This window comes from Glycine max, chromosome 10, assembly GCF_000004515.6.
Source record: "Glycine max cultivar Williams 82 chromosome 10, Glycine_max_v4.0, whole genome shotgun sequence".
NCBI lineage: Eukaryota > Viridiplantae > Streptophyta > Magnoliopsida > Fabales > Fabaceae > Glycine > Glycine max.
Window position 1 is genome coordinate 49,382,739 of NC_038246.2, and position 57,611 is coordinate 49,440,349.

At 30.3% G+C, this 57,611-nt stretch overlaps 5 protein-coding genes and 1 long non-coding RNA gene across 14 annotated transcripts in view; 3 read left to right on the top strand and 3 right to left on the bottom strand.

Moving 5' to 3' along the window:
• Positions 1–5,791: 5,791 nt before the first annotated feature.
• On the bottom strand, positions 5,792–7,318 carry LOC100306402 (uncharacterized). The gene is made up of 5 exons (NM_001251363.2): positions 7,147–7,318; positions 6,554–6,734; positions 6,339–6,468; positions 6,177–6,246; positions 5,792–6,085 (listed from the first exon to the last, which is right to left on the bottom strand). Exons 1-5 carry the CDS (start codon positions 7,232–7,234, stop codon positions 5,916–5,918), a joined length of 639 nt encoding a protein of 212 aa, NP_001238292.1. The 5' UTR covers positions 7,235–7,318; the 3' UTR covers positions 5,792–5,915.
• A 5,374-nt stretch (positions 7,319–12,692) lies between these two features.
• On the bottom strand, positions 12,693–13,938 carry LOC100808582 (uncharacterized). Its single transcript, XM_003536622.4, has 3 exons — positions 13,689–13,938; positions 13,419–13,624; positions 12,693–13,158 (listed from the first exon to the last, which is right to left on the bottom strand). The coding sequence occupies exons 1-3, from the start codon at positions 13,779–13,781 to the stop codon at positions 12,870–12,872; spliced, it is 588 nt and encodes a 195-aa protein (XP_003536670.1). The 5' UTR covers positions 13,782–13,938; the 3' UTR covers positions 12,693–12,869.
• A 3,030-nt stretch (positions 13,939–16,968) lies between these two features.
• On the top strand, positions 16,969–20,046 carry LOC102660697 (uncharacterized). Of its 8 annotated transcripts, none has more exons than XR_005886772.1 (4): positions 16,969–17,249; positions 17,338–17,410; positions 17,526–17,563; positions 17,670–20,046. It is a non-coding gene; the product is annotated as an uncharacterized lncRNA (long non-coding RNA). The 8 variants fall into 8 exon arrangements; XR_005886775.1 differs by having other exon boundaries at positions 16,973–17,249; positions 17,338–18,427; positions 18,531–18,615; positions 19,192–20,046; XR_005886776.1 differs by having other exon boundaries at positions 16,973–17,249; positions 17,338–17,563; positions 17,670–18,615; positions 19,192–20,046.
• A 1,186-nt stretch (positions 20,047–21,232) lies between these two features.
• Positions 21,233–24,858, bottom strand: LOC100809119 (uncharacterized). Of its 2 annotated transcripts, XM_003536623.5 has the most exons (6): positions 24,199–24,858; positions 23,607–23,818; positions 23,037–23,313; positions 22,850–22,935; positions 22,677–22,768; positions 21,233–21,937 (listed from the first exon to the last, which is right to left on the bottom strand). In XM_003536623.5, exons 1-6 carry the CDS (start codon positions 24,514–24,516, stop codon positions 21,717–21,719), a joined length of 1,206 nt encoding a protein of 401 aa, XP_003536671.1. In that variant the 5' UTR covers positions 24,517–24,858; the 3' UTR covers positions 21,233–21,716. The 2 variants fall into 2 exon arrangements, with proteins under 2 accessions (XP_003536671.1, XP_040861923.1); XM_041005989.1 differs by having other exon boundaries at positions 22,677–22,935; positions 24,199–24,806.
• An 8,811-nt stretch (positions 24,859–33,669) lies between these two features.
• Positions 33,670–43,692, top strand: LOC100305407 (wall-associated kinase). The gene is made up of 6 exons (NM_001251810.1): positions 33,670–34,136; positions 34,170–34,225; positions 39,886–40,131; positions 40,770–41,342; positions 42,116–42,376; positions 42,713–43,692. Exons 1-6 carry the CDS (start codon positions 33,670–33,672, stop codon positions 43,690–43,692), a joined length of 2,583 nt encoding a protein of 860 aa, NP_001238739.1.
• A 10,463-nt stretch (positions 43,693–54,155) lies between these two features.
• The window catches only part of LOC100778085 (LEAF RUST 10 DISEASE-RESISTANCE LOCUS RECEPTOR-LIKE PROTEIN KINASE-like 1.1), a 4,227-nt gene continuing 771 nt past the window's right edge, over positions 54,156–57,611 (top strand). Inside the window, exons 1-4 of the mRNA XM_006589613.4 lie at positions 54,156–54,999; positions 55,294–55,340; positions 55,839–56,078; positions 56,195–57,611. The exon at positions 56,195–57,611 is cut by the window's right edge and continues 771 nt beyond it. Of these exons, the coding sequence (XP_006589676.1) occupies positions 54,263–54,999; positions 55,294–55,340; positions 55,839–56,078; positions 56,195–57,198 (2,028 nt within the window). The 5' untranslated portion in view covers positions 54,156–54,262 and the 3' untranslated portion in view covers positions 57,199–57,611. The remainder of the gene's footprint in view (positions 55,000–55,293; positions 55,341–55,838; positions 56,079–56,194) is intronic.

Consider the following 57,611-nt stretch of genomic DNA (forward strand, 5'->3'; position numbering starts at 1 on the left):
TTACCGAAACATTATAGAACAAATTGTTGAATACTAATAATTCAAAATATTCATTTATTAATGGGGTATTTAAAAACTATCAAATGATTAATTTTATTCGTTTGTTTATTATAAAACATATGTTAATTAAGTATCAAATTGTGTAAATTTATACATTAAATAATTATTTAAAAAATAGACTACATTATACTTTTGGCCTCTATATAATATCCAATTGTAGTTTTTGGTCTTCTTTTTTTAATTCGGCAATTTTAACGGGGACGGAACCAAAAGTGTGTTAAAGGGAGACCAATTTTTTTTTACATAATTATTTAAATATTTAATTTCTAATAAATAATTATTTAATAATAATAAGTTTTAAAAAATATTTTTTATTGATTTTATTTATAAAATTAAAGATAGGGTCTATTACTATAAAAAAAATTTAAACAAATATCAACTTAAAAACTTATTTTTCTTATATTTTTTTTCATTAATATTTTTTATTTTTATTTTATTTTTTTCTTTATATACACAAAGGGTTCTAATTTTGTAAAAAAAAATCATGTTAGACTTTTTCATGTTTTTTAAAATTAGTCTACTATTTAGTAAATATTTGTTTGTTAATAGTTAAAATTGTAACATTAATTATTACATAACATTAAATAGATGGCGTGTAAAAGTGTTTAGACATGTGGATATTTTTGTTTTTATTTTTTATTTAGTAATTTGGAGGTATAAGGGATTTTTTAATTTGACATCCAATTTTTTTTTTCAACCGGATTGATCTATTTTATAGGTAAAGTGATACCTTTCATACTCAGACCAGGATAATCAAACCTAGACTTTGATTAATTATTATATTATTTTAGGGTAAAGTGTGGATAATCTCGTTGACGTATGCGTTATTTTTTCCATGCAACGAGTTCAATGGGAAAGGAATAAATTAATAGAGGGCAATGAACAAGTTAAATTTTCTTGAGTAATGAGTACATATATATAGAAACCATACTCAAGAGTCAAGACTAATTTACACTCAGGTTGCCTTCAGTTCGTGGCGTCATGGTATGAAAAATCGTCGTTAGCCACGATGATGATGGTCTCTAAAGTGTGTTGAATGTCTATTTTCAGTTTGCAAGGTAAAAAAGATCAAAATTTCTAACAACCTTTTGATACAACGTAGAAGCAACAAATGGTTGCTGCAACTCAAACCTTGAATGGTTTGAAAGGGAGGTGAATTGGAATTTTTTTTTTTTGTTACAGGTGAATTGGAAATTTGCAAAATAATAAATTATATCTCCAAAAATGCTTTCTCTCATAAGATTTTTTGCTAACGTGGGTTTATCTAGTCTAATGTCAACCCAAACACACAAAATGGTGTCCTGTAATTAAAAAAAAAAAACTAAAAAACTAGATTTAGCATTTTATTACCATCAGTTGGGTTGAATGTGTTTTTCTCATGAAAGGTTAATAGGCGGCGCACGCACATCCACATTTTAATTATATTTTTTAGTTTGTATGGAAAACTTTAAATAATATATCAAAATAGTGTTATAGTTTTTATAGTTTTAAAAATTCTGATTTTATTAATTAATTTTTAAGTTTTCTTTCATGTTAATTGTTTTAAAACATCATATTTCTAAAACAAAAAATGCAATAATTTTATGTTGGAATCTTTTGTTTTTAAATCTCAACTATTTATTTTCTCAACATTTTAATATTTCCAAATTTAGTCTTTTCCTCTCAAATTTAATCTTCTTATATTTTTTTGTTCTTGTTATGTATGTAAAGACTGTGTATAAATTTCTCATAATTGAAATATTTTTCCATTAAGTATTTTTTGTGTACTATAATGCATAAGACACCTATTAATTGCTTTCAAAATGAAATACCCATTAATTAGTTTCTAAAATCCATGAGTTTCTATTTCTTTGAATGGTTTGGAATCCATCTCTAATCATATACGTTAAGATTTGTTCATAAAAAAATTCTTTGAATTAGTTTCATAATCTTCACCAAAAAAAATTTGTTCGTAATCTTGAGCAAGGTGACATTTAGGATATACCTTATTTCTTGGTAAGTTATGTACATCTCATAAATCTTATAAGTTATATGTTTTTTTTCTTTTTAAATGCTATTATTTAAATTTAACTAATTTTAATTTTAAATTTTAGCATAACCATATCAAAATTAGTAGCTATAAAAAATGTTAGCTTAAATAATCATTTAGTCCCAATAAAATATTCAATTTTTTATTTTAGTCCTTTAAATATATTTTTTGTTGTTAGTCCCAGTGATTTTCTTAAATTTTAAATCTTTTGTTGTTAGTCAATGTTGCAGCAACAACGTAACGTTATTAACAGATAACGTAATAGAAATATATGGAGTTTATTGATTTATTAAGCCATTAAAGAGAGTCTGATGGAATAAATATGTGTAATTTTTTTGTAATTTGTTTTTAAATTCTCTTATATTTACAATAATTGATAAATGATTAAAAATACAGTTTATAAAAAAAATATGTAGTTATTCAATTAGACTTTTTAAGAATATAACGAGTCAATATCGTCAATTAATATTATTATTTAACAAAAAATTCAATTTTGTAGGGAAAAAAATCTTTGAAAGACTAAAACTAAAAATAGAATATTTTATAAGCATCAAATTGTTATTTAAGCTAAAAATGTATCTTAATTCAATTACTTTAAATTCATAATTTTCCCTTAAATTCAAAAGTCTTGTATCATTTTAATTCATAATATTGTTAACAAATAATATTGTTATAAAAATATTTTATTTTAAATTTTATTAAAATTGGAAAACTCATATAATACACGAAAGACTTGTTGATACATTTGCTAAAAGTAAAATGCTCAGGATACAAAAGGACATACTCAAAATATGAAATTTCCGTAAAAGAATTGCTAATATAACTAAATAATTTTCAACGAATAATTAACTGAACATAATGTTATATCTTTGGTGTTAATTATCGGTACAAATTTATATAATCAGAGATGGATATTTCGTCATATTCCAAAGACTGAGGAATATTCTTCTTCTTATTTTTTTTTCCGAGAGTCAAAACCAAGATTATTGACTTGTGACCAAAGAATACTAATGAAAGAGACGAGCTAACTCCCCAAAATGATGGGTTGATATAATTTAGATCTATGGTCAAATCACACTTACTTTGCAAAACCAAAATTATGAGCTAACTCCCCAATTTAATTTATCTTTTATACTCCACATATGGTTTTTCGTCTAAAGATGATTTGTCCATCATTAAAATTTAGAATATTATCAATTTGTTGCTTAAGTTTTTATATACAATTTTAATAGTTGAATGCATTCACGTTCACGGTATAAACTAATTATTGTTATTTAATTATAAATTATTATTGGTTTAATTTTTAAGATAATTTTATAAAAGTTAATTGATTTATTATATATGGTAATTTGTAATGAAATAACAGTATAACATGCATAACTTTTTTTCTCTAATTTTAATAATTGTCATAAAAAAGGTAAAATATATTTGGAGTTGCTATATAATTTAAAAAATATCAATTTTGTTCACATAAATTTTTAGTATTAATTTGGTTTTTATAAAAATAAAACATATTTTTATTATTTCTCAGTCATAATTTTGTTAAATGATAATTTAATTTAATGTAACTAATAAATTTATACGTATAATTTGATTATAACTAAACTAAATAATTTATGACAGTTAAAATTTTAAAATAAATTAAATAATTTTTTATACTTAAAAACTTTCAAAAATTGTAATTTTTTTGTCAGTTCTTAAACGATTTTCTTACACTTTCCGGTAAGATTAAGGGAAGAGATGAAACAATAATAAATTTTAATATCTTCTAAATATGCTCAGAAAAAGATAGAAAAAAAAAGTAAATAAATTTATTAATCATGTAAGTAAATTATCTAACGAAATTATAACTAAAAATTAATAAAAAATATGTTTTATTTTCGCATGATCAAATTAATATAAAAATGTTTATGAAAATAAAATTAACAATTTTTAATTTTATAAAGATTCTAAACATATTTTATGCTAAAAAAATATTGTCATTCTTTTACAGAAGTCGCTGCCTGTAAGAAAAAAAAAAGTTTGTGGCTTTGATACGACCTTAATGAGAATCAATCTAAGTGTTGAAAGAGTTATTTAGTGTTGTAATTCTATCACCTGTGCATGTCGAGTATTCAACGGTGGAAGAAGTTACATGTATCAATTCCTAGTTGAAAATGTTATGATTTGAATGACCGTAACTATGCTTAAAGTTGGGGTTTACGTGGCTTAATTTGTTCCCCTATAGAAAAAGACATCTAACTGTCTACAAATAATAAAGAGTTGAAGTGGGGAACCCAACCCCACCAATTATTGTTACAAAATGATTCTCCTTCAGCTACCGAAAATGAAATAGTGGTTATAATTGTCATCAAAAACTAGTGTAAAAATATAAATGATATGAAAATAGTGTGGTTTTTAAGGGAGTGTCTAGATTAGATTAGTGGTGATTTATGAACCGATCTTCTTTATTGGAGTTAGGCTGTTGGAGATTAGCTCGCGTGAGTTAAGTTTATAAAAAAAATATAGTTGGATGGCCTTTGGAAGATTTGACCTAAATGTTGAATGAACCCACTCACACATTCACACATGAACTCTCTATTCTTTGTTTTTGTATCCGAGAAACCCTTTAGTCATTTAATTTATTTTTATTAGTATAAAAATCTTCTAACTTAAACTAAACTATTGATGTAAATATTGCAAATATATATTTTATAGTTTACATAATATATTAATAGTATGATCCAGTGACATTGTATATTAATTTTATGTACCAAATAAAAACTTTCGTTCACGTCAAAAAATAAAAAACTTCTGTTAGTGTGACATTATGTTATTAGCATAATAATACTAATTATTTTATTTTGTTGGATAAAATTTTAATTTTCAATCATGTGAAATGATATCATATAATTCATGGAATCAGTTTGAACCTCACCTAGTGGAACAAAATTTTATTGTTTTTGTTACATAAAATTTACATCAATATAGATAAGTTTAGTACATGGATTTTTTCTTTACAATTAAAAGAAATAAAAATGTATTGTGCAACAAAAAACGAGTGATCATTACTTATATATTTATAAGATGATATTAGAATTTATTATAACAATCTATTATTGGGCCTATAGTTTCACCCGTTATTGGGCCATTATTTTTTTAACCCAATTTTTAAAACTGAGGCAACATGAGAAATTCTTTTGGATAGAAAAAATCTTATAATCCAAACCTATTGCGTTTAGATTTTATCCTAAGTCAAATATTTTTTTAAAATACGTTTAGATTTTGGACAATTGGGTAATCTAGTATATATTGGTTAAGTCAAATATATTTCGTTTTCTCTTTAAACTGAAGATTACTTTAACCTATATATATTTCCTTTATGGTATATGTTCATCAATCCTGTTTTTCTTGTTCGAAACCTACCTTCTTATTCATGCCAGTAGACACGTCCTTTTTAATGTAATTTTGTGATACGCCAATTGAATGGATTGATTGAGAGATACGTCACATATCTTAACATGTTTAAGTATAACTTGGGAGATTTTTTAGTTAAAAGTTTAAACATAACCTTTAATAACTCAGAAACTTGTCCCAAGAAATTATGAATTTTATAGTTGTAATATATTTTAAATGATATGAACATTCAATTATTCCATTACCCTAAATATTTCATAGAAATATGTTGTTGCAAGCACTTGTTTTTTCAGAGAAATAAATTTACAAGCATTATTTTCTTTTACATACTTAAATCAGGAGATAGATCTAAATCTAAGTGTAGCCAATTAGTGGTACAGCTTATATTATAGTGTACTTTATTTCGTGCATTATATTGCATATCTAAACTTCATTTCTTCTTCTTTTCTTTCACAGGTCCCCTTGGAATCTTGGTTAGAACTTTAGTATCCAATGTGTTGAACAATCTCTGCACGTCTTGGTTTCCTTTGCTTGCTAGATAATTCACCTCATATTCATATCTCTCATACATAATGGGAAGAGTCACCAGGCAGAGGAACACTGTAAAACAAAGATATAGCAGATCAATAAATTGATAAGGTTCAATTAGGAAGGTTGATACATTGATAATAAAATTGAATTGGGATCTCACTGATATATAGAAGATTCAAAGTGGTAAAATAATTCCCAATAGCTGATAAGATCCAGAGACACGCAATTGTCTGAAATTCAATGACATGATGTTAACCAACAATTAATTAAGAAAATATTCTGACAAGTAATGTGAGAGTAATTGAAATTGGTTTCTCAATACCACAAAGAAGAGTGTGAGGTCTTTCCCAGTTGAAATGTCGTAAAATCTCCTTAAGAACGAGTTGAGCTTTTGAAACAAGAATCTAAAGGTGGGTTCGGGGATTTGAAAATCATAGATTTGTGGCAGGTTCCTGCAAAGAAGCTTATTAATTTATTTGCTCCACAAAATAAAGAAAGATTATAAATTAATGTATACAGAGAATAAGATTACAGTACCATGTGATAAGTCCAGCTGCATTATACCATACGAATAGGATGAGCATAACGGCCATGAGGATGTGACAAAGTAGAGTAAGAAAATTGTATTCGACCACTTCAAAGAGGAACCAAATGATGGAGAACCCTGCTACCATTGCTGCCGATAATATCTTGTCTTTCCATAGCAATATATCAGCAACTGCAAAATCAGATCAATCTATCACAAAAAATCTTTTGAAAGAAAGGTACGTTTTTCTGCATTTGGTCTTTGGAATATAAATGAACAAAAATGCATCCAATGGTTTGAGAGAAAACCCTCAAAACAACACTTTGGTTAAAAGTAGGAAAACTTTCTACCAATCAATGTAAACCCTCAAAAGTCAAAACAACCCTTAAAAGTGTAAAAGTACAGGAATAAAAATAAAAAGTAAAAGTACAATAAATGTTTTTTTTTTCTAACAAAAAATTATCACTTTAAATACTTAAAATGAATCCAAAAGAAGGATGTTAACATTTTCCTTAAAATTTTCAGATCCTCTATATTAGAATTTAGAAACATAAATTAAGACGTAAGAAGAAAAAAGTGGTGAAGTGTTGCTAAACTATCTTACGCTTTCCTCCGCCAAGGACTGCATGTAGTGGTCTTTGACGGTCTAACAATCCTGGCCTCTGTGCAGTTTCACGGGAACGGATTGGCATGGTTACCAATTTGAATGATTGAAATTATCTTCGTACTTTGTGTTAATTTGTTGGTTCTCCTGAACCAAGTTCTAGCACTGTTATGATTCATGCGTCATGGTGCCAACTATATGTAATGTTCGAAAGGATATTTGGGGTTCTAAGCTTTGTAACCAAGAAATTTAATTAACTACTCATTCCATGGAGGAGGAAAGGTATGGCTTTGGCATGGTTTTCAAGTTTTACTTCCTCGTGCCCACACATGATTTAAGATACATTATTAGCGTCTCACATTTACCCTTATCTATGTGTCTAATGCTATGTTGTTGTTTTTTCTTTTTTAGAGACTTTTCGTGGGAATCTTATCGACACCTGAGAAGGACGGAGACTTGTCATGTTTGTGCTCGACGCAAATATTTGACATATGATATACAAAATATTACAATTATGATTTCAAATTCTATATTTCTTTCAATATAGCTGTTATGTATCACGCTGCAATTTTAGATCGATAATAGTAATAACAATGTCGTCCTGTGTGTTTTTCACAATCATTCAACTCATAAAACTAGTGGGAAGAATTCATAGAGAGTAGGATATGCTCAAACGGCTTCATGATGTGCTAGTATTTAATAAAGGACCAATTATATAATAAGATAAATAATGTAATAGAGAAAATAAAGAAAAAATAAGTTATAAAAGATTTTATGAATTTATTATATATATAATAGTATAATATGAATCATCAGTTAATTTTCGTGATGGACCATGTATAGTCATGAAGTGCAATACCGGTATCAGTTTAATGTGGAGACTGAAGAGTTATTAATTTGGACGTGCTTTTAAACTTTGTTAATTTTAATATCTTTGAACTCAACCCACATTCCATGACATTTTGTTTTTGACAAACGACCCATGACATAAGATTGATGCTATAAGCGTGCTGCTATTTTCACCCCCTTTTTTTTCTTTCAAAAAACCAATGAAAAGTTCAAATTACCCTTCTCTCAATTCTCATCTCCCTACAACCCCTACCTCCTTTCTCTTCCTCTCCCCTCCTCACTTTCTGAATTGTGATTCCGCAAACACCCATTCCATCCCTTCTTCCAGGTCCATCGGCCATTGTTTCCGCCAAAGCTTCACATCAGAGTCGGAGAAGTTCTTGCTATCTTTTATTGCTTATATTTAATTAATTAAATTATTTTTTATAATAAGTTAAACGAACAATTAAGTCTAAGGTTTAATTAAATCAAAATTAAAAAATAAATAAATAAAACGTTGACAAAATTAAATATTGAACCCAAATAAAGATTTTTTTTAAATAAAGAGACCAAATATTTTTATTTAAAAATGATGAGACTAAAATTGCATGTTAGAAAAAATAGAGATTAAAATTGTATTTAAAGTTATGTTGAACAAGACATTTGATTATTCAGTAATTAAATTTTTTTAATAGTTTCTTGCTAGTGTCTAATGTTTATTGAATCGTTATTTGAATTAGTATTTTTTAAAACATTAAATTTTAACTTTTTGTATTTTTTTCTACTTTTATTCTTAATATATTTATTCATTTTTTCTTATCATATTTTTTAAATAAATAATAATTTTATTATTTTCTAACATTTTACACTTTACAAATACTTTAATAACTAATTTTACGAAATACTTCTAATTTAATAAACTAACTTCGAATAATTTTCTCAAATATAACCTAAGTCAAGAAAAATTATCCATAAAATCAAGCGGTTTTGATTTTTCACTTTTTTACTTTTGTAAACATAATCATAAAGAAAACTCAAATGTTGACCATCTATCATGTTGCACATTTCGCATCGCCGAAAGTCATTCGGCCTTCAGCTTGAGTTTGAAAAGCTCCAGTCTCCAACACTTAAAAATCCTAAATTCTTTATGAGAACCAAATTACTCGAGATCATTAGTTAATTATGAAAATATTATATATTACATAAATTTATATTTACATATACAACATTTATCTTCATATATGACAATAAAAATAAACAAACGTTTTTACAGATTTGACATTAATTAATCATTGTATATATCAATTTGGCTATTTGAGATGTTATGTAGAGCGGGGATGAGATTTGAACTCCTTTTCGTGGCTTACCTGTGATGAGAAGGCACGCTATCACAGTAATTGTTCAGTGGCTTATATCATGTCCTTCGCATTCTGTGGTATTAGGTGCCACCTAATTTCTTAGTAATTTATTTGATGTTCATTGATTTAGCTTAATATTTCTTATAAAACAATTATAGTCCTCGACAGTCAACATGATAACCAATATGCACTTATATTTAATCTATTAATAAAACTTTAATTGCTCGTAAAAAGGTTATGAATTATGATACTGTGTATAAAAAGAACCTCGAGGCTTCTTTTTCTTCTTCTTTTTTCAAATAATAATATTTCTATAAATTAGGCTCTCTAGTCTCTTGTCTGACAATGCCTAACCAAACTCTCGCAAACTTATGGGTGATAAAAAATGTCTTTGATCTACCAAGAGCTAAACATAAATCCTCTAGTAAAAAATGTAAACAACCCGTCAAAAAATGGAGGGTAAAGTAAATACCAATACTTGTTAATATAGCCACGCGAGAATTATTTGTTTATGATTTGTGAGCTTCTACAGAGCGGGAAAGACATTGAAGTTACATTTTTCTAACGTAACACTGTTAACATTATCAAGCTCGTATAATAATATGTTCATTTTAATACTAGTGCTTTTTTATATTGATGCAACTTATAAATGATTAGGCAGACACGTTTGTTTCATAATGATGGTGGCAAACCTATACGGCTATAACCCCCTAGCATGGCCTGAGTCAAATAACTGAAATCTATTAGCAATGAATACACAATAATAAAGCAAAGGGGGTCCTCCGCAAATTCATGATGATAGCACTAATAATCCCCATCCACATAACATAACACTTGGGCATTGATGAAATTGGTTTTATAGTAGTCAGCAGCCTTGTCCTAAGGTCAGGTAATGTTTTTGTTTATTGTTTACAGATGCCATTATAGCGAAGAGAGCCACGCCCGTATGCATCCCTGTGTGTCTTAATCTTAATTAAGAGTCTCACGTATCACCTCTCAATTAAATTTTCTCCTTCTTAGTCTCTCTTTGAAAATGAAGACCTCATATGCAACATTGTGCCCTTCTAGGTCAGAATGAGTTGTGCATGGCGGCAGTGACGTGTAACGCGTAGCAGCTGAGTGCATGTGCCAGCGCCATCACGTCCTCAACCCCTCCTTCAGCTGTTTGATGTAGCAAACTGAAGGAACAGAGGCCCCAACCTCAAGAAGCTTGTTAACTCTCCTAATGCTAGGAAGGTAGCTAATGCATGTGGTTCCCCATTCCCCACTTGCTAGAAACAATTGAGTATTTCACAAGTCTCTGCTTGGTGTGGTCGTGCTACAACACTGTGTGCCCCTTGTCAGTTGTTGGAGAATTTGATCTTGTACCACCTCTGTCTGCATCTATTAATGAATATGTAGTTTGCTGATTATGAGCGCTCAGCTTTTACTTGGTCCATCGTACAAAACTACAAATAATTTCTCTGTCACGACTCTTTCTCTTTCTGTGAGATTAAATTATAATTATATCTTTTTACATAACCAGTTATGACTTATGAGACAATCATTTCATTTCCTGCTCGAGTAATAAGTAGTATTACAGTAAAGCTATTCGTACTTCAATTGAATATCTAGAGGAGAAATGTTAACTGCATTCCTGCTTAGTTTTTGTGTTAAATCTAACAGTTTTGGACTTTCCTCCAATTATAAATCATTGTTAATATATTTTTTATGATAATTATACTAAAAATCTAACAGTTAAAAATTGTCAATGATAGCCTTGTTTTTTGTCTCTATATAAAAGTACTCAGATGCTGAACAATGTAAGCACAAGAAAGGTGTGTAAATAACTAGTGTTTTGTCTTTGAATTAGTGGCCGATAAATTGGGAAAATGAATAAGTAATTACTAATTAGTGGTAAATATATAGTTCAACAAAAGAAAAGGATGAGAAGAACAAACTTGGGTCAATTACTTTACATTGAGGTATTTGCTTAATGATATCCGATCGTCTTTCTCTTCTTACGCCGCCACATTGCCTTTTGTATCTCTTTTAATTATAACGGATAAGAGTTAAAATAACAGTGATAATACTGATAACAATAACTTTTAAACATTCTGATGTTTTAATAGAGGAGGTGCTTAAAATTGAAGATTCCTCTTTGCTGAACTAACTGGTACACATTTTTCATCTTTATCTTTCTAGACTTATTGTTTGAAGGGAAAAGAAAAGAATATTTTTTTCTATAAAAAGAAAAGAATATAGTAAGAGTGAATGGAATGAAACTTAAAGAAATATTTTATTTTTTATTTTTTTCCCTTTTTATAAAATAAGAGAAATTATATAGTTAGTGGAAAACTAAACGATGAACCAAGGTTATGTTTGTATTTTTAAAAATAAAATATTATTTAAATTTATTTTGTGATAATTAGATAAAATAGAAGTCATAATATTATTTTAGAATTTTAAAAAAATAATTTTAAAAGGAAAGATTAAACCATAGAAGTTTTTCTTCTTCTTCAAAACTTATCCTAAGTTATCCTAAAATGTTCATGAAATAGTTTTCCTACAAAACCCAACAGCAATATCTACCCAGACCACAGACTTGCCTTTCCCCAGATATCCAGCCGAAGACATTGCCTGTCTCCTTCACTTACCTCCCTTCTTTCACTCTCAACCGTCAGAAAACATATTGCATTTAAATAAGCCAACATATCACGCACATAATAATGATAATACAGTAATAACAATGCAATGCCAAAATATCTAGATATTTAAAATTTAGGCTCCGACATAATAATTGATAAAAGCCAATTAATACCAAATTCAAATATCAAGATAGAGTAACCTTACTTGTATAACAAATTTTTGCAACAAAGTTTCTGCTCATTCATTTTCTATCTCCAACACTCGTTATCTTATCACACATTAAGATTACTCATCAAGATGATAAAAAGAGAAAAAAATATATCATCACCACAAAACACGAAAGTGAGAGCCTAGTTAATCGGCCCTTCACTTTTGAAAACTCGAGTAAAAAGGCTTTGTAAGAAATTTACAAGTTTAGTAAGAGCATCTCCAATTAAATTTAAGAACTAGTTCAATACTTTATGTTATGATCACCGTTGGAGGAAGCTAACATGATTTCCAACTGTAAGAACTGGTTCTTATATAAACAATTAGTTCTTATGATTAAAATAGGATATTTTATGAGATAGATGATAATAAGTGTGACCCATTTTAAGTTCATAGTTGATTGCATCATTAGAATAGAAAATTACTATAGTTCTTAAACTTCATTGGAGATGCTCAAGCTAATTTCTACTACAACAGCACATGCAAGTGAGACACAAAAAGCATGTAGCTGGAGGATGCCAAAACTTTAAAACTAGAAGATTGGAATATATTAATTAAACCACCAACATAATACTACCATGACCATCTATCAATATATTTCAGGCATTCTCCTATTACAGCATAAATACTATATATTCATCCATTATCCAAAAGCAATAAGAGGACCACCAAAATTGAGTTTAAAACCAAGAAATAAACCATTCAGGCCTTATCAGAGTCAGGACCTTGGTGGTGGTGTTGCGTGGCCAATCCAAGTCCTTCATTGTGGTGCTTCTCCCAGAAACCAGTGTCAGCCTTGGAGTGTGCCCAATAGTACAAAATGGCGGTCAACATGGACAACAAGGTCAAGGCAGCTCCAGCAGCAAACACACCCTTGCGTAGGGTAGCACAAGACAAATCGTGATTCACAAAATACCCTCTGTACTTTGTGTGGTATGCATTCCTTGCAGACCCTGCTAACAGACACGCCTCTGCCGCCAAAAAACTAATCCTGATTTCACAGTAGTAATTATTGAAACAACAAATTAATAAAATATTTCCAATTTTTCAATTCAATTTCGTCTTCTGACAGCAAAACGCACAATCATTTCATAACTGGTGTAGCTGAAGTGAAAGTAAAAGTCTATCTAGTAATCTATGACTCTAAATTATGTTCAGTTTTTTGTTACTAAAATAATTACAAGATAAATTCGTAGGGATTTGATTATTTAAAGGTGAACTTAGCAGTGCGTGTGATTAATTGAGTGATACCATGAGAGGATGAAGGAGATGACGGCGGAGGTGGCGGAGCAGCCAGAGACGAGGCCTTTGCCGCAGCAAAGGCATCGCGTGACGCCGTTAAGGACGGTGTGGCTGAGGAGGAGGAGGGCGACGGCGGAGAGGCCGTAGACGGTGGAGGCGTCGGTGGTGTAATGGCAGAAGGTTTGGTCGTCGTACTCGTCGGGGACCACTTTGGCCTGAAAAGGAATCAAATTTGAGAGCTCAATTGCGGAAACCAAAGCGAGAGGGGGGTAGGGTTACCTCGCTACGACGTCGTTCGGCGCCAACGGCGAAGACGAAGGCTATGAGATGCAGAGCGATGATGAGGACTAAAATGGTTACAGAAACTGCCATGATTTCTCTCTTTCTCTCACTCCACTCACTGCCTTTTTTGTGCTTATGTTGTTATGTCTTTAGCATCTTCACACTCTCTTTAGCTCCGGCTTTTCCTCAGCCTAATTCTTCCTTTTTCTTTTATTCCTACATTTCAACTTCTTTTTCCTAAATTCTCATTGCATTTTCCTTTTTTTATTTTTTAACTCTTTTATATAATGTATGAAACAAAAATACTAATTATTTTCGTCAACTGTTCATCATGTTCGACCATATCCCAAAACTCAAAAAACATTTTTATAAATACATACAAATTTATTTACCAATAAAATTTTCACATCAGAATTTAAGTTTATGTTTTTGTGAGATATGAGTTTATTTTTTATTTATTAGACAAACCTTTATTGATTAAATATTATTCTTATAATTTTTTTGTATAATTGTCTTAAAATTGTAAGTAACATAAATAGTATTGTTCTAATTATTAATGAAAAAAATGTGTGGACCATTGTTTTTATTCTTTATTTGTCGTTCAATGCATGTTTGGATTTTGGTTAAATTATTCATAATATCGTTAAAATACTAATTAATGTTATTTTGGATAAATGTTTGCTTATTTTATATTCTGTTTGGTTTAACGTTTCTCTATAGATAACACATGTCAATGAGTCAATCTTAAATAGCTTTGTAACTGTATTGGTTAGGATAAGTATCTGCCTATCCCTATCCCATAAATCCATAACTGATAAGTTAGCTACTTACTCCCACCCATCCATACACACTATCATTATAAATACACAGACATTTCTATGCTGTATGTATAGAAATCTTCTCATTCTATTATTAACTCAGTAACTTGAGAAATCTGGTAAGAACGGTAATACTTTTGCTTTTCTTGCTCATTTGGATTTGACTTTACCAATTTACATACCTTTTTTAAGCAAATCCAAACATGCATGTTGAGGAATTGTTTGAGTTTAAAATTAACTTTGGACTAAAACAATTTTAGGTAGATTTTATGTTAGTTTAATTTTTTTAACCAAGTTTAAATCCTTTTAATTAAGATCAATTTCGTATAATCGATTCAATAATTTTATGAACAATTACGCAGACAATTCTGTTTAATAAATGTGTAAAGTGAACAATAAATATTTAAGTGATTAAAAAAAGTAGTAGCTTTTCTTTTTTGTTTTGTTTAGGCTACTTTGGCGCGAAGTTGAGTTTGGGATTGGCATTTGTGGACGCTAGTGTAAAAGTTCGTTTTGCTTTGAGTTAATTGTTTGAAAAGAAATAATGAGATATTCCCTAAAAAATGATGGGTTTGGATACACTGTGTGGAAGTACAGGGAAGATTGGTGAGTTTGGGCACTATACTGCCGTAGACTGAAATCAATCACGTAGCTGTGACCCAAACGATGGTCGTGGGACCCAGCTAGATAATTATTATTCAAGTGATTTAGGGTGGGACCCATTTACTGCCATCGATAACTGTGAGTCAAAGCGAAAATAGCTGGAACACGGTTGTCTGGTCACTGGATTGATGGTAAGGTTGCCCTGTTTTTTAATCACGAAAATGACATATAAATAACAAAATTAATAAGCACCCAAATATATTAGGCTCCGAAACTAGTATCTTTAATAAATAAAAAATAAATTAATTTCTGTGTATTATACAGTATATAATTAATTAAAGTATTATACATTACACACTTGACTTCATTACAAAAGCTTGTCGTGGACACTGCAAAGTTTTCACAGTGTATTAAACTTACAATTAGCAAATGCAGGAAGAAACGCCTTGCAAATAGTAGCAATCTCTTGCCTGTGGCCACATCACACGCCATTGTCGCCTACTGTCTTTGTTCTCTATGCACTGTAAGTTGTAACAAGTATGATTGTCGGTGCGGATATTGTACTAGAAATCTAATTAATGACTACATTTTATATCCTCGTTAACAAATCTAATAATAAATTAAGATATAAAAAATGATGAGTGAGTTTATGATTATGTTGAGCAAAAGCTGAAAACCTACCTCAAAGTTAAAAATTAAAAAGTTAATTTATTAAATTATAATATTTGATAAAATTAATTATTTAAATAGCTAAAAAAATAAATTAACATAAAAATAATAAAATTATCATTTATTTAAAAATTTAATTAGAAAATTTGATAACTATAAGCTAAACAATTAGCCTTTAAAAATATATTATTTTAGTTTTGTTCAAAAAAATTAATTAAAAAATTAGTCAGTTGGAAAATTAGTTTATTAAATTATAAATAATTTATTAAATTATAAGTGTTTGATAAAAATAGTTATTGAAATAGTTAAAAATATAAAATGACATATTTAAAAAATAATAATAAATTGAATAAACATTTCAAGGATAAAAAGAAAATAAAATTTAAAATTTAAAAACTAAAAGTTATCATTGTAAAAAAATTGTACTTTGTTTAAAAAATGTTAAAAGTTAGTAAGAAAGATTATTTACTGAATAATCAAAATAGTTTTTTGGGTTAGTTAAAAACTAATTAAAATAGTTTGTAAAAGATAGTCAATATTTCTCATAATTGAGAGAGAAAAAATACAACCATTTATTTCATATCTAAAAGAAAGAAAGTATTACATTAAGAGAAATAATATTTGTACAATAAATAATATAACATATTTTCAAACTAAAAGAAATAAATATGAGATGTAATAAATAATTTGACGGAGCGACGGAGGAAAAAACTGTTGTTGTATAAATAATTATTGTACGAATAGCACAACTCTCATTTTAATACTTAAGCTCATGGTGAAACTTTTAAAGAATACAAATAAAAAATAAATTCTATTTATTAATAGCCATAGATGAAAAAAATTAACAAATAGTTCTAAAAGAGAAATATTTTCAGAGCATGGAAACATAATTAAGCAATTTTATACTTTTTAGTATACTAAATTATAAATGCTAGTAAAAATAAATTAAGTTAAGCAAAAATTAATTTATGTATTTTTTCATACTTTAATCTTCTAATATAAAAAAAGAAATTATTTCTATGTTTACCTAAATTGAAGAAAAATATTTATTTCATTTTTTTGTATTGAACATAAAATATTTTTTAAATAAAATACTTTTTTACATAAATTGAAGAAAACTGTTATTATTATAATTTTTTAGTACATATAATTTTAAAAAATATTAACAAAAAGTGACTAATTTCAGAAAATATTTGCTATTCTATTTGAGATGTGGTGCGCCAGAATCCATGATCGATCTAGTCATTTGCAGCATTGGGATGTGAGTTCCTAACATGATGAGCAGCTGGTGTAGTGTTTCTTTTTGATGGATAACCATGGAGTTTGTAGTAGACTTTTGCAGTATGTATACCCTCTTTGATAGGTTATGTGGGCCTGTTGGAGGAAGAATAGTTATTGGAACCTGTGTGTGTTATAACTTCTTTATGGTAATGTGATTTGACTTTGTGAGCAGCATGACTCATCCCAGGTGAGATAGTTCTCAAAATCAGTGATGAGGTCATGTATTTCTTCAAAGCTGATTGGATTTATCTGATAGGTGTGATAATTGCATGCAGGATCGATATCAATGGTCCTGAGCATGGGTGGGGGATTCCTCGTGCATAGGTGTTGTTATTTCTTTTATTTCAAGTAAGGCTCTATCTAAACATCGTCACACCTTGTGGCTTTTGCCATGTTTAGTGTTACTTATAATAATATTTTCCTTTGCTGATAAAAAAAATAATAAAAATCACTGTGATTTAAGGCTCGGCTGGTTTTGGTGTCATCAACAAAGTCAATAAGGTAATAGCCAACAAGAGAGTTTAATTTAGACCCTCCGAGCAGTATAACTAAATCCATTGAGCTTAATTGAACTTGAGTGTGATTACTGATTGAGTATTTATGGTAGGGATATTGGTGGTTTCATCAGATGAGGAAGTCATGGTGGAAGAGGTATGAATCAAATGCTGTTAAGCCAAGGCAATTGACACATATGGAGTAAATTATCATGGGAGTTCTCATTTTTATTTCTTTGTTATTATTATAGCTAGAGTAAATTTGATAAGAGATAAGATGTATCCTAATCTAGACTAAAGCTGCAAGCCTGCAACAATTAGATAAGATCTACGTTTAAATTACAAGATAAGATATTAATAGATAAGATCTTCATTTTTAGATTACGGAATCATGTTTATCCCTTATCTATTTAGTTAGCCATAATTATGATGTGTTCAGTTAGGATTCTATATCCATTTAGTTGCAGTAGCTTCTTCTCTTGTTATATAATAAATATGTGATGAGTTCTTTGTACCTGCATGGAGCCGCTCGATATGGATATGGATCCTGACTTCAGGTATGCTGCAAGATTAATTAATATTCATTTATGGTTTTCTTCCATTTTCTTATTTCCTTGAGCCAATTACCTTTATTGCTTGCATAATGTGGTGTTTTACTCGGTTGGATGCTTTGTTGTTTGGTTCTTTGACAGGCAATTAGGGAAGGATAGTGACCGTGATTTCATGGACTCAACTAGTGATTACGGTACATGAGGGAACACAGGAATCTTCCTTATCTAGTGATGATGGGGAATCTGTCAATTCTCAGGGTTACTTTTTTTAGTATCTTGAACTGGAGACCCTCTCAGAAGTTGTGATTTACAAGCATCAAGTTGGATATCTGTAGCCTGCTTTGAGTCTTTGACATTCAGTTTTTACAGATGAACAAGGGAATGACTTGTTCTTCTTTTTGCTTGTATGCATCCAATTTGCAGGATACCAACCGATCCAACAATGAAAGATCTTGGATTCTTGATGCCTTCTTTCTGACATATCATTCCCATTATGAACCCGTGGGAGGTAGGAGGATTTTTGCTTCATTTGTGCCCGTAGCGGATTTGGTTTTATAACAAAGTTCAAGAAAAGATAGTAGAACAGTGTATTACATTAAACATGTTTTATTTGAAGAATAAATTTCCTATTTGAGATTGTTGTGTTAAAATGTTAGAGCATTAAATCATTAACTAGTTTGTCATACGTTGCTATATGTAAAACAACAACTAAGCATTTTCCCACTGGCCCTAATTTTCTGTCTTGTGTATTATGGCTTATGTCTTGGCACCTGTTAGTTGTGATCTTTCTTCCATAGTTTTGTTATTTCTTACCACTGTGCATTATTTTATTGCTTTCATTGATTTTAGCAAATTTATTAGCCCATTTTTGTAAGATATGATCTTCTTGTGTCTTGTTTAAATTTGTGAAATGTCATTTTGGATTAGTTGGGGTTCTTTATTATTTCTACTACAAAAACTTCTTTTTTTATCATGGGAACATGTTTCTATTTAAGCATACATTGCCAATTATTGGTTCATAGTAATGAAATTATTGTGAGATGCTGCATCTGATAACCATAGTCTGTTTTCCACTTTGCATCAGCTATGCATTTTTTCTTTCTTTCAAGTTCACAAAGAAAGAGTATCGGCCACGGTGCCATCACATCCTACTGACATGGACAGTGTCCATAAAATGTCTTGCTTCATACAAGTTCAAAGGATCTCTGGATTCATAATGATTGGTGGATATGAATGTCAATTAGCTAGCTCTCTTCTGTAGGCAACTGGTTAAGGGTTCCTTTGCTGACAACTGATTAAGACTGCTTCAGGTCAGCCGTTGATGATGTTAAGGTGACCGTAGCTATAAAATACTTACTTCTGCTGTTTAAGAACTGAACCTTAGTATTTGCCAGTCCCTCCTTTGGTCCATTTCTTAGATGTCACACTTGCTGGAATCAGAGTAAATCACAAATTCAACAGAAGGAAAAAGGGAAAAAAAATGGTAAGCTCTCTGTCCTTTGCAATTCCTTGCATTGTTTCCTGCCGTAATAAGTGGAAGAATCATAAAAGTAATGGTAAAGCAGCGAAGCTCGGCAGAGTTGAGGCTATGTCAGCATGTGTTCATGGTGGATACTGGATATACAGATTAACGAGCCAGCTTCACAAGGTTGGTTGATACATGTTATGAGGTTTTTTGTTTGCTAACATCAATGAGCCCTGCATGGATTGCTTCTTGTTGATTTCCAACTATATTAATGTTGGTATGGTTTTGTTAAAGAGAACAACAGGCTACATTTTTTTCTGTCCTGGTTGGGAAATTTTACTGTATAGGAGCTAGGTGGACTCACGTTTCTTAGCTGCATTACCTGTAGAACTCTTCTGTTGATTTACTATACCAATGAAGGGTTCCTTTTCTTTCGATAATGGTAAAGTTCATGTTGATAGAACTAATTAAAAAGTTCATCTGTATTTGAGAATGATATTTTATAAGTGAGTTCAGAAGAACCAAGTTCATTTGTTTAACCTAAACTGCAAGCCAATACAGCTAAAAGTACAATATTCCTATATATGGTTATCCACGGTCCTACAAAAACTTGATAAGGTCTAGTTATTAAGTTACTAATAGAAGTTAGTAATACTGATTCTAATTTATATAAAGTTCAGTATTTATAGCATATGCCTATGGTACTTTGCCCATTCGTTGGGGATGGATTTGGCCATTTTGGTTCAATATTTATACTAGAGTGAAAGGGTTTTTATGGTATTGTAATTGAAATAGTTGTGAATTAAAGGTATTTCAATTCTCAAGTCTAACATTAATCTTTTTAATGTGTAAAGATTACTCCATGCCTCTTCTAACAAAATATATTTTAGATAAATGATTAAAAATCAAGTTTTGATTGCTGTATTTAAAGAACTCAAATATCTGTTAGATTTTTTTGAAATATTTTAGGAAGTCTCATTGATTGCAGACACGGCCAAATGGCAAATATTAAAAAATCGAATGCATCACTACTTTATGAACTTGTGCTAGATGAATATTTGTCAATCGATAATGTATTGGCTTGTAGGATTGCGGACAACCTTATCTAGGAATATCACACTTTAATCTTTTTTTGGCTTGTAGTTTGGGTAAAATTAACGCCAGTGGTTTTCAAAGTTTTACTTTCGTTGCTGATATAGTAGAGTCTTCAGCATACATGTCAACTTTCCTATAAAAAAATTACGAATAAAAAAACCTTGACATTTCCCCCTCCGAACAGTACTAGTTTGTTTGCTTAGGTTTGAGATGATTTCAAACAGTTATCTGTTTGTTGAAAGGAAAAAATATGCGCCGAGTAGAATTTGTTAAGAGTAACTTTAACCTTTTCGTACAGTAAAATTAAATGTGAATATTATTATTATTTAACAGCAAGTCAAAACTGATTCTTCTAAACTCAATTTTAAAATATCATTTTGAAAACAGAAAAACTTTTTAACTGGTTCAGTCGACAAGAATTTCGCCAATGACTAAAAGCAAATGAACCCTTCGTTGGTATCTAAAATCAAGAAAAAGTTCTATAGGTAATGCAGCAAAGAAAAACAAGTATAAGAATTCAAATAGAGTTGGGGGCAATTCTAGCATGAATACATCTAACACCATATCCAGTAAAATTTCTCCAATAAATTAAAGCTAAAGTCCAATTATAGAACATCACCAGGACAGAAAAAATGTAGCCTGTTCTCTTTTAACATAACCACAACAACAGATAAGCAACTGATGGAGGACTCATTGATGTTAGCAAACAAACAAATCAGCTAGCACTTGAGAAGCTGCTTGTTAATCTGTACATCCACCATGAACACATTTAAGCCTCAACACTGCCTCTTGTCCAAAGCTTCACTGCTTTATTACCATTATTGCTTTTCTGATTCTTTCACTTATTACGGAAGGAAACGATACAGAAAATTACCAAGGACAGTGCTAAACATCTTTTCTCCATTTTTCATCTTCCTTCTGTCAATTATGTTATTAACTCCAACTTCATCAAGTATGGCCATCTAAGAAATGAACCAAGAGGCACTGGCAAATGCTAATGTTCTATTCTTAAATGGCCAAAGTATAATATTACAGTCACCTTAACATCATCAACGGCTGAAAAACTGAAAATCTGGGTGACTGACTTGATGCAGTCTTAACCAGTCATCAGCACCCTGCAAAAGAGACCGCTGGCATTCGTGTCCACCATTAGGAGTCCACAGAGATCCTTTGAACTTATATGAAGCAAGACCAAAAACAGGTAAAGACATTTTATGGACATTGTCCATCTCAGTAGGATGTGGCATGGGAGCCTGGACTCTTTGTGAACCTGAAAAAAATAATGCATGTCTCAATAAATCAACTGGTGCAAAATAGGTAATGGATCATGGTTATCACAAGTGGCATCTCACAATTTCATTACTATGCAGTATGCGCCTATAATTGGCAATATGCACTTCAAAAAGAAACATGTTGCCATGATTAAAAAAAAACACAATATTTGTAGTTGTAGTAGAATGATGAAGAACCCCAACTAATCATACATATCAAGTAAGAAGAAAACAATGGAAGAAAAATCACAATTAGCAGGTGCCAAGACATTAGCCATATTCATATAATCGTAAACCAAGGAAGATTGTGAAACCCAAATATGCATCTTATCCATTACATACATGTATCATAGTCTAAGGAAAGGTTCTAAGATAGCATTTTATCTTAGAACCACTTATTATGTTACGGATGGATGCATATACACAGCTCTATTCCATATTAATGGTACATATATATGTAACATACACAAGATAGAAATTTATGGTGTCATATACTCATACATTGCATGTAGCCAATCCCTACACTTCCTAGTGGAAAAGGGCTTAGTTGTTGTACATATGGTAACAAAAGATTGCTGATTTAATACCAACATCCCAAGTCCTAACACAACAACCACAAAAATATGAAATTTATTCATGTAAGAAAACTTACTTAATGTAATACAGTGTTTTCTTATCTTTCCCAAACTTCGTTATATAGCAAAACCCACTAAATCGTAAATGAAAAATCCATCTTACCTCCCATGGGCATATAAAGAGAATGGTATGTCAGAAAACAAGCATCGAGATCTTTTAATGTTGGACCAGTTGGTATCCTGTAAATTGGATACCTACAAGCAAAACATAAGAACAGATCAGTCCCTTGTGTATCTGTAAGCTGAATATGAAAGCACATAAGTAAAGAAGAATACCAGGCTACAGATATCCAACTTGATGGTAGTATATCACAACTTCTAAGGGTCACCAGTTCAGGGAATTGAAAAGCAAGATCCATTATCTATCAACCACATAAAAGAAAATATAATCAAACAGCCCAACAAAGAAGGAACAGGAATAACAAATGACCAAAATCCCGTAGGATAGAGTAAGTTAGCACACCTTATCAGCCAAAGGCTCACGGCTGTAAGGAGGGTCCCGTTCAAGATACTCAAAAATCAAGTAACCCTGAGAATTGACAGATTCTCCATCATCACTAGAAAACCCATCTGGTGGAAGGGAATGGTGGTCTCTCAAAGATAATCCGCCCATCCATTGAGGCACCTCTTCTAACAGATGGGGAAGATTCCTCAATCCCCTTCCATGTACAGGTTCACTATCACTGCTACCATCACTACTTGAGTCCCTAAAATCACTGTCACTATCCTCCCCCAGTTGCCTATCAAAGATCCAAACAACAACATTGTCATACAAGTAGCTAACTCTTAGCTTAAGGCATTCAACCATAGAAGCAGTAAAGGTCATCATTGTATTGAGGAAATCAAAATGGCAGAAAACCAAACATGAACAATAATTTCAATCCTGCAACATACTTAAAATCCATAAACACCCGATTAAAAATATGCAAAGTATCCACTCAAACCCGATTGTTTGGCTTGTATTTGGATTTTGCACCTTTTCAAACAATCACTAAAATGAATCATCTGTGCGGGTCCAAAGAAAGCTATATACCTTGACTTTACAGTTGGCTTCACATTCTGGGAATAAATTTGGATCCCAGACAGATACGGAACATAGTACTGAACAACACTATCCTTGTCATTCAGTACAAGTGGCACTCCTGCGCCATAAGCACTCCATTCCCGAAAGGATTCCCACAAATCCCCGAGAACGAAGTAAGGCTGAAACTCCGCCCCACACGCCCTGAGTCCTCTTGTCGTCCTCTGCAAGATCCAAGAAAACTTTCATGCTTAACAGTTCCACACATACACAATCATAAGAAAAATGAGAAATTCACAAAAAAATAATTATTTTTTTCTTTTTCTGCACAAAAACATTGCTTCATTTGTTTCTTTTAATTCACACCAAAAACATCCTCTCCATTCCTTCCATGGTCCCTTCTATAATTAAACACGGCCATAAATGTTAAACCTTCTTCCCATTGAATGCTTTGGTCACAACTCACAAAGACGTGAACTTTAAATCGAATTCCAATAAACCCAATTTGAATAAATGAAACACGATTTCACCAACAACCCAGTTTAATAAAAAAAAAAAAAACTTTCTTTTTCAAAACACTTGTTCCAGTGACTCAAAAGCAAACCTTAGGCAGACACTGAGCAGGCACGGAGGGTGTGATCGCCTGCAAGAACCGCTCCAGATTACTCAACCGGTTCGCCACCGGTTCACACGAAGGAACCGCGCCACTCTTCTTTGCCTCGTCCGACCCGACCCGGTTCTCCGGTATCCGGTTACCCGAATCCACCGATTTGTCTCTAACGGAGCGAGACGCGGCAACGTCGCTTTGGGCCCTACGCAGCTTGTCATTCTCCATAGTTAGAAGCGACCGGCGAGCCTTTGCCGGAGAATAGAACCGATCCTCGCCGCGAGCGCGCCCGAAGTTCAACCCAGTACCCAACATTCCTATGCCCAATAAAAAGAGAAGAAAAAAAAAAAGGACCCAGGAATAAAAAGCGGAACTTTAATGGATAAAACCTCGAGTGTGTGTGGTCAACGGTGTTTGGGATAGAAAAAAAATGGTTGGGAATTGGATGGGAGCGATGAGGATCTGTGTGGGGCGATTCTAGGGTTTGGGGGAAAGGGGTTGTTGTTGTTGTTGTGAGGAAGAAGGGTTTGAGTAGAGAGGAGTTGTTTCTGTGAATCGGAGAGAATGAAAGAAAAAATAGAAAGGGATGGGTCTTTGAGTTAAATAGAACAACGTTACGATTTCTATATTCCTGCATTTTCAATACTGTTTTTTTTTATTTCTCTTGGTGTCACATGATGCTATTATTAATTAATTATATCTTTTTATTTATTTATTTTTTCTCTCCTTGAATGACTGAATAAATTACTATTGTTAATTACGTGAATGGCATTTTTTTTCTGAATAAAGAAGCGAACGTGGAGGGAGTCAGGAAATGGATCTGGTCGTTGGATGAGGTGGAGTGGAAGGGTAAGGTAGTCATTTCAATCGAGGGCTAAGTGGAACGCATGGCGAGAGGCGAAAAACAATTGAAAACGAAAAAATAATTAATGAATGAATCTGACTATGACCGACCATAGACTAAAACTCTTTCTTTTTCTTTGATTTATTTATTGTTGCTATTTTTCATTTTTTTTACTGCAATATTTCTTTTTTCTTTTTTGATAAAATTTCTTTTCTTTTATTGAAAAATAGGTATCACGCATTTTATAAAATATTTCAATTTGATGCACACTTTTATCATCTGTTCAGATGAGAAAAAAATACCGGAAAAATAACAAATAAAGACACATACATGTAAACAAATTATACTTGTTAAAAGACGTTGTTTCATGAATTAACATATTTACATAAGTTATTTTTTTACGGCAACTATTCACATAAAAAAATAGTTACATAAGTTATGATTTATAAAATAAAATAAAATGCCATTGTAAAATTTAATTTTATAAAGATAGTATTTAATTTTCATAATAGTAATTGATGAATAAAAAATATTAAAATTAAATATTTTTATTTATTTAAACTTTTTTTTTTTAAAGTTACTTTAATATTTATGGACGAAATGGAATAAAATCAAAAAATACTTAACCTAAAACTTTTTTATTTTCTTTATATGGAGTGGAAATCATTAAATGTTTTTATTGTATTATTTTATTCAATGACTGTCATTTAATTTTATGTGTGACAAATTATGTTTAAATTTTAATTTTTTAATAATTGTATTAAATGTCTTTATTATATTATTTTATTCAACATCTATCAGTTGTAGAATCAAAGGAATAAATTGAAAAGATTTATACCAATGAGTTATGAACAATCACAAAAGTGAATTTGGTGTTATATTTTAACCCAAAACTTTAATATTTGAGTTTATAGTTTTTTTTCTCACTTATATGGAGTTTAACTTTTTCATTTTTATCAAATGTGAGACTTCATCTCATATTTACACTCAAATAATTTTTTTCCTCAAGTCTGACTCTCTTTCACATAACAGTCTTCTCCTTTAGCAAAAGTCATTTTTAATCAATAAGTATCCAATAGTGATCCTTAAAGCTTAATCGTTGAGTGTCCCGACTAGTCTAACTATTACCACTAACATGTTGTTAGTATCTTGTACTGTTGCAACACCTACGGAACTCACTGTCTCGCATTCATGCATGGACTCACCCACCAATAAAACTTTTGAAACAATGGATCTTCGTGTTTATGGATTCACCGTCGACATCTTACTCGTTTGAGCTGGTTACTAAGTCGAACCTGACTTTGATATCAAATATTGTACAATTAAGGGGGATAAATCGAAAAGATTTATACTAATAAGTCATGAGTAACTACATAAGTGAACTTGACATCACACTTTAACCCAAAATCGCAAGGCTTAGGTTTGTGAATTTTTTTCTCATTTATATGGTGTTTTATTTTTCCATTTTGATCAGATATGAAACTCCATCTCATACTTATACTCTAATATTATCATTTAATTTTATCTAGGCCAATTTGTGTTTAAATTTTAATTTATTAAATAATTGTATTTGATAAATAAGTGTGTTGATGCATAAATATGTAATTTGGTGACAATTTAGTTTTTGAAATTAAAAAAAAAAATCTAATTTAAATTTTGAATATGTAAAAAGAACAACAATTATATATTGTCATATAACTTAATGATACATTAGTACATGAATTTCACCATTTAATATTAAATTGATTAATGAATATTATAGTTTAATGGCAAAAATAATCTCACAATGAACGCATATTTTGTATACTAAAAAACTAGGTCAAAACTTATATTCTTTCAGGAATTAGATTGTTAATAATTTACACACGAACAAAAAGAATCATTTTTAAGCAAAAATTGACATGGATAAAATTAAATGATAACTATTGAATAAAATAATACAATAAACGCATTTAATACAGTTATTAAAAAAAAATCAAACACAATTTGGCATAGATAAAATTAAATGATAGCACTACTAGAAATGTAGCCTTTTAATACAATAAAGGCATTTAATGATTTCCACTTCACATAAAGAAAATAAAACAAGTTGTCGGTAAATATTTTCATTTTATTCACTCTCGTTCATAAATATTAAAGTAACTTAAAAAAATAAAGGAAAATAGTTAATATTAATAAATTGAAGATTAATTTAAAATTTTAGTTCTTTCAAATTGTCAATCATTTATATATTTAGTGATCAAGATAATAATATGTTTTTTTTATTATTATTGAATCAAAGATGGTGGGTGTCTCTTAAATCTCAATCGACAAAATCAAAGACTAATTTTATCTGTAATACATGGCTTGAAATTAATCTAAGAAAATTTTATATGCATAAAAAATTAAACATGAATTATTCTCTTATATATAAATAGAAATAAACTTTAAAATTTGTCAACCTTATAAGTTAATAATCTTTTTTACTTTAATTGTATTGGTACGAAAACTAAAAAGAAATTCTGAAGTGTAAATGAAACCTAAAAAAATAATTTATACACATTCAATGAGCTGCCAATATAAATTGATGGATTTTTTCCACAAATATCATACGTAGACCTAATTATCTCCCCACTTTATACGGAATTAACCATTTTCAACACATTTATTTAAAAAAAAACATTTTCAACACATCTAACTCTTCTCACAAAAAAAAAAATGGTAAAAAACACATTTAACTCTTTTTTAGTAATGATCTTTTCTAGACAAAACGATAGGAATGAGATGAATCTTCAATCTTAGGGGTGGGTACAACTTAAAAAATAATCAACTAGTTTTGAAAAAAAATCATTTTGATGCATCTCTATTTAATTATGGCTTCTTATATTTTTATAGCATATTATCAATGTGTTTAGATTTTTTTACTAATTTGAATAATATTATTATTTTTATATATGAAAAAGATATTTTAATTTTGGAAAAAATAGAAACTAATTTACACTGAAAAGTAGGAGGTCATAATTCGAGAGAATTAATTATTAAGTTACCTAATAAATTTTAATAAATACATAGAAGTTTATTTGAGAAATTACTACGATTATTTATATTTATTTAATTAAACTATAAAATCATTTAACAAAATATAGATGTTCGGTATGATGGACTAACATGATTTTACACTTAGTTGTAAATGTTAGATTTGACTGATAACTTTAGAATTTTAAGATTTTTGTCACTTCGATATCCTGGTTCCACATTTCTTGTCACTTTATAAATCGTACTCACTGTATCACACTTTTCCTCCTATATTTTGTATATGTTAAAATAAATTTATCTCACTAATTTATAATTTTTTTTAGATATTATTCTAAGTACTAATATTTAGCTTGAAGTTTATAATTCTTTATTTTTATTATTATATTTATTCCTATTTTTTAATAATTTTATCATTTATCATTTCATTTAATATTAAAATATTGCTTTAATAAAATAATGCATTAAAAAAATGGTGGAAATTGAACTGCAGCTCGTGATCACGGTAAGATGTTTATTTGTGTTGGTTTGTTTGGATTTTGAAAAGACAAAAATAGGCTTTTGGATGTGAGGGCTGAGGATGGTGAAAGTAACCGCGGGAAAATGATGATGATGGATGAAAAGATCCGAAATTGACGACAGCTGGTGATCTGTGATTGGTGGAAACCAAGGCACTCGGATTCGTTATCAGCACGGTGACACGTGTGCCAGAGAGAAAGTGTAGTACACGTGTACGGTCCTTATTTAAGGCTGTAACACTGTTGAAGCTGTCTTTTTCTTATTTATCCTCCTACATTTTTTTAAGAAGAAAAAAGTAAAAGAAACTCCTCTTTAACATCATCTGTAATTTCGGATCACGAAAATAAACACGTGAACACACGAAGTTTTTGTTATTTTAAAGTAAAAAAAAAACATTTTTATGCTTTTTTATGACAATATAAATTCTCTATTCACATCAATTTAAAAATAATTTTTAATTATGTTTAACAGTTTAAAACTAAATTTAACAAAATTTAATATAAATTAATATGAGATCACGTATCTTTTCATTTTTATTTAAATTGATGAGACGCTGAGAAACGCAGCATCATGGCGCGTCGTAAAGCGAGAATAAAAGAGTTGGGGTCAGAGAATTTTTGAATCGGGTCGCTTTGTTTTATTTGACCGGCCAAGTTGAAATAGGTTCGCACGCTTAGAGGGGTTTATGATTTGATGTGTTTATAATTTGGTTTCTTCGGATTTATTTAATTAAATGTTTAGTTTATATTTTTTAAAAAATTCATTTAGTTAAATGGGTTAAACTTAAGTCTATAAAAAACTTGTCGATTTATTTATATATTTAAATATTATTAAAATTAATATATATATATACACTATTGTATTTAATAATCTTATATCATAAATAAAATAAATATTTGAAATACAAAAATCTTTAAATAGGTTAATAGTTCATATCAAATCTAAAAAGTCTTTGATAAGTTAATAGGATAGATTAGATCTTAATTTTGTATAACAAATCATATTTATCTATGTAAAATTTGTCTTAATCTAGTTTATTTTCACCCATATATAGTATTAGAGGTTAGCCTATCTTTGTGTATGTAGTAAATAAGAAAAATAATGTTTTTAGTAGTGTAATTTTTTTTTTATTAAATTTAGTTTTGATCTTTATATTTTAAATCCATAAAACTAATTTTGTATTTATAAGATTTTTGTGTATGTGCCAAGAGAATTTACAAAAATGTGACTAGTGATAATATTTTTTCACAGTTAAGAGTGTTTTAAAACAAAAAATAAAATAAATATAATTTAGAACGACTGATAATAAAAAAACTAAAAAGTTATTTAGACCCTACATTTATCCTTAATTGTAAAAAAAAGAAAAAAACAATTGAGCTTCTTTTCCATTTTAATTATTAAAAAGGGTGTGACTGTGTAAGGTAATATGAAATTTGAAAATATGATCGTGATCTTTTATATATATTTCGTATATATATATATATATATTAAAATTTGTGAATAATTTTTTTGTTCGTATCCATATGTCGATCAAATAATAGCTCTTGAGGTTTGTAAGATAGGTATCGTAATGTGATACTTTGTAAAGTTTTTGTTCAATTATAAACCATATATATTAATTAATACATTAATTTGCAAAAATGAATTACATTGATCACCTATTAATCAATCTCATATATATTATTTTAATTTATGAAAAATTATAACCTACCAAAATTAATTTACTTGGATATAATTATAACCTACCGAAATAAATAGTTAAATATATTCCATCAAGCTGCTTATTATAACATATACGTAAATTATGTAACAAGTAATATTTTTAAAAAATATATAATTACTATATTTAATTCATTGATTTTTGTTTTTATTCATGATAATTATAATTATTATATTTAATTCATTGATTTTATTTTACCATGCAAGAAAAAAAATAATTACACTAATTATCAATCAATCACATATATATTGTTCGAATATACAAAAAATTATAACCCACTAAAATTAAGAGTTAAATATACTTTGTCAAGTTGTCTGCAGGAGCATATGCGTAAATTAGACAATATGTAATATTTTAAAAAAATTATAATTACTATATTTAATTCATTGATTTTTTTATTCATCATAATTATAATTAGTATATTTAATTCGTTGATTTTTTTACTGTACAAAAAAAAACTCCTTTGAAATGGTATATAAATGATTATAAATTAATCATTTGAAATGCTATTAATCAAAACTTACCATCAAAGGTGCATCATTTCTTCGTTTTTTTTATCACAAGTGGCTCCTAAATATGATTTAATGTTAGGGATTACTCTAAAAAAAAAAAATTACGTCACCGGTAAATGTGATACATTTACAATTTTCTCCAATGCAAAGAGATTTTTGTATCAAGCTATATGTTTCTTTTTTCATTTTGATTAACAAAACATGCATGATTTATTGACATATAGCTTGGTCCAAAAATCTCTCACCAACTAAAAAGTTAGGATCAAAATTCTTATGAAAGACTTCAGTAAATGAGTGTATGCTAATAATGTTTTGTGGAATAACTGGTTTAGGTTATGTTTGAAATGATTAATATTCTTTTCAAAACTTAATTTAAATGGATGCTTTGTGGTACGGTTTTCCTCACCATTTGTATGCACACATCAAACTTTGATAGCAGGTAAATCTCCCTTTTCCTAACTTGGACCGAAAGATGTTGATAAGTTGGTTTCGATCTACGACACCAACTTTATTCCCATGCATGACAAGTTTTTAATTTTTTTATTCAAAGTCAACTTTTTATTTTTAAATTAAGAGTTGCATAGTATTATTAAAAAAAAACTAGAACATTAAATTTACATTGCTTATCATTTTATTTTTATTACAAATAAATTATAAATATTTCAAAAATGTAAATTTTGTCTTTTTATTTTCTTCAAAATTCTACTTTCAAATTTACTCTAAAATGCTTAGAGTATGTTTAGTTTGCATTTCCATTTTCTGTTTTTATTTTCTATTTTCATTTTAAAAAGATTAGGATTCTGAAAACATATTTGGTTTGATTTCTTATTTTCTATTTTTAGGAAATAAAAACACTAAAAATTTATAATATGTTGACTTCTTGTCATTTCGTTTTTAGTGTTTTCAGTCGAAAACAAGAATCTCATTTTGGGTAAAATGAAAATGAGATGACAATGAATATAATTTTAAGCAATATTTTGAAAATGAAAAGAGTTTTCAGAAAATAAAAACAGAAAATGAAAATGCAAACCAAACACACCCTTATTGTTTTCATTTTTTGATTGTTTTTAGTTTTTATTTTTACTGAAAATGTTTTCAAAAATTTAACCAAATACATTTTTATCACCATTTTCTATTTTCGGTAAAAATGAAAACAGAAAACAAGCTAACCAAACACCCCTTAATTTTTGTATTGGGGAGAGAGGTGAGGATTGGAAGAGGAATGATATCATCCAATAATTTAATTGAAAGCTATCACATAATAAATTTATTGAATTTTATAAATTTATAATAATTATCTTACAAATTATGTATTTAAATCTGAACAGATACATAATTATTCTAGTTTAACTGATGGAATCAAACCTCCCTTGTGATGAGATCAAATATTATACTTAAAACTTGTGTCTCATGCGTAAAGTGTTACTAAAAGAATTTAACTTAATTGATTAAATAAAATATATATTATAAATTCGTTAGTATCGTATTAAAAAAAAGTTGAAAAACAAAATAGTTCACATCGAACATGAGACACAAGTTTGAAGTGCAATCTTTAATCCCTTCACAGCGGCTGTATCATTTCATTTCCCTTTCTTTTATTTAGTTACTCTCTTCAGTCAAGAGGCTAAGCGCTGTTTAAATGTTAGTCTGTTTTAGATCAGGCCCACGATGACTCAAGCTAAATACAGTAAGAATCTCCTTAATCCTTCAAAGCATTCATTTTGATCCACAAATTACAATTACTGAACACAAAATCCCGAACAGTCACTAAAACAGAATTATCCCTAAAAAAATTATTTATGTGAATTATTACTATAAACCCTAATGATACTCACAAATTGCCAAATCAGATCTAAACAATGATCACCATTTCTCTTGTCACATGATTGTTAATAAAGACCAGGCATTTTTGGAAATTAAAACAAAAAATAATGCAACTTCAAAAGTATTATGCTTTCTTTTACTCAACACTCTACTGGACATCTACTGGACATAAGACATGAGGCACGAGATCATCAAACGAGAGGTAATAATAGGTAATTCATAAAAAAAAAAATTTCACATACACATTCTTAATACTTTTTATAACACTATTTTCTTTACTATTTTATCCAGAACTTCTCTTTCTCTCTTGTATCTTTCTCAATTCTCATAATACTTTTCTTACAAATCATAAAAAAAGTTGCATATACAATTTCTCGTAAGATTTAAATGCATTTTTTTATATTATTGTTCAATTCAAATTTATGTAATAAGACTTTGTATTAAAAGTCAACATAGATTACCATATAAAATTCTACTAATTCCGATCTAAGTTACCCATTCTTATTCATAAATTTATGACAGGGGGGTTTTGTTATCAAGATTAGCAGAACAAGTAGGATATTTCTGAACTTAAAAACCATTTAATTTTTCTTGCTCTCTAATGTCCAAATAAAACAAGTGGTCAGAAGTTAGCAAATTTGGTCAACCTTTTCAACTTGCCTACACGGGGTTCCATTCAAAGATAAGAGGCAGAGACAAGTTGTCAATTCCGTAGGCGGCCATACCCTCACCTCACTCTCCGCATCTTCTTTTGGGTATATCATATTCTCTCTTCTTCAATGTTCTCTATCCACAACCCTCCAAAATGAACATCTTCTTTATCCTCAGATCCCTCTCTTCTCCCCTGATTCTCTCCTACATCATCATCTTCTATCTCCTTGCCAAAAACACCTCCTGTGGTGTGGACCCAAAATTTCTTGCATGTCCACCCACAACCTGCGCCAACAACAATCAAAGTATAAGTTATCCCTTTTACATCCAAGGAAAACAAGAACCTTTTTGTGGGAATCCCGGTTTTGGCATCTCTTGTGGCCCAAATGGTTTTCCAATCCTTAATCTGTCTATACCCAATACATCATTCACCAAATATCTACGAAAATCAGACACTTCGAGTGTCCAATACCGCGTTTTCAGTTTCACGACCAAACACCACCAATTCCAAAGGTTGTCTTCCTCTTCCTCTTACTCAGAATCTCACTCTTCCTAGTACCCGCGAGTTCGATATTGCTCCGAATCAAACAGACATTAGATTGTTCTACGGCTGTGGGTCATTGCCTTGGCTGGAAGAGCACAAAGTTGGGTGCTTTAACGAAACGAGTTCAGTTCTGGCATTGTATAAAGAGGATAAAAATATAAGTTTTGTGTCAAAGAATTGCCAGGGCGAGGTTGTGGATACGATAGTGGAAGATGGAATAATAGGAGGGAATGAAGAAGCGTTGACAAAAGGGTTTTTGCTGACGTGGAAGGCCGGTAACTGCAGCGTGTGCCACAACACTGGAGGGAGGTGCGGCTTCGATTTCGTCATGTACACTTTCAGGTGCTTCTGCACTGACAGAGTTCATTCTGCCAAATGTGGTCCTGATGATGATCCAGGTTAGTTTTTTCTAATGACCAAAACTTCTAATAAAGACAATGACCAGGTTATTAAAATGTATGGAGACATGTAACGTTTACTCAAACTTCATAATTGCAATGGCTGCATGGTTAGATGCTTTGATTGGAAATTACTAGTATATATAAAGGCTGCCAGAGAAGACTTAATTAATTTAAAACTATTTAGTTTATATGGTTGCAATTGGTGTGTTTTCTTCGTTTTCAGTTTAAAAAAAAGAGTAAAGTTTAAGACTATACAATACTATAACAGAAAACTCAACAGCAAAGTTCTGTTAACACTAAACAGAAGTATCTTCAGTTTGTTTGGCAAAAGAAAGGACGGGGATTGGTCTAATCAGTCTCGAATGATGGTTATGTGAGTGAAAAAAAAAAATAGGTGAGGTAGAATAACTACCAAACGAATTAGTCAAACCATAATTTCCATTTTAGCCTGTTAATACTATGACTTATGAGATGAAGGGGTCGGGGAAGCAAAAATCTTTTTCTATTTCAGTTTTTTTAATTTTAATTAGAATAATAATATTGTGAATGAATAACAATACTATTATAAATTTAAATTGATGTTAGCACAATTTTAAAATAAGAAAGTCACACCTATATCATTTAGTTGACTTCAAACGAATTTTGAATATTCCAAACAACTGCTTGTTCTTTTTCTTTTTTTCAATTTCATGATTGATACATTATCAATAATTTAGGTCGATGTTCAATTCCTACTTTTCAATCTAGGATGGATGGCTCTTATGTCTACGTTTCAATGCATATATTTTGTTATGGGTTATATTACTGAGAACTCTAAAGATAGTAACTAAAATATATTTAATTTACTTCATTAAATATTTATAATTATTTGAAAAAAATATTAAATACTTTTTTTATGTTTATTGATTGAGGAAATATTAGATTTATACATATTAGTTTTATACTTTTCCAATAATAGTGGAATATATAAAATAGTTACTGGCATATTGAAATTAATGAGATATTAGAAAGATAATTAAGTTGAAGAGAGAAATTGATAGAATTAGTGAATTTTAAATAAGGATAATTTTAACATTTTTTTTAATTAAAAACACTATTAACTGATTTCTACAATTTTTTAATATATGTAAATTAATAAAAATAACTTATAATAAAAAAATGGAGGAAGTATTTTTCAATCCTTCAATATGAATTCTCGTTGAAAGAACACACATACTAAAGATAGAGATATTCTATCACCCTCTGAGAGAGAAAGAAATACACTATTAAGTAGTATTAAGTATTAGCAATAATCTTTTTTGTTTTCTTATACTTATTTTGTAAAATACATATATTTTTTAAAATAGAAGAGGATGGAAAGGAGGAAGCGGGGAAAAGATGGGTATAATTAATAAAAATAAAACTGAAAGTTGAAAATTAAATTAACTTAGAAGTGTTTTAATATTTTAGTTCTTAAAACTAAAAATGTTATTTTTAAAAAAAATTCAAAACTACTTTGAACAAACATGTAATTTTTTGTCTTTAAAATATATATTTTTAAAAATAAACAAATAAGCTTAATATATTAAAAGAGTCTAATTTAATTGGTTGAAAAAAATGCATGAGTGTCATAGAGCCTGGTATAATTTCTAATTTTTTTTATTAATTGTACTTATTTGTTAATTATCATTGACAGTTGACAGTAAGCTTTTATTTAAAAACTTACAAGATGCCTAAATATAATAACAAGTTTTAAACTATAATTAAACAGAAAAAATAGTTACGTAACTATTTTTGGAAGTAATAAAAAAAGTTTAAGGCAGTGAACCGGACTTTCTATTGTAATTCGTTTTCTCTTTCCGAGAAAACTATATTACCGCAATAGATATTAAGATGATTAAACATTTTAACTTTTGATTTTGCATGAAAAAATATAATTGTATTTGATACTGACGTTAAATGGGAAAAGAGCATGTAATATAGTTTATTTGGCTTGATAAATAACTTTAGTGGTATATCTTAAAATCTTAAATTATTTTTTTATTTCACAATCCCGCAAAACATAAAATCAAAGATTTTTTAAGATTTTTTTTATTTTTTTCTTTATTATTAGATTTTATTTCTTGAGATCTTAGATAACTTAATAAGTCGTGTATGCATCATACTTTTAAATATTTTATTTAAATTTTATATTTTTTCTCTTCCCCTCTCTCATTCTTTTTTTTATTTTTTTTATTTTCCTTTCTCTCTCAAGTTTCACTTTCCCTTCCCCTTCTCTTCTTTTTATTTTCCTTTGTTGCTCTAGCATCACTACATCAGTATATGCGTCATATTATATATATACATCAGTGTATGCGTCACACACACACACACAGATATATATATATATATATATATGTTAGTGCATATTCTGGACAGGACAAGGAGCTAATTTAGTAAACTCAGCAAAAAAAAAAAGAGAGAGCTAATTTAGACTAACTTAAACTATAATTGTTAGTTCTCTGAAAAAGATATTTTCATATTTTGGACTTTCCCTCTTACCTTTCTATGGATTACCCAAATCCCAATTCTTATGTCAAAATTTCTCACATTTTTTTCATGTTTACTATTTTTAGCAAAATTCACAATAATGGGCTGAAGCCTGAAGTTACTTGGTTGGGCCACTATTAGGCTGGACTTTGTTACTGCCTTTTAAGAATTTCGTTTTTTTTCCCTAAAAATGTTTAGTCACATTTTTTAGCAAAATCTTTTCAAAATGACCTTAGTATGAATGACCAAGTTCCTTACTAAATTTAAAAACAGCTATCCAACTTCCTGTAGCAAAAAAAAAAAAAAAACTATCCAACTACAAGTTTGCAACAATTCAAGTAACATTTTCACAACATCTAGACCAATAATGCTATAAAAAAATTCATAAATATATATATACCTGTTGAATTAAGTCTATTGACTTATATAAAAGATTAGATATCCTAGTTTATTCCAAAATTGATCTACTAGTTTATTAAAAGACTTTACTAAAATCAAATTTTAAATAGACTTTTAATTTATGTTTGAGTTATTTCTTTTTTTAAAGAAGATTAGATCTTAAAAAAAGTCAATATCAATTAAATAGATTACACTTAATCCTCATATTAAAAAAATAAATTAAGGCTATCTTGATCTATTTTTTTAAAACGTGACTATATAGTAAACGTCCAAGGTGGTCCATAAAAGAATACATGGGGTTATAAACATCAAGTCGGTCCTTCATAATCTAAAATAAGCATCAATTTAATCTAGATTAAATTGGAGTTTGTTTAAATATTGAAAGACAAAATAATGCCTAAAATCTTGAAGGATCAACTTAATTAACATCTCATATAATCTTAAAGGATCAATTTAAAGTATCTAGTGACTAGTATGAATGTAATATTCAATAGGATTTATTGGAAGTGTTCTGTTAATAAAATCTCATGCTAAAATAAGCTTTTCTGTCAGCTATTGGTATAGAAGAGAAGTTTTTTATATTGAAAAAATAGGAAGTTTCCACAAAGTCTTCCAGTCTAAATTAGAATATAGTCTTTGATTGAAGGTAACTTATTCAATTATACAACAACAACAAAGTGCCTTCTCCCGCTAGGAGATAGAAACTTATTTAATTATATTCTATGATACTCGAACCATATTTTATAAAAACTTGCCGCTCCCTCTTCCCAACCATAAAGGATTTTGCATACTTTTTATCCTTGAGTGCTTTTATAAGTTTTATTTAATTGAAATCTAAATGGTTAAATTCATAGTTAAATATTCCTATTAGCAATTTTTTTTTGTTAAGAAGTATGATCCATCAACCCGTTTTACTTTCTTTTTTTTTGTGTGTGATTGCAACCCGTTTTACTTAGTGGCGGAACAGATCTAACACACATTTTATCAAACACTACTCGTTCACGTAATTATTCTGTGAAGGCTATCACAACAAATCGGCGATCAATATTACTTTAATTTTCACTAAAAAAAAAACATTACTTTAATTTTTAGAAAGGAGCCCTGCTTCGAAATTAGGTCTGAAGTTGAAGAATTCAATGGTACTATACCTTAATTTTTTCCCACGGTCTAATATGTTTGGATGTAGGGCATATAATATTGAAAGTGACGTGTTTCTTATGGTATTTTATATGCTACCAATATGGATGGGGGAGATGATACTTACCTTGAGTGCTACTATTGTTGAGATCTGAATCCGTTAGATGAATAAATGCTTTTTTGAGATGTGTTAAAGAGTGAGTATCCAAATTATTCTCTGAAAATAAATATTTAAAAGACTTTGATTCTTAAAAAACAAACTATTTAGTCTTTCAAATTATAAGTATAAGTATGAGAGACTTCAGTTTTAGTCTATACGGAGTATAAATAAATGAACCATATTCATAATCTTGAGAAATTATTTGCTAACTTTTTCTGTAAGATTTAAATTAAGTATTTACTATAAAAGTATATTTAAGGGTTCCATAACAACACTTACTCGTGGTACTCACTTATTAATTGTTGATCGCTGTAGAAATTGATTCCAACTTTAATCGAACTTTTATCATTATGATTTATGAGTTCAAATCTAACATGGTCACTTTAGGCAGAGTTTTGTAGATAATATATACATATAAATACGCAATGGAGTAATGCCAATTCTTAGTCGTAAGGTTGAACGGGAATAACTTCCTTTGCCTTTAATTATGAATTCCCAAGTTTTCCCATGGAAGACTCAACATGAACCTGTTCCTCTACTTAAACTTTCCCGGCTCCATTTCCCTGATCCTTATTTTCCAGTCTCTTTTCAATTAGAGTTAAGCTTTCTTCATCTTGATTTTTTAATAGCACCCTTACATTGAAAGGTTGCTAATCCAATTCTACTTCCTTACACCGATTCTCTTTTGGTCATTTTTTGCTTAAATATGAAACTTATTTTTAAACAAAACCCATGATTTATTGTCATCATTAAAGTTTGAGAGACTATATTTTATTAAAAAGTTGCTAAAGAACTAAAATTGGGCAAGTATTCGATTTTTTTTTTTAAAAGACAAAAGATTCAATAACATTAAAACTGTCCAGGCTACAAGCTGTAACCAAGACCAAAACAAATACATAGCAATATCAGTCCCATGCGATTGGACAAAATACTAAACCCATAAAACAAAGCTAATAATGAAGCATGAATCAGCCATAATACATGTATAACCCCTGCTACCAACTAATAAATGTTGATACAGAACTTCCACCCTTATTTACTGATTACTAATAAGTACATTAATCACTCATGATTGACTTCCATCTTTGTTATATTATATGGTACACAACCTTTGAGGTTTAAAGTGCGTAGAGATTAAATTATGGGATCGGGTCATAATTTGATATGGAGAATCAAAGTTCTGGAACCTCAAATATACAGTGCGTAGTGATAAGTTATGAGATGGGATCGTAATCCGATCCGGAGGGTACAATGGTGAAATTATTATATAGTTTGATACTTTGATATCATCATATTTTCATAGCAAAAAAATATCATCACATTATCATTGTATTTGTTTTAGTAAAAAACTTAAATTTTCTATATACTATTATTTAGAAAAAATGTAGAAATCAATCTAGACTATAATATTCATCGGTCATATAATAATATTTCCTGTTTTATCACACTCGAGAAGTTGTTTTTAGGCAGACGTTTAGTTTCACAAGTTCACACAGAGACAGAGAGAGTACTAGAAAACTGAGAAATGAGGCCCAGAAATTTGAAGCCACTGATTATGACACTGAACGCGTTTTCTATCTGGCCTCGTTGACTGGTCACGTTGAAGTGAAGTGTGAACCTAACCGCTTAAAACGACATCACCATTCGTTAACGTTGTCTAATTGCCTTATTATTTCCCACACTCTTTCAACGTCATTCGGTACTCTTTTTTTCTGCCTCTTTTTAAGTATTTCAACCTCAGAGGCCCACTGCATTTCCAAACTCTTGTGGACTCGGGACCCTTCCCCTGTGATATCTTTCTTAAAAATTCATTACTGTGCAAACAAGTGTTTTTAAATCTGATATGCGTCTGATACACGGTTTAACAAGCCTCCTAGACCAAGACTAGATTCGGATGCGGAAGGGAAGTTTTGAAGCAGAGTCAGTTCAGAGATTATAAGGAGTGATCAAACAAGTCAAGTCTTTGTGCTTGTTTCAAAAGGCGTTAGAAAGAATTGGTCTCACTTTCTCTTAGGGCCAGATATGTGTGTATTTCTTGGTTTCCCACTCCCTCTTTCATCTTCCGTAGTCATCTTCTAATTCAACTGGGAGGAGTATAAAAACAAGTCAGACAAACTTGAGCTTAATTTACAGTTCAGAGAATCAAATCCTAGTTGAATTCTGTTTGCTTTTAGATCATAGACGTACTGGGTGACTGAGGAAGGATGTGTGGAGTTTATGAATTTGTATCATTGCTTTTGTTTTGTCACCTTATGCCACTTCTATTGGCGGCGGCTTGTCCACCTCTGCTTTCTTGTGGAGATCTTGGCAATATCAGTTTCCCCTTTACTACAACAGAACGCCCCGACTGTGGCTTTTTACCCATACGGAATTGTGAAGATCCACTCAAGTTCAAAATGATCCAATTACAGAATAATGGAGAATGGTTTCGGGTTGTACTCGTAGCTCAGCTTCGGAACAGTTCTATCATAACTTTTCAAATTAGAGACAAACATCTCTATGACCTTCTGCAGAACGAAAGTTGTGAAGCTTTCAGATACAATTATACTATTCCTCCCTTCTTTCACTTTGCTGCTTTACGTATCCAATACCACACAACTCTGTTCAGGTGCAACCGCAGCCTCCATGTCAGCCCTCCCACGGGCATGCTTAATTATACAAAATGCCCCGACTACGATCTCTACTACAAGCACATCATCACGGCTGATGATGTGTCTCGGAGTTCTTTGGTGGCATGTACAGAGGTCCAGCTTCCAATTAAAGACGTGCCTGACGCTATAAACCCATTTACCTTTGTAACTGCAGATATCATCATTCGAGTAGACTTAACTGATGAATGTGCAGATTGCAACTATCGCCATGGAGGGCAGTGCAAACTTGACAGCACAGAGAAATTTTGTTGTGCCAATGGTATAAAACAACAAAAACCCTGAAAACAGAAGCACCCACGAATGCAATGCACTAATCCTTGTTGCTTTTATCTGCTTTTCCCATTTTAGGTTCTTAAATGTTTCCTTCACAATTTGTGAAACATTGTCTACTTTTCTGTAAATGTCCCAAGCCCAGTTCCTTCTCCTACATCATAAACAGAATAAAATATTCAAAATAGGTCAAGAAAAGTGACATTGATGATGTGCCTAATCTAAGTTCTCTTCTTGTCTTAAAATTTCAAATGTACAGTTTACTACACTTAGACGGCAAGGTCTGAGTTGCTCTGATTGATTGTCTAATGTCTAATATTATTGGTGCAACAGTCACAATTAGCATGCCATATTTTTCTCTGCTTAACTTTATCGTCACGCTTCAAATCTGTGTTATTTGCTAAATTGTTTCTTCTAATTGCAGCAGTTATAAAGAAAGGGTTGAGTTTGAAGGCCAAACTGGGTATAGGTAATGTACTGTTTACATAACTTGATATTCCTTTTCAACATATGACTTCAAAATCACTGATCCTCAGTGCGAAAGTTCATTTGTGTGTTGAACTCAGAGGGTCTGCTGATTTCTTTTCTTTTAATTCCCTTATTTCCCCCTCAAAAAACATGAGAACTTATTTAAAAAATTTGTATAACTCTATGTCTCTATCAATGCTCATTGCTATCTATCAGAAAAGTAGCAGCAGTCACGCACTCTGTTATTTCTCACGGTATCTTCAATTGATATTTTCTCTTGGCCCGTTTGCACAGGTTTAGGTATTGGAATCCCAAGCATGTTGGCAATTGGGTTGCTGTTTCTCTTTCTACAATACAAACGAAAATATGGTACCTCAGGCGGACAATTGGAGTCAAGAGATTCTTATTCTGATTCCTCCTCAAATCCTCATGGAGAAAGTAGTAGCGAGTACTTTGGAGTTCCACTCTTCTTGTACGAGCAGCTTAAAGAAGCGACGAACAATTTCGATCACACCAAAGAACTTGGAGACGGAGGCTTCGGTACTGTCTACTATGGTAGGATACTTAATCAAACCCTACTTGACACACAACATTACTCTCCTTGTATGGTTTGGAACTACTACATGCTCATTGGTCCTAGTCAATCTCCAAGTATCCAGGGTCCGGAACTACTATGTGTCTGTGGTCCTGGTCAATCTCTATAACACGCATAGAAGAGTCTTATCACTTCTTTCTCAAAATTGAAAAAACTCAGTTAAATATCATAGAGATTGGACAGAACAATGAACATGTAGAGATTAATTGGAATGATGAATGTGATAGTCCTGAACTATATAATAATTTCTTGTCTTATTTTTGCTGTATAACTGAGATATTTAAATTAAAACACAGGGAAACTCCCAGATGGACGTGAAGTTGCCGTGAAGCGCTTATACGAGCACAACTGGAAGCGAGTAGAACAGTTCATAAACGAAGTTAAGATCCTCACACGTTTGCGTCACAAAAATCTTGTGTCACTCTACGGCTGCACTTCACGGCACAGCCGTGAACTCCTACTTGTGTATGAATACATTTCAAACGGCACTGTAGCGTGTCATCTCCATGGTGGATTAGCGAAGCCTGGCTCCCTACCATGGTCTACACGAATGAAAATTGCCGTAGAGACTGCTAGTGCATTGGCTTATCTCCACGCCTCTGACATCATTCACCGTGACGTGAAAACAAACAATATTCTCCTCGACAACAACTTTTGTGTTAAGGTAGCAGATTTTGGACTTTCAAGAGACGTCCCCAACGATGTCACACATGTCTCCACAGCTCCACAAGGGTCCCCAGGTTACCTTGACCCTGAATATTACAATTGCTATCAGCTTACTAGTAAGAGTGATGTGTATAGTTTTGGGGTTGTGCTTATTGAGCTAATATCATCCAAGCCCGCTGTTGATATGAACAGGAGCAGGGATGAGATTAACTTGTCAAATCTAGCCGTAAGGAAGATTCAAGAAAGTGCAGTTAGTGAGTTGGTTGATCCTTCTCTTGGTTTTGATTCAGATTGTAGGGTTATGGGGATGATAGTTTCAGTGGCAGGGTTGGCTTTTCAGTGTTTGCAAAGGGAAAAGGACTTGAGACCTTCTATGTATGAAGTGTTACATGAACTGAGGAGAATTGAGAGTGGGAAGGATGAGGGAAAGGTTCGAGATGAGGGTGATGTTGATGGTGTTGCAGTTTCACATAGTTGTGCACATTCACCACCACCAGCCTCACCTGAGTGGGAAGAAGTTGGATTGTTGAAGAATATAAAGCCTACTTCCCCAAACACTGTCACTGATAAATGGGAAAGTAAATGTACTACGCCTAATATCAGTGGTTAATCATTTAGTCTATTATTAATTGTTGATAATCCGTTTTTAGTTTTTACTATATCAACTTTCACCTCATTATTAGTTGAGTCACAGTATATTATCGTCGCATTCGCTTGTTTAATTGTGAAGGGTATGATTAAATTATACGGCCCATTGTAGTCAAGCAAAGAGTTGAAGTGAGGGTATGACATGTGAATATTAGAAACACCGGTACAAAAATACGACCAACAATTTCAAACGAAGTTATTGACATGAATAAGGGTTTTCATTTCCTACTTTTTTAAGAGAATCTGACGGTAGAGAGCAAGTTGAGTCAGAGTGTAAGCAAACTGGTAAATGTTAAAAATCGTTGCATTTTGTAATCATAAATGACGTTTTGTGGTGGCAATTCTTTACGGGCAAAAATGGAATCATTGTTAACTCTAATCATTTAACAATCACATTTTTGTTAGACAAAAATGGTTCAATTGTGACATGTCTGAAATGAGAGAGCATAAATCGACATTTTAAAAATGAGAAACTATTACACAAATTTTTCTATATTTATAATAATAAAAACATGTTTAAATTGGTTTGTTACATGAATTATTGGTACCTTTAAGCACCCTTAATAGATGGGCCAATATCCTTGTGACTTTGGGTACATTGATTAACACCATTAAGCATTACTTGAATTGTATGGACATGAAGGAAATCTTACCATCTTTATCTGTTGAGCTTCAAATGGTTGTCTGACCAAAATTTCCACCTTTAAGGGCAATGAAGGTATTCTTGTTAACTCCCGTCCTGTCCTTGTGGCAATATGCTGTATCGTCCATAGGAGAATTTGAATGGAAAACACGGTGGGTCATGCATCACTACTGGGATAACGATTTGTATCTACCTCTTTTTTTCTCCAAGTCTCCCACGCTCATTTCCCTAGTCAAGTTGTTGTTAAGAGAGTTCATTACTTGTTCCTCGGAAAATTGGGAAATTGGGATGGCTCCGGTTGATTTGTTCTGCTTCCCCTTGTTTTCTTTCCTTCTACTCATCCTGCGCGATACCAGAGGCATTCTATCGTTTGTGTCTGCTGAGATTGTTCTTGAAGTAGTATTATCTAATGATTGTTATGAGTGCTATAATCTCCGTGGCTTGACAAGGATAAAACGTTCAACTGTACTCAAGGTACCCTTGGCATAAATTTTTCATAAGTTACCTCTTATTCCATTTGATTGCTACAATTCCTTGTTAGTTGTTCTTATAGCGTTAGACCGGATTAGTGAGTTTGCTGACTGCTAACTTGGCTGCTTTATGTTAATTACTGGCATCATGACAATAGAATTTGTTTCACTGTAACACTTTATTGCTCTATAGTCTACCTACAAAAATTCTTCAATTTAACTATATCTGCAGATGAACAGCATTATAGAGTAAACATGTCATGCTGTTACTTCTACTTGTAATAGTTTTTATGATAAAGAAAAAATAAAAGAGATACAAAAAGGAAATAAAATTAAATTTATAACTATCAAATTATGCAAATTAATTAGTAGTTAATACACACAAATCTAAGAGTGAGAAAATAACGAAACAATACAAATAAAATTATATTTTAGAAAATAAATAATTTTTTTAACAAAAAAAAAATAATTTTAAGAACTTTATAAACACAACTTTTAAATCAAGTTTCAAAGCTGTGTTTTTTTTAAATAAATAAATAAATAAATCTGATTTCAATATTAAATATTAATTGTTAATATAATTACATAAATAAAAAGAGTAGATAATGGTTAGTGGGTGGTTACAACATTATGTGATTTTAGTTTTAGTTGAGGGGGTAAAATAATAAAATGAACATATAAACTAAAATTTGTTCAAAATTTTGTATTTCTTATTTGTTCATGATTTGTTTACTTTTGGTTTAATAATGAAAAGGTTGTTTAGTGTGTTTTTCAAAAATAAAATGATCTACCAGACCAAATATCATTATCAAAGGTAATATTCTCTGTCTATTGTAATATATATTAAATATTAATATTTGATCTTTTTCAAGAGAGATTAATACACTAATCAAGTATGCAATGCTATACGCGACTGCCCGTTATAATCACTATATATGATCATAATAATAATTTGCGCGTAATTTTTTTTTTTTTGAAGCAATCTGCAATCCTAATTCCAAAAATAGATTATAATAAAGAATAATAACTATTCGACATGAATGCGGCCTATGGACATGACCTTAACTGGCCTTACACTATATATGGTCCTGTCTTTTGATTAATTTTTTCTTCATTCATAAAATTTAAATTTGAGAATTCACTAAAAGTAATTAATTAATTCTTTTTTGTATTAAAATTAGTTATAAATAAAATTGGTAAACACTATGCACCAATAATATAATTAAACAAAAATTATAACACAAAAAGAGTATTGATTATGATGTTAATACTTGTGTAGAACATAATTTGACTTTAGATTGGGTTGGAGGCGTAAAAAAAAAAAACATTGTTAATGAATAGGTAACAATGACAAGAGACCAATTTAACTTTTTGGAATTTTCATCTGATTTTAAAATAATCATTTATGTATTTTGATGGTTCAATTGTTGAGTTGGTAGCCTTAGATTATTTTTCATTTTGTAAGGCCTGAGTTTTCATTTAAAGCAAGATCTATCAATGAGAGTTATTATGTTTGAAGGTAACATAAAAAAAAGATGCAAAAGGGTTGAAAAGTAAATTCAATGTAAATAAGATCTTATTGAAGAATAATAATGCCTATAAATAAGCATTGACCTTTGTTTACAAGAGAAGATCCTTTGAATGTACATTTTAACAAGTAATTTTTGAGGAAATGGGAATGAATGGAAATGGTTTGTCCCAAGCATAGTTGAATACGGTGACACCTCTGAAGAGGGGTTGACCATTGCTAACAAGACAAACATTACCGGAAATTTTCAAAAATTGAGGGTCTATTGGTTCAACAGATTGAAATCCTTTACAGTTTAACATCACATTCGATTGGTAACATGAACACCAATTCGCAATAGTCACACTCCATTCTTTCTTTCCGTGTATTGTAGCTCCTGTTTGTTTTTGACTTATGTGGATGTCGTGCAACGAGCATTGGCTGTAGCCTAAAAATATGATGCATGGGATAAGTTATGAACAACAATTTATATGAAAAAAAAAGTAACACTAGGAGCAAATTTTACCTTTCGAAACGAGGGCAAGGAATAAAATTATGTTGAGAATCTTGATGATTGAATTAGTCATTTTAGATAACACAAATGCAATGTTCGATTCTTGAATTTGTTTAGGCAAAGAATAACACTATATGTTGTGTATTATTTATACATATGAGACTTTATAAATAAATTACATGTGTATCAATAATCAATTGGAAATTTTATTTTGTCAACAAAATTGGAAATTTGATATTTTTTTCCATCATTGGAGTAGTAATATACAAGATAACTATGTATCTTTGTGTTGTGTGAAGAAATTTGAGATTTTTTTTCATCATTGGAGTAATAATATACAAGATAACTATGTATCTTTGTGTTGTGTGAAGAAATTTGAGATTTTTTTCCATCATTGGAGCAATAATATACAAGATAACTATGTATCTTTGTGTTGTTTTAAAATTTTGAGATTTTTTTCCATGATTGGAGCAATAATATATAAGATAACTATGTATCTTTTTGTTGTGTGGAGAAATTTGAGATTTTTTTTCGATCATTGTAGCAATAATATACAAGATAACTATGTATCTTTGTATTGTGTGAATAATATCGCAAATATAAAAGGTCAAATTATTTAAAACGAAGATAAATGGTAGAAATTTTACAACTATAAGATCAAATTATTTAAGCTTATATACATTTTTCATATATGTAATTTAATTTTTTTTTTTTGTATTTTTTTCTTGTAAAATATGTTTATTTTGATTTTCATCTTTAAAGCTCTTTAGATAGTGTTTTTTCACCATTCAAAATATTTTTTTAAATGTTCAAAACATTATTTAAAGCTCTTTAAAGTTGAAAAACAAAATAAATACATTTTACAATAACTAAAACAAAAAAATGTAAGATAAAAAATAAAAAAATTCTAAATTATAAAGACAAGAAATTTATTTAAGCCAATTATTTAAAAGCTTAAATTAGTTTTTTTATGTAATTTATTATTTTTATTCAATTTGATTCTCTATTTTTTTATTCAATTCGATATTCTAATTTTTAAAAAAGGTTCGATTTTATTTTTGTTGTCCATTTTGTTTGTGTTCACTAATAGATAGACGAGGTTAATGAAATGGTTCTCCTATACAATAGCCACATAGAATCCAAACTTAAGAGTGTTAGACAAAATAAACATAAGGACTAAAAGGATTTAGGATTTTTTATAAAAAAAATCAAATGATCAAATTAAACTAAAAAAATATTAAAGGTTCTAATTCAAATCAAAGTAATAAATTTGAGAAAAATACTAATCAACCTATTTATTTAAAACCAAGAGAGATTGTAGAGATTTTGTCAATACAAATTTTTTAATGACTGGTTGCTATAATATTGCCTTGGAGTAAGAAAGGTGTTAGAGAAATTGTAGAGATTTGCTCAATACTACTTTTAATATTTATAACTACAAAATTACCTTGGAGAAAAAAAGGTGTTTTTAATCTTTAATCTTTTATGTAATAAAGAAGAAATTGCATAGATTTAGTCAATACACATTTTTTTATTATTTATTGCTACAACATTGCTTTAGAGAAAAAATGTTTTTAATATTTTATATAATAAAAAAGAAATTGCATAGAATGAGTCAATACCATATATTTTTCATGATTTATTCTACTATATTGCCTTTGAGAAAATATATATTTTTATATTTTTAAACAAAAAATAAATAAATTTGGTTCAAATTCCTGGTCTCAAATAAGAAAAACTTTAAGTAGTTGTTTATTTTTTTATTTAAAATTATGTTAATGTCTAAATTCATTGATATATTAAGTCAAATTTTTAATTAAACTAGTCATCAAATCAATAGATACTTCACATCACTAATATAGTAAGCTTAAAAAAATATTTACAGTTTATTTTATAATATATATATATATATATATTACATATGTAATATTTAAAATATTTATAAATTTATTTAAAATATAATGCTGTAATGTAATATTACTTTTGATTTATATATATAACAGATTAGTTTCAAAGAGAACATGTAATACTCAAGAGAAAAATAGAAAATGCAAGAGGACTTATTATCTTTTTAATCCTTAAATTTTTTAATAAAATTATTTTTAGTCCCTTAACTTTTTTTCATTCTTATTTTTAAGTCTCTTAACCCTTTTTAACCTTTCTTTTAATCTCTAAATGAATGGAAAAAAAGTAAGAAAAAAACAAATTAAAGACTAAACATAAAGCCAACCATTTAGAGATTAAAAACAAAAATCTTAAAAAAGTTTATAGAATAAAAAGATAAATAATTAACCCAAAACGAAATCATGTAATATTTTTTTTAAAAAAATATTGAGCTTCACTATGGTACAAAGTTGTATATATTTTGTGGCTCTTGGGCATAATTATCTCTAGAGTTAGATTTAGTTATTTTAAGGGGGGAAAATCTTAAAAGATGATAGAGAATGAATTCCACGATTGAATAATAATAACAATTATATAGCAATGATGATTGTTGTTTATTGAAAGCTTGTGGGTATGATACACAAAAGAATAGAAGCACATAATTGATAATATTCATCTTCTAATTTTGCCGGATCAACTAGTTAACTTGAAATTGAAGAGCGATTAATATGTTTCACCCTTCATAACTTATAAGTACATGTTGATAACAAAAAATAGCATCTTCAAATGACAAACACATTAAATTTATTTTAATCATTTTGAAAATTATGTATTTTAAAAAATATTGGGCTTCACTATGGTCACAAAGTTGTATAGATTTTGTGGCTGTTGGGCATAATTATCTCTAAATTTAGATTGTTATTTTAAGGAAAAAAAATCTTGAAAGATGATAGAGAATGAATTCGGTGATTGAATAATAATAACAGTTATATAACAATGATGATTGTTGTTTATTGAAAAAGCACATAATATTCATCTTCTAATTTCATCGGATCAACTAGTTAACTTGAAATTAAGGAGCAATTAATATGTTTCATCGCTCATAACTTATAAGTACAAGTTGATAACCAAAAATAATACCTTTAAATAACAAACACATTAAATTTATTTTAATCATTTTGAAAATTATGTATTTTAATAAAGAAAACAAGACAATGTAATAAAAAGTTAACTACTTTACCATCTCCGTTAACAACATACTTTTTTTTAATCACGTCTCGTTGAAGATTTTTACATAAAAATAACAATTGCTAGTCTCTCGTACAATACATGTACAGGTGAAATATAAATTTATAACGTAATTAAAAAAATCTCCATTAAACACGTATACTTTAATTATAGAAGCTTATTTTTTGAAAACTATCCCTTATATAGAGTTATAGTAAGTTAGTGTTTGGACGTATTGTGCTGACAAAAAAAATTAATTGTCGATGAAGACGAAGACAGGATGCGGATGACTAAAAAAACAAAACCCAAAGGCAAAGGTAACCCAGTGAGGAGATAAATTATTGTGCAGAAAAAACGCATGACAGCTAATCCAACAATTATTTGGTAATAAATAAAGTTATTAAATACATTAATAATTAATTGATAATGATATTCATATATTTCATTCTGTTATGACTATTTTTTTTTTTATTTCTCTTTGTCTTTTCTATTGCATCACATATTATATATATTATTGATCCGTTTGTTAAACTTTACTAATATTTTTTAAATAAATATTTTTAATGTGTTATTTTTTCTAAAAAAATAATTTTTTTTAATTTTTAATAAGGAAATTTTATGTTTTTTCAAAATCATTTTTTTCGATTAAAAAAAACAAGATGGACCCATTTTTTTTGTTTATTTATGTATTTTACTTTCCTTTATCTCTTCTCTCTCCATTACAATCCACCCTAAAAATGGAAGTGGACACTTATAATTTTCCTTAATTAATATGAAAATAATTTATAAACACCCAAATGTCAACTGACGATAATTTTTTTAAAAAACTTGATTATTGAGTTGTCAAATAATTTTTTTGTCTAATAAAAAATAAAAATGAACTAAAATAATTTATTAAATATAACCTGAATGAATGGATGAGTAATATTTTTTTATAATTACTGTAAATAGAATATTTAGTTTCTTAATAAAATCCTGACATATACTTACAAGTGTTGACTCTTTAGATAGGAGTTATCCGATTAATCATAAGTCAAAAGCTTTAATAATACTTAAAGATTATCATCTCTTTCAAAAAATGTATTAAGTCAAACTTAATTTTTTCTTACAAATTCAAAGTTTTGTTAGCATCTGAATTACATTGATGGATGAATATTTATTGTAACCTTACTAACAGACCGGTTCTAATGGATTTCTCAAAATAATAATCACATTTGATTTAAAAAAATTATTTCTACGATAAATTATTTTAAAAAATATATGAATAATAATTTTTTATTAAATAACTATGAGGTTGGGGTCGGATTTTTTCCGTCAAAAGTGAAATTTGAAATCGAAATGAAATGATTAATATTCGGCTTGAACTCATGCCTTGTCCCCGGTAATAATTAATTTATAAAATATTATATATATATATATATATATATATATATATATATATATAACACTAAAATATAAAACTATTAAATTAAATTTTATGTTATCATATATATAATTTAAAAATATATTATAATTATTATTTAAAATTATATTTTTTAAAAAAAATTTATAAACACGTCCGGAATGGGACATGACTGGGAAAATCTAACCCCATCAAGAATAAGGATGGAGATAAATTTACACCGACTTAAATTTTGAAGACAGGAGCCCGGCGAGGAAAAACTAAGAAGTGGAGACAAAGGTGGGATAAACAAGACCCCACAGTCCATTGCTATGCCTGGAGAGAAAAGAAGGAAAGGTTGGTCAAGTGAGGTCTGTAACTGCAAATTAAAGCTGCCAAACAAACAAGAAGGCATCATGCCATCCCAGAAACAAATGCAAACCCCTCCAACACCTCTCCCTTTCAATTCACCAATTCCCATACTAACATAACATTTCTTTATTTATTCACACATCATAACAGTTATAAACACATTGCTTAAAGAACTTCAAATACCAATTTTCTTTTGTCGGAAGCAACAAAATAATACTGATTATTTCACCTCCAACTCCAAATCTGCTTGTTTCTTGCACACAATTTGCCGTGGTCCCCACCACAAAGTGTTTGTTTGTTTCCTCAATTCAATTTTTCCTTGTCCAAATCCAAGGAGATTTGATTATGAAACCCATTGTCACTTCGTTTGCGGAAATTGGTCTCTTGCTTAGGTTGTATCATGTATGTCCATCTCACTTTCACACTTGCTGTCTGCTATAGCATGTTTTTCCAGTTCTCACTCCTCCCTCCCTCACTGTATTTTACTCCTTTTTTCTTGTAAAATAGAAAGAAATAAGGGGTAGCAGCTATTTGTTTTGTTTTTCCCTCTAGGGGAAGGAAATAGTGAAACAAAAGTTTAAAGATACCGACTTTTAACTGAAACAGAATGTGAGGGTGTTTGCTAGATAGGCTTTATAACTCTCAGTAAAAAGCCACTTTCTTCGTTCCATGAAAAATAGCTTGATCCCATGCTCTACTACGCCATCGAAATCTCGTGTCCCTCTATGGCCGCACTTCACGTCAACAGTTTATGAATTACACACTTTCTAACTTCGACCATTTTTTTCCAAATACTGTTTAGAATTAGAATATATAAATAACATTTAGTAGTCAACCAAATAGTTTTCTTGTTACATGTAATAGCTTTTTCAGATTGGATGTTCCTTGTTTGATCACTTTTGACGTGTGGGATTTTCAAAATAATTGGTGCGGAGACGAAAACGCTGACTATCTCAACCAATGGTTTTAATCTTAGATAAATAAATGGGCACCACAAGATTAACCAGAATTGAAATACATAATTATTTTAGCTTAATTGATAGTTTTAAATTAATGTTTTGAATATCTAATTACATTAATATTCGAAAGCAACTTTTGTTGTCTATAATAATTATTAATTAAGAAAATAAAAGTCAAATATATATAAGGGTGTCTATTAAAATATACTAATTGCTGTAAAAATTAATATTTATTATGCGTGAAAGTTATTCAATAACTAGTTAAATCTATTCAAATAAGAATATAGTATTAAACACATTAATTTTTTTAGCAATTGTTAAGACTTTAGGGTTTAGAAGTCTTGAGTGGTTCAGGACCAACAAGGTGCACGAAAGTGTTATTCACAGTTTCACATTTGATCGATCTGTATATTATCAGAAGAAGCGATGCTCGAAAGTCAAATTCCAAGAAAATAAAGTGTTCGGCATTTCCACACTTTAGTATAACTAGTCAACCGCTGAGAATCAACAAGAAGTGAGTAGTCATGCAATCAAGTTATATACGTATTGGTCCGACTTTGACCTGATACTAAGACTCGGGATACAGTGGGAAACTTTGAGAATATTTCTCGTTGTGGGAAATAATTTTAAGGTCTTTGATATATGATTTTTAAATAGAATAGGGTAACTCTATTGTGTATATTCACTTATAAATTCAGGCGTTTATGGTCTATTATTTTAATTTTTGTTTCAATTTGTACAACACACAGGATGATTAATTAATTATCTCAAGATATTGATTTTGATGAAAAACTAAAATTATATATTTATGTCACATAAGATTCAATGCTTACGGACTTTTCCTATCGATCGGGACCACACTCTTTAGGATTCACACCATAATAAGACTTAATGCTTAGAGAATTGTGTACAGCCGAGACAACATTCTCATACGGCTCACTCACCTTAAGGAGACTGACTCTTGGGCATGGGGAGTTGAAACCATGGCCCGACTCTCATGATCGAAAAATTGAAGCGATAGTGAGTATTGTATGGGATCAAACTCTGAAGATGTGATGACAGGGTCAGATAAATACCACGATATAACATGCATGTAAGTCACACACAACTATGCAACCCATACCATTTACTAAGAGACAAGATTGAATCCACACAATCACGTGGTAAAAAAGGACCAATGAGATCATTATGCATGGACATCATTGTTAGGTGTCAGGGGAGCACCATGTATAATTAGAGATGAATTAAATGACTAATATCAGATTCATCGTTAGACAATTAAAAAGATTATCTCATTTTTATTTTAATTATTATTTTTAAGAGTTGATATAAAAAAGTAAAATTAAAAACATTTTCTTTAAAGAGACGGCGCGCGTTAAGACTTGTGTAATAATTTTCCCAGTCAACTTGCGTATCAACTGGTTGAAAAAAGATTGTTATATAGCTTGAGGAAGTGACCAACAAATTGTGAGACACGATTGCCGAAATATAAACAGTATAGGCAGTTTTGGAGTCCATAAGAATATTTTCTTGACTTGAGGATGACACAAGGTGTTGTGCTTCTGTCAGCTGGAAATGTCAACGGTTTATGTGATCCTTTTGTTTTCTCATCTAACGGCGGTGCTTCTGTCAGCCGGGAATGCAAACGGGCACCATGATGAGTGTCCAGACTCATTTGATTGTGGAAGTTTGGGCAGAATTTACTTCCCCTTCACCACGGTACAATACCTGAACTGTGGTGCTTTGGCTATCCATGGTTGTGATGATCATAACCAAACGGCAGTGAAGCGTGTCCAGTTGAACAATGGAGGGAAACTGTTCCAAGTTACACAAGTTAATAGTCATCAGAGGCAGGGGTGGAGAACTAGTATTTCCATTACCGATCATGATTTCAGAATGCTTCTGGTAAATGGTAGTTGTATGGCCTTCACCTACAACATTATCTTCCCTCCCTTCTCTGCTTTCGGTTATTTTGATATGAAAAACAATATAACCTCCTTCAAATGCAGACACAATCAAACAGTCAACCATACAAATGACTTCATCAACTATACAGGATGTCCTTCCTCTGATTTTTACTTTGCCCCTCCATACTCTGATTATGAGTCTTTGCGCTCCTTAATCTCTTCATGTTCAATGGTTAAACTTCCCGTGAGACAAGATTCTCAGTTCTTCAAAGATCCATTTGGATTTTTAACTGCTGAAATTACCTTTGAATTCAAGTTTTCAAATGAATGTCTCCAGTGTTACCATGGAAGAAGAGATGGCAATTGCCGACTTGACAGCAAGGGAAATTTTTATTGCGCCAACAGGTAAATACCTTAACAAAAAACTTGTACAAACAGTTAATGGTTGCATGAATATTTATGTATACTACCAGATTTAATTTTTACAATCTGAACTGCTAAAAAACAAGTTAACTCCGTATGTTTTTCCCCCTCAGCACAACAGTTAAAATTTAGAAAATTAATTCCTGCTTGATTACTTCTATATTTAAGCGACTTGACTGTATTGCAGAACTTTGTTTTGTTAGCTTGACAGTTAAAGAGGCTCGCTGTACTTTTTCCTTATCTAACTGGATCAATTGCTGCTTTTAAATGATGCAGGAAAGCTAGAGTTTGGACCCGGATTCGGAAGCTAGCATTGATGCTAGGTGACGTACAAATTTTTAATATTCAAATACATCATGCTTCTAAATTTTAGTTACTCAGAATATTAGTTTTAGTTTTTATCAAAGTTTAATATGATTTTAGTTCTTATATTTACTGCTGACTAAACTAAAAATACACGTTTCCTGGTAAATGTATAGACGAATAACATTAATTTTTTTTATAAAAATTAAACTGGTATTTTAAATTTTAACTGTCTTTCAAATTTATGTAGAACTCCAAAGTTATGTAGGCGAATAGGAGTATTAGTTATGTAGATACATTTGAAAGATTAAACAATCTTTATTAGTAATATTCTTTAATCAGAGACATAGGTGAGCATAACTCCTTTAAACTAACTAACCACCCGAGGAGTTTTTTCCCCTTCTTAGGTTAGTTTGTTAGTTATAAGTTGGAAAAAATAAAACAAAATACAGTTAAATCTGAGACTCTGTCAATTGTGGAACTAATTATTGAAAAGCCGCAACCTTTGAACTTTGAAGGCACCGGCGTAGGACCATGGATCATATTTGGGTTGTTCCTCACGTTACGGCACTGCAAACGGAAATATGGCCAATCCAGCAGCAACACCAGTGATGATCCCTACCCAAGTCGTGACACAGAGAGTGACAGGATCTTCTTTGGGGTACCCATCTTCTCCTATATGGAGCTTCTAGAAGCAACAAACAATTTTGACTCCACTAGAAAGCTTGGAGAAGGAGGCTTTGGCACTGTGTACTATGGTCAGCATATAATATACACTGTGTAGCTCATTTCCATTTTACACATTAATTAAATATACAGAAGTTTTCAATCTTATTGATTCACTTAAATTAAGAATTGATCTTTTATAAACCAGGAACACTAAGAGATGGAAGGGAAGTTGCAATCAAGCATCTGTTTGAGCACAATTACAAGAGAGTGGAACAGTTTATGAATGAAATTGAGATCCTTACTCGCTTACGCCATAGAAATCTTGTGTCCCTTTATGGTTGCACTTCACGTCACGGCCAAGAGCTACTGCTTGTATATGAATACGTTCCTAATGGCACTGTTGCTAGTCATCTTCATGGTGATCTAGCAAGGGTTGGTTTGTTGACATGGCCTATTCGAATGCAAATTGCCATAGACACTGCTTCCGCATTGGCCTATCTCCATGCTTCTAACATCATCCATCGTGATGTAAAAACCAATAACATTTTACTTGACATCAGTTTTTCGGTTAAGGTAGCAGATTTTGGGCTTTCAAGATTGCTCCCAAATGATGTAAGCCATGTCTCCACAGCTCCACAAGGGTCTCCGGGGTATCTTGATCCAGAATATTTCCAATTCTACAGGCTCACGGACAAGAGTGATGTGTATAGTTTTGGGGTTGTGCTCATGGAGCTGATATCATCCATGCCAGCAGTTGATGCAGCCAGGGAAAGAGATCAAGTTAACTTGGCAAGTTTTTGCATTAAAAAGATTCAAAAAGGAAAGCTTAGTGAGCTTGTAGACCCATCCTTTGGTTTTGAGTCAGACCAACAAGTTAAAAGGATGCTAACTTCAGTGGCAGGATTGGCCTTTCGGTGTGTGCTAGGAGACAATGGATTAAGGCCTTCTATGGATGAAGTTCTGGAAGCACTCAGGAAAATTCAAAGTGGGAATTATGAGTCTGAGAATCTAGAGAAAGGAGATGATGTTGGTGGTGGTGGTGTTACCTCTTCCACTTCCTCCACCGAACAAGTACACGTACTTCAACCACCACCAGCTTCACCGGATTGGGGTCAAGCTGGAATTTCAAAGAATAAGTTACCAGCTTCGCCAATGTCCTTGACTGAGAAACGGGAAAGTGAATCTACCACGCCCAATGTCAGTGGTTAATTACATTTTTGTCTAATAATAACCGTAGTTTTTCACGTTTTGGTAAAAAAATATATATATGAATGTATTACCGAACTCTTTTTTCCCTTCAATGTTCATAGTTACTACTACATTACAGTAATGATTGATGCAGAGTCTCAAAGACGGGACAAAAAAGTAAGGAACCCAAGAAAGAAAGAAAAATCAAAGGGAGAAGAAAATTTCTGCAAGCTATTTAAAAGAATGTAACAAGTACTTATTAATTAATAACTATGTGTCGCATAAAATGAGTACATTTGTTCTTATGAGTCGCAAGATCATTCCGCCAAGTCAGCAACGGTGGAACAAGTATTTTATCGAGAGAAAAGAAGCGACATCGGAAAACGGTTCGGTCCTACTTGTGATTCCATGGTGATAATCCAAAGTATGAAAAG

What these genes read in the sequence shown, in the direction of transcription:
- LOC100808582 (XM_003536622.4), bottom strand. Translation starts at nt 13,781, where the DNA reads ATGGCAGTTTCTGTAACCATTTTAGTCCTCATCATCGCTCTGCATCTC. An exon ending in CCGAACGACGTCGTAGCGAG is followed by an intron (nt 13,625 to 13,688) that starts GTAACCCTACCC and finishes ATTCCTTTTCAG; the next exon opens with GCCAAAGTGGTCCCCGACGA. An exon ending in ATCTCCTTCATCCTCTCATG is followed by an intron (nt 13,159 to 13,418) that starts GTATCACTCAAT and finishes CTGTGAAATCAG; the next exon opens with GATTAGTTTTTTGGCGGCAG.
- LOC100306402 (NM_001251363.2), bottom strand. Translation starts at nt 7,234, where the DNA reads ATGCCAATCCGTTCCCGTGAAACTGCACAGAGGCCAGGATTGTTAGAC. An exon ending in ACCTCACACTCTTCTTTGTG is followed by an intron (nt 6,247 to 6,338) that starts GTATTGAGAAAC and finishes ATTGAATTTCAG; the next exon opens with ACAATTGCGTGTCTCTGGAT. An exon ending in TTTGAATCTTCTATATATCA is followed by an intron (nt 6,086 to 6,176) that starts GTGAGATCCCAA and finishes TTTGTTTTACAG; the next exon opens with TGTTCCTCTGCCTGGTGACT.
- LOC100305407 (NM_001251810.1), top strand. Translation starts at nt 33,670, where the DNA reads ATGGTTTTCCAATCCTTAATCTGTCTATACCCAATACATCATTCACCA. An exon ending in TGGTCCTGATGATGATCCAG is followed by an intron (nt 34,226 to 39,885) that starts GTTAGTTTTTTC and finishes ATCACACTCGAG; the next exon opens with AAGTTGTTTTTAGGCAGACG. An exon ending in CACTCTTTCAACGTCATTCG is followed by an intron (nt 40,132 to 40,769) that starts GTACTCTTTTTT and finishes TTACTACAACAG; the next exon opens with AACGCCCCGACTGTGGCTTT.
- LOC100809119 (XM_041005989.1), bottom strand. Translation starts at nt 24,516, where the DNA reads ATGTTGGGTACTGGGTTGAACTTCGGGCGCGCTCGCGGCGAGGATCGG. An exon ending in AAGCCAACTGTAAAGTCAAG is followed by an intron (nt 23,314 to 23,606) that starts GTATATAGCTTT and finishes GATCTTTGATAG; the next exon opens with GCAACTGGGGGAGGATAGTG. An exon ending in GTGAGCCTTTGGCTGATAAG is followed by an intron (nt 22,936 to 23,036) that starts GTGTGCTAACTT and finishes TGTGGTTGATAG; the next exon opens with ATAATGGATCTTGCTTTTCA.